The following is a 72,089-nucleotide window of genomic DNA, read 5'->3' on the forward strand; positions in this document are numbered from 1 at the left end:
TATTAACCAGTAAATTTTTTGATTACAATTATTTGATTTTCAATATATAAACATGTACAACATGTATGTATCTGAGCAGAAATAAAGAAAACATACATGTAGGCGTCTACATATTTTTTGTTAATGAGTATACCAAGAGAGGAGATACCAATATTAATGGACATACGACAATAAGTACAAAATTACTTTCAATTAAAAGAATCATAATCAATGAATAATCAATGATAATGTTTTTCAATATTGTTAATATAGAGTTTTGTAAACAAAATATATGTCAATAAATTCAATCAGCTGATTTTTCCCTGGAAATTCAGTGGAATGTAACAGAATACGTCAGGAGAAGCTTGGAATCTTGATGGTTTATGTAACAAGCAATATTTGATGAATAAAATTATTATGTAGTTAAAAAAAATCAAACAAACAATTAGTAATTGAATATAAGGATATTATGCAAAGTGATGGTAAAATTTTAATTAAATTATACAGATTCAGGTGAACATTCGGTATAGGATCGAAAAGGAACAGACACGATCATATAAACCTGTATTGTACCTCATTTTTGCAAATAATCAAGACACAGATATCAGTAAGGGCAGATGTACACTAATGGATGAAGCGTTTGAATATTCAAGTAGGTACATTTTAACTTAACATTATAGTTATAGTATGTATACATGTATGTTATGTCTATAACTCTTTATTTCAACTCTCTATACAAGACGTATTGCATAAATTCATTTGCATGTCTCTAGAGTGTAGTCAATAATTGAAATATAATTTCGATTTTTCGCTAGCATTAACGTAAGAGAAACATACGATATCAAATTGATATCCAAACTCGTAAGTCAAAAAATAACTTTACAATGTCTTAGTTAAAAAGGAAAAACTACAAAAAGTTCAATAAACAGTAAACAAAACAAAACACAGATAGCAAAAAAACTGAGGAACACGAGACGGTACTAAATTAGAAGCGACGTCATCAAATAATGATAGATAAAAATATTATTTTACTTAGAAATTAAGTAAGTCATATATTATATGTTTGACATGTCACATAGATGATAATAAACGCTTTATAATGATATGTTAGCGCCTCAATATTTATGGGTCTGGTTAAATGTTCAAAATAAAATACTTATTATACTATTAAAAAAATTGCACGCGATTGACTATTTTTGTTGAGTATTGAAATTGAAGATATAGTTTTTATAATCAGCATTATAATCCGAGTTTAAACCATTTCAAAATTAAGGAATGTTGCTTGCTTGTGCATAGCTTTAAATTTTAGCTTTGGTTAAATCCTATTTCGGTTTTATCAACTCTTCAACGTTTCTGTCAGACTTGAACTTTCAAATATTCTGACCTCGATAAAAACAGAATTATTAAATTATCTTCGAGTTACACACTGATTACTGCAGTTAAATTGGAAGCATTGATGTTATTGAAATAAAGAACTAAACTTTTCCAAGTCAAATTAAGAAGCATATGTACTACATGTATATTTTTTCTTGTGTCGGCCTATATGATATCTTCTCTCAATTAATCAATATCTCAGACTGTATTACAAAAAGACTATCGACAAAATTAAATCGTATTATAAAACTTCCCATTCGCCTAATACTCCTAAAGAATAACTTTATAACAAATATGAATTATAAACTTGTTCCAAAAGTACTATGACAAAACTGTTATACCAGAAGAGATGAAAAAGATGAAAACTTGTTGTGCCGATCGTCATTTTTGAACTTATATCGTTAGTCAAAAAAAGTATCTGATGTATTAAATTGAAAAAATTACGATTTGGGCTCTTTCGTTACATTTACAGATAATACACAATTCCGTCTTTTTTACAGATGTTATCAAATTCCGTCACGTTTTCAGATGCTGTGAAATTCCGTCACATTCACCGTTGTCGTCAAATCTACAGATGTTAACAAATTACCCACATTTATAGATGTTGTAAACTAAACGTGCATATAACTATGATACTTGCTTTAACCATGTACTATTAAATTCTCTTTCGCATTTGTTGAAGTAAATGTTTGAACAAATGCATCCATTATGAACTTCCTCATTTTATATTGCAGTACTTAAACAGAAATCATATTTCAATCTTTTGTTTTGTTTAAAACTATCGAAGAATACAACTGATCTTTGCAATTTTATGTTAATCTGCAGCAGGAAAAGGAACCCATTGTTCAGTAATTGAAGCTATAATTTTTCGGATCACCTCATGTGTTTAACGTTTGGATATTGTTTCTGAATCAAATGCAATATATTATGGACGGTTATTTCTTTTTTCGTGTTGCCACATTTTTGTATGGTTTCCCTCGAGTTATAATTTTTTTATTGTTCAGTCTTTAACCTGACCCCCACTGTGTTGATTTAAACGAATTTATCTATTAAAAAAATGTATGAATAAAGACATATCTCAAATAGTTCTGCGACGATTATCTTACAGAAAGAACAAAATTACCATGCCATGTCATCGGGAAGAAGGTACTGTTTCTGCATGGTTCACCACGTGTTGTATGTATTCATCCAACAACTAATGCGTATACGATCAAGGTAATCATATGATGAAGACATAATCTTTTTATCAGTTTAATTGAGGTCTGGAGCTGGTATGTCAGTTAACTGCTAGTAGTCTGCTGTTATTTATGTATTATTGTCATTTTATGTATTTTCTTTTGTTACATCTTCTGACATCGGACTCTTGAACTGAATTTTAAGTGTGCGTATTGTTATGCGTTTACTTTTCTATATTCGCTAAAGGTATAGAGGGACGGTTGAGGTCTCATAAACATGTTTACCCCGCGCAATTCTGCGCCTGTCCAAAGGCCTCTGGCCTTTGTTAGTCTTGTATGAATTTTAATTTTAGTTTCTTGTGTATAATTCGGAGTTAAGTATGACGTCCATTATCGCTGTACTAGTATACATATTTTTAAGGGGCCACCTCAAGGACGTCTACGGATGCCAGAGTTTCTCGCTACATTGAAAGCCCATTAGTGGCCTTTGACTGTTGTCTGTTCTTTGGTCGAGTTGTTGTTGTCACTATTTCCTTTCTCAATTTTAACTGAATTTTTTATTGAAATAGCAAACTTCTTGTTTTTACAAACAGACATTCTTCAAATCTTCCGGACAATGTTACTTTGCTTATATGATTTTTATTTTAAACGAAACCAAATGCATAGCATTTCATCTCCTTAACCATTTGCAATAAAACGTAAAGGTTTGTGTAAACTTTGACACAAATGTTTAATAACGTTGTTAATCTCTACAAACGATTATCATCTTATTAAACTGTGATTAACTGTCATCTTTAATTGGAGAAGATATACTTTGCTTATAACTGAATTTGCTTTCTCAAAACGTGTGTTCATATGCAATTGATAATTTATGTTTCATTAACTACTCTGATTTACATGATGAACTTTCTTGATCTGTCTATGCCATGTAACGAAAGGTTTCACAATCGTCAGAGAGAATTGGTTAACTATGTTTACGTTTTACCTGATTTCTTTTCACACTTTACATATCGATGATGACAGTTTAAAACAAACACCTGTAATTGGGACATGTTCAAAATATTGGTATAAAATTTGTTTTACTCCTTTTCAAATTTAAATTTATAGGAACGAATGTTGTACAACAAGTTTGATAGCACTTACTGTCATCATATCGCTAAAGAGTCTTTAATTTGTTATATAAATTGCCATGCTCAATGCATGCAACGATTTTGCTGCTTGTGTGTGTGTGTGTATTTTATTTCATCTTTGTTATGCATTATGATCTTAAAGGGGCACTAGCTACTAGATATATAAAAAATCTCAAGTATGATTTGTTTTGTTCAATTGTTAATGAAAGTGAAATAGAAATATAATAATTTGCTTTTACATGTATCAGCTAAATGGTTCAACTTTGTCAAATAAAGCTAATTAACATTGAAAATGAATTATTCACTTGCAAGAGAAACACTCGACCTCATTACATCTGTATTCATGTGAACTCCAATTTAACCCTGTAGAGAGAGATAGAATACGCATGCATTGCCCGTGCGAGGGTATTCAAAGGTAAAGAATGTCAACATTGAAAGTTAAACAAAGGTAAATAATTTGATTGAATAATTCGATCCACAAAAATCTTTCTTATAAAGGTTAAAACGATGATAAACATAAATCTATAATCTATAAAACAAAATTGAACGGACCTATAAAAATCTAATTGCACGGGTTGCTTTATCTGTTTATATCTTATTCTATGATTATGTTTACATCGCTTATATGGTCATAGAAGGTCAACCCGCTAGTTAAGTGCTAGTCTTTGTAAGAATCAGGCAATTTAGGTAAAAATTAAAACATGATTAGAAAAATCCCACCGAGCTAATCGTGCTATTTATTACTAACCATCATCCTGAGTTAAAAAAAAGTATTAGTCTTTTGTTTGTATGTGTCTGGTAATATCAAATAACTTGGTAAGAAAATCGGTTAGAATGATAGCAAATTACAGAGTTATCTCTCCTTATTTGTTAATTTCTAGTGCATTTCAACCAAATTGTATCTCCTATTACCAGAACAGAAAATGGAAATTAATGTTATTTGTGTGCATAACTACATATTATGAACTGAAATCAATGTAGAATTGGGCGGGTTTTTTTTGTCATGTTTTCAGCACTGCCTGATTCTTAGGCAGACTGGCACTTAATAAGATGGCGTCTTGACTAAAATTCTTACGAAACGAAGCTACATCTTAGTTAGACCATATCTTGTAAATTGTTTATTTTATACTTTTGATAGTCTATAAAAGGTTTTACATTGTTATAAACAATATATTAAGACTTGAGTCAAATCGGTGATGATGAATTTGGCAGCTAGTGTCCCTCTAATTATTTGTTCTGTGTTCTGTATTATCATGTGCATTTAATTTCTTATTTGCATATTTTGAGGCATTAGGTTTTGCCTCGGAAAGAAAATATTTCGTTTTACAGTATTTGAATTAATAAAAGTATCTAAGTTTTTCTGTTTTAATCAAACAAAGAAATTGGTGAAGAAAGGATTCCGAATTTTTGAAAGAGGGGATACAAATACCGAAGAGAGTGAAATTAAGTACTTCATCCGGATGGCAGAATGTAAGTATTGCAATAGTATAAAAAAAGTGCTAGTAGTTTGTTACTCCCGATTATTCGATTGAAATTACGAAATTGTGGTCGCAACATACTATTTGTTTAATGCATTTTTCAAACTGATACACGGCTTTCTCAACGTGCTCGATTCGCTCATGTATGTACCTATGTATGGGATTTTAACAAAAGAAGAAACTATGTGTTTAGGGACCAGCTGAAGGACGCCTCCGGGTGCGGGAGTCTCTCGCTGCATTGAGGACCTAATAGTGACCTTCTGTTGGTGTATGTTCTATGGACAGGTTGCTGTCTCTTTGTCACATTCCAATTATAACACAATGGTTTTCGATATCAAAAACATTGACTTAATTTCATTCAATTTTGTCATCGGTACAATGGCATCATTCGTTAATTTAAATAAATATGCAGACATATTATACCGTCAGGTATTTTACATCTGTACTTTCATGTTAAGCTAGAACAAATAAAATGTACATTTGTTTTGTTTTACATTTCTGAGTCAGATTTTGATTTAATGTCCTGTCTTACAATTCCCCCCCCCCCCAATGATACGCGTATAATTACTAGAAAATGTCATAATGATTGTCAATCGAATTCTTTATCATGCCTTAATCGTGTTGTTGTTATTATGAAATTCTTTTAGTTTACCTATATCATAAAACTACGATTCCCGCACATAAGCCTTAGGAACTATCACTCAAACATCAGATACGCATGTGACCTAAGCTTATGCATACGAAATAGTGCAACAGTTTAATAATTGAAAATAATGATTTGTATTATAATTCCTACCATTTTTCAATTACAGATGTGTTAGATGAGAAAGTTCTACCGGTAATCATTTCCATTCGTAATGGAGGACTGAATGAAGACGTATTAATTAGTGCTAATATTTTATTACTCCCGATTATTCGATTGAAGGTACGAAATTCTGGTGACAACAAATTACTTACACAAAGGCATCGTTTGTATGTATAAATCAAAATGTAGAAACCTTATACAATCACTTATCTTTTATATTATTTTATAAAAAGCACAAAACTGTCGTCATTCATCTCAAAATCTAATCAAACCTTTACACAGACTTATTCAGAAGGGATATAATTATGATACTTTAGGCAGGTCGTTAAGGATGGTATATTTTGGAATGAATATCGCTATCCTATTACTAATAGGATTTTGCATGGGAATAAACAAAATTATAAAACTTTGTGTTGGCTGGTTATTTTATTCTCATTAATTGTATGATGGTATGATACTGAGCCACTATTGGGAGCTTGTTTTTTTGTATTTGTGCTTGGTTGTTTTATGATGAAAGCATTATTTTTCAATCAGTTAAATTGAAATTCCAAGCTGGCATGTTGGTAACTGCTTATTCTACATTTACTAGAGTCACAGGGTGAAGTTTGAGATCCCACAAAACATTTGAACCTCGTCGTATTTTTCGTATGGTTTTTTTCATAATTTTAGTCCATATGATTCGGAATTAAATGGGTTGCCCATTTTTACTGAACTAGTACAAATTAATGTTAAGGGTGCCAACTTAAGCCCACTTCCGTTTGCGATATTTTCCCGCTATGTTGAAGTCACGAGGCTGTTTTCTGCTCTTTGGTAATGCTGATATATCTTCGACACATTAATCTTTTTATTATTTACTTTAAGACAAAGTGGTTAAGTGATGGCCTCGAATGGTATCATTCATTTATAATAAAGATTTTCTACTTTTTCTTGTAAGTAAAACATATATTTTATTGATGTTGTCAACAGATTCAATATTAAAGGTAACTCATGTTTTCTCTGGAGATAAACTTTGTGTCTCCGTTATATTTTTTTTATCGTAGAAAAGCAGTCCAGACGTTACTGTTCTGACACTTGAAAATGGCTCCATTGAAGAGGCAACTGAGCATATGACAAACTTAAAGACACCTTGGACTGTCAGAAAATCTGAAACTCTCATTACAATCAAGAATGCAGAAACAACAGAAGAAATTACTGCTATCAATGAGGTGCAAAGCAATTTGGATTTTGAAGCTCTAATATGTCATTTGGTTATCGGAGGTATGTCTATTTTAAATTACGTTATTAAACTGTTGATGTCCCACCTACGATAATAGATGGCAATTGTTTTCCGGTCTATGTGTCTGTTCGTTCGTCTGTTTTTCCGTTTGCTCGTCCTTTCGTTTGTCCGTCTATCCCCCTTTAGGTAAAAGTTTTGGTCAATGTAGTTTTTGATGGAGTTAAGCATGTTAAAGTCTTATCATCTTGAAAATGTACACATGCTCCCTATGATATAAACTTATTAACTTAAAGCAAATTTCGGTAGTTTATACTTATTTGACGGTATATTGAAATTAAAAAATAATAGTGCGAGTGGGGCATCCGTGTTCTATGGACATATTTTTGTATTTAGTATGCTAAGCCTTATAAAATGAGAGCATACCCTTATTAGTAGGGATGGGCTAGAGTGATGCATATCCGAACATGTATTCTAGTTCTACAATTTAAAAAGATCATATTAAGTGTATACTCAAAGAAGAATAACATGAAATTTATGAATAATGAAGTTTGTTGTTTATTGTCAATACACAAGTGACGATTTAAATGTTTGAGTGTAAATTCACATTGCGATAAAAGAGGGACGAAAGATACCAAAGGAATAGGCAAACTCATAAATCTAAAACTAACTGTCAACGCCATGGCTAAAAATGAAAAAGACAAACAGAAAAACAATAGTACACGTGACACAACATAAAAAACTAAAGAATAAACAACACGAACCCCTCCAAAAACTAGGGGTGATCTCAGGTGCTCTGGAAGGGTAAGCAGATCCTGCTCCACATGTGGATAAGCATGTGGTTAAGACGTGTCAGGGTACTTGTCTATCCCAAATTCATGTATTTGGTTTTGATGTTATATTTGTTATTCTTGTGGAATTTTGTCTGATGCTCGGTCCGTTTCTGTGGGTGTTACATTTTAGTGTTATGTCGTTGTTCTCCTATTATATTTAATGCGTTTCCCTCGGTTTTAGTTTGTAACCCCGATTTTGTTTTTTGTCCATGGATTTATGAGTTTTTAAAAGCGGTATAATACTGCTGCCTTTATTTTTCGAATGTATATCTTTTAAAAGAAAATGTTCCCATTCAATTACAAAAATTAAAAATAAAACAAAAACTGACTAAATATACATTTACACAATCTGTACTTTAAGAATACTTCCTTTATTGGTCTTCCTATTCTTTTTACTAATACAAGGTCCAACATGCCAAGCCCTTTAAGATTAAGAAAACGGATTATAAATGTCTATCTATGCATAACTATTTAACAAATAGGCAACGATATGAATTCTAGGCAACGATAACACTGTGTCTAAACCACACCGGCAAAATTTGTTCGGACTCGATGGTATCTAACATCCGGTACAATGACGCAACATCAATAGACAGAAAAAAGATAGGTTTCTCCTTATTTTCAATTTTTTAGCTCTCCTGGCCACACAGGGCCAAGTGGGCTTTTCCCATCACTTGGCGTCCGGCGTCCGGCGTCGTCCGACGTCCGTCGTCGTCCGTCGTCGTTAACTTTTACAAAAATCTTCTCCCCTGAAACTACTGTGCCAAATTTAACCAAACATACCGACAATCATCATTGAGATATATCGTTTAGAATTTGTGTCCGGTGACCCGCAAAAATAACCAAGATGGCGTCCATGGCTATAAATAGAACATTGGGTAAAATGTATATTTTGGCTTATAACTCTGAAACCAAAGCATTTAGAGCATATCTGACATGTAGTAAAATTGTTTATTATTTCGAGATCTATCTGCCCTGGAATTTTCAGATGAATCAAACTATGGGTTGTTGAGTTGCTGCCCCTGAATTGGTAATTTTAAGGAAATTTTGACCGTTTTCGGACATTACATGTATCTTGAAAATTATTATAGATAGAGATAAACTGTAAACAGCAATTATGTTTAACAAAGTAAGATCTACAAATAAGTCAAATGATCAAAATTGTCAGTTGACCCCTTAAGGAGTTATCGCCCTGAATAGTATTTTTCTACCAATTTTTCATAAATTTTTGTTATCTTTACAAAAATCTCTTCCTCTAAAGCTACTGAACCAAATTTAACGAAACTTAGTCAAAATCATTATAAGGGTATCTTGTTTAAAAATTATGTGCGGTGACTTGGCCAACTAACCAAGATGGACGTAATGGCTAAAAATAGAACATAGGGGTAAAATGTAGAGTTTGGATTATAACTCTGAAACCAAAGCATTTAAAGCAATCTTACAAGGCGTTAACTTGTTTATCTAGTAAATATATATCTGCCCTGAAATTTTCAGATGAATTGGACAACTGGTTGTTGAATTACTGCCCCCCAATTGGTAATTAAGATCTACAAAGAAGTCAACATTACCAAAATGGTCATTTGACCCCTTAAGGAGTTATTGCCCATTATAGTCATTTTATTAACAATTGTCATTAATTTGATAAATTTTGGTAAGTTTTTACAACGTGTTTTCCTCTGTAACTAAAGGGCCAAGTTCATTACAGATAGAGAAAATTGTATGTAACAAGAATGATCAGTAAAGTATGATCTACAAACACATCATCATCACCAAAACACATTTGTTTTATGAATCCATCTGTTTCCTTTGTTTTATATGCACATAAACCAAGATTAGCGACACAGGCTCTTGAGAGCCTCTAGTTTTATGATATCGAAGAATATATATACATACACAACTATTTTCTATTGTGATATGCAATATTTTCTACAACCGTTTTATGTTAACCATTTGTTAACGGAGAAATAAGTAAAAATGCATGTCAAAATGAAAAATTGAGTGAACCTTGCCTCGAAATTGTTTAATTTCTCGTTGAATTGTTCACATTGTACAAAAAAGAAAGGTACGGGATGATAGATACTGACACGGAGATTGCATAACTTGTCATTATGAAAATATCAATACTTGTATTTCTGAGTATGGAACGAAAGAAATTGGTCATGTGAAAATGAAACTGACCGGTTTCGTCAATGTTTATCACCCGGTTTTGTCATAAATTTCACAATACATAACCCGGCTTGGTCAAATAAAAAAACTTAACTAAAGGTTCTTGCTGCTTACAAGTATCTCTAACTATAATGACCTTGGATCAGTAGTTTTAGTGGATAAGGTTAGTAAAAGTTTACAGTTTATGAAAATTGTTAAAAAATTACTATAAAGGACAATAACTTCTTAGGGTGTCAATTGACCATTTTGGTCATGTTGACTTATTTTTAGATCTTACTTTGCTGTACAGTATTGCTGTTTACAGTTTATCTCTATCTTTAATAATATTCAAGATAATAACCAAAAGCGGGTTGTCTGATTTGTCTGAAAATTGCAAGGCAGATAGATCTTGAATTAAAAGATAATTTTGGCAGATTTGCTTTAAATGCTTTGGTTTTTGAGTTATAAGCCAAAAACTGCATTTTACTCCTATGTTCTATTTTTAGTTATGGGGGTCATTTTGGTTGGTTGGACGGGTCACCGGACACATTTTTTTAATTAAATACCCAAATGATGATCGTGGCCAAGTTTGCATTATTTTGGCTCTGTAGTTTCAGATGAGAAGATTTTTGTAAAAGATTACTATGATTTACGAAAAATGGTTAAAAATTGACTATAAACGGCAATAACTCCAAAAGAGGTCAACTGATCATTTTGATCCGTTGACTTATTTGTAAATCTTACTTTGCTGAAAAATATTGTTGTTTATAGTTTATCTCTATCTATACTAATATTCAAGATAATAAAACAAAAACAGTAAAATTTCCTTAAAATTACCAATTCAGGGGCTGCAACCCAACAAAGGTTTGTCCGATTCATCTGAATATTTCAGGGCAGATAGATCTTGACCTGATTAACAATTTTACCCCAGTCAGTTTTGCTCTAAATGCTTTGGTTTTTGAGTTATAAGCCAAAACTGCATTTTACCCCTATGTTCTATTTTAGCCATGGTGGCCATCTTGGTTGGTTGGACGGGTCACTGGAAACATTTTTTAAACTAGATACCCTAATGATGATTGGGGCCAAATTTGGCCCAGTAGTTTCAGAGTAGAAGTTTTTTGTAAATGTTAACACCGGACGCCGCACGCCGGACGACAAGTGATACCAAAAAACGGGTATATTATATTGCTATTATGTTATGATGATCGTACACTGACGTTGGTCAATATATACAGACAGACGGATTCAGTTTATTTGAAAGAGGACGTAATTCGAACTGCTTTTACATACCGCCGAGCGTAGCGAATCGAAAAATATATTCACTATTATTTGCTTTAAATAATCGTTAAATAAATGAATCAATATAGATTTGGCAATCAAAGTTGGGGTTGGGGGCGTTTAACCTTTACGTCTTCTAGATTTGTCACTTATCTTATAAAGTGTATACCGAACTAACATATTGAAAGAAATAAGAAAACAGGAACACCCACGAAATCGGATTTTGTGAGTTTGATTATGTTTATTTTAAACATTTTCATTGATATTTTTAAACAAGGGAGACCCAGTGATTTGAAATATAAGCGTTTTGAACTATTGGTATAAAGCTGCATATGTCAAAAGTTAAATTTGACTGCAACATATACAAGTAGGGAACACAGATCTAACGATTTTTGTCACTATTTGCCATATGCCCATTGCCCTTTACCTTGACCTTATTTCTATAATATTTTTCCTTTGAGCACATGACGTTTCATGTGACCCTGAACTTATTTCCTTCATTAATTGGTAAATGTTAAGGATTTTGCGATGTTGGTTTTAATGTCCGTCTGACAGGATTCATTAGACCTCGACATAAATTGTTCCATATACAATCGTTTTGGTTTTTTTTATCTTTCAGAACTTCAAAATGAATAAAATTGCGACCATTGAAGCATTTGTGACATGTCAGTGCGTACACCTATAGTATACATAATATGTCTTTTTTTTTTTATTGAAAAAAAACGACAATGAAGTTGTTTGCTATATCCGATCAAGTTATCTCGCTCGTGAAATTTGAAATTTTCAGTTGTTACACATTTTTTTAAAATCTAAGAACGGTGAAATTTTGTTTGGAATTCTTGGTTGTTTTTAGCTAACTTGATCCAACAGGAAAAGTTTTTTGTTTTCATCACTTGGCACTGGTCGACCGTCGTGCATTATATTTTAATACAATTTTTTACATAAGTTTTCACATCTAAAATTACTAGGCTGCATTTAACAAACCTTATCTAAAATCACATAATTTTTTTTTAATTATAATTAAGGTATCTAGTTTTAAAAAGTTTTAAAAGTTTGACCCCGCTTGTCAACCAAAATGGCTAAGAAATAAACATAGGAGGACATGCAAGTACATGATGTCAATTATTTGAAAACAGCCGTAAACATCGAAAATTCGAAAGGGCCAGATGATTATCTGCTCTACCATTTGCCCATTTACAATAAAAATTCTCACATTCGTTCTTAAAGGAGTTATAGCATTGCCCTTAAATGACGAATTTGAAGTTCTGTTTATCAATTCCTATCTTCTTTTTTTTAAACATATAAAAGTCCTATAGCAAAAATGATTTAGGAAGTCAAGATATACAAATAAATCGACTTGGCAGATATCCTTATAAAACTTATTTAACTTTAATTAGATTTATTTTCATTTCTATGCGTTTTTCACGCCCGTCACAGTTTTGACAGGACGTATTATTGTATACATCCATCCATCCGTTCCTCTATTTATCAGCCATTCTGTCCGTCCGTCTATCCTTCTCTCCAACTTGAACATGTCGCACAGTAATTTGAGAACAGCTTATCTAATTTTTATGAAACTTAACAAAGCTATTTCTTATAATGGTCAAAATATCTGTAAACCTTTTAGTGAATTCAAATTAAAATCTTAGTGAGTTACAGGACTTTTTAAGTTAAACAGTAGTGTTTTAACATGTCGCGCCATATCTCAAAAACGATTTATCATTATTGCATCAAACTTTACACACTTCTTAGTAATATAAATCTTAAGTCCTGCATACTTTTTGGTGATGTTTTAAATTTTGTTTATTAAGCGTTGTTTAGTTATTTTGTAAAAAAATAAGCGGGTCACATATTCTTCTAGTATATTAAACAAAATATCATAATGTTATAAAATAATCAAATATCAGTGTTTGCTGTTTAGTATTTATATTCCATTTAGAATTAGTTTGAAGATAAGTGAAATAATGGATACGCCTTCCATAAGGAAAATGTGTATTACCATAACTATCTATGTCCAAAAGTGCCCGTTTAAAAAAAAGTTAAACACGCCAAGTTTTTTCACAATACATATATTTATATATTCAAATTCTTTCAAAAGACAATGTTCAGATCCGTGATAACGTTTTTCTTTTCATAAATTGTTGTTTTGTAGAAAAAAAAACAAAAAAAAACGGGGGATATATATAGACGAAACCGGGTGATTGTATAGTAAACAACAATGAAAAAAACTGTGTATTTTAATTTGACATGACCCATTTCTTCCTTTCCATCATGTCCATAGACAGAAACACAAGTATTGAGATGATCATACTGACTAGCTTTGCAATCTTCGTGTCAGTATCTGTCTTCCCGTACGTTTCTTTCTGTACAATGTAAACAATTTAACGAGAAATAAACAATTTCGAGGCAGGGTTCACTAAATTCGCCATTTTGACATGCATTTTTACTTATTTCTCCGTTAATATAAAACAGTTGTAGAAAATATTGCATATCCCAATAGAAAATAGTTGTATAGGTATATATATATTCTTCGATATCATAAAAAAAAAATTAATAAAATAAGGAGAAACCTATCTTTCTTATGTCTATTGATGTTCCGTCATTGTGCCGGATGTTAGATACCACCAGTCCGAACAAGTTTTGCCGGTGTGGTTTAGACACAGTGGATAAGAAGACCGATAATGCATTGCTATTGTTTAAATGAAAAAAATGTTTATGTTTTATTCATTGTAATACCATCTTTATCGTTCGTATTTCAGAACTATGTAAACTACACTATCTTTATCATGTTTTTATGAAATCATTTATTTTTATAATTACAGTCACAATTTCAAACAGACAAAAAGTATACGTAAGTTTATATTAACATGCTAATAAAACATTGTTTTATTATAGCTTTGTTAAATGAGACAGAACCTGCATTTTATTAAAAACAAAGCAACACAAAACACAAAAAAAACACGCGATGATCACGAGGACCGATTTGCAGACAACAGAATGTGCTTTTTTTTTTTAGAGTTGAAGTTTATACACCAAAAATGAGAACTGCCATGTAACTGATCTCAGGAAAAATTGGAACACAGATTTGGTTAATGTCTTTTTTCAAACAATTAGACAATTCTGAAATTGCAAACCAATAGCAATGGAATGTTTCTACTACAAATCAATGTCAACGTGAAAATTGATCTTTTTGAAGGGACACTAGCTGTCAAATTCATGTTCATCGATTTTAATCAAATTCTCATATTTGATTTGTAACAATGTAAAACTTTTATCCAAACTATTTAGTTTAAAATAAACAATTAACAGGACACTTACATGAAAATACGCAGATTCGTTTCATGTGTATTTTAAACTAAAGGCCATCTAATTAACTATCAAGTTGACCTCTTAAGTCATCGGATGACCATATAAGTTATGCAAACATAAATATAGATATCAATAGAAAAGCAAACTCGTGCTGGTGGATTTTGCAATGCTATATTTAATAAATATCATAGATGAACAATAAATGTCTATCATCTTATTTTACCTGTATTAGACATAAAATTTTGTGATCGAATCAGTAATCAAATGATTAACCTTTGTTTTACTTTCAATATTGATATTCTGTTCCTTTAAATAACTTTACACATACAATTCACATGTTATCTATCTCAAGCTAAGGTATTCAATTGAAATATAAATACGGATTCAATGAGGTCGAACTATTCACTTTCAATTGAATAATTCATAATCAATATCTTTTAGCTTATTGTGACAAAATTAATCCATACTGGCTGCTAAAAGCGAATTATTATTTCACTATTTCCATTTCATTAATGATTGAGCAAAAACAAAAATATTATATTTTTTATCTATCTCTTAGCTAGTGTCCTTCAAACTGTAAGTAAACAAAAACGCGTAGCGATGGCTACTTGATGATGATTAAGGGATGATTAGTGTTTTTAGCTACATCGATACGTTTTGTAAATGCTTATATATATTGACTTCAGGGTGTTCGCTCCTTTGTTTCAAAGTAAAAAGACTATTTAAAATGAATGGCATAAAAATTACAGAACTCAAAAGCACAAAAATTAGGTCCGTGGCCTTTTAACATTGGTATCTTTTTTCTTTAAAAAAAAGCACTAAGCGAATATCCTTAAGTAAAAACAATTCAAACAATTGTAGGCGACAGACAAAGAAATGTGTGTAAACGTATTATCGATGTACCTTTTGAAGATTGAAAAATGGCGCATTCCCGAAGACGCCTTTAAGCTGGAATTTGATCATCGATCTATTGAATACATTTATGAACAGGTATTTAAAGTAGAGAAATATATTAATTTATTTGCATTCAATTTATGAGATAGCACAAGATGAATTGTACATCGTTAACGTCAATTACATGTATAAAGAGTGCCATTATCAAACTAATGGTTGTAATTAAGGACAATTAGTCCAATAACGTAATGAGCATGAACAGTTATATATTGGTGCCGAATCTTATATGCTTTAGTTTCACAATATAGAACTAAGATGTGGTACTATTGTCAATGAGACAAATATCCGAATAGGTTCTAATGAGGTGGATGTTAGCATCTTGACATTGAAATTAACAATGAGGTTCGGATAAAAACCAAACTTTACTACGAAAGAGATGATTTCAGCTTTCCAATTGTGAACTTCCCATTTCTAAGTAACAACATTCCAGCAGCACCTGCATACGGGGTATATATCTCCCAATTGATACGATATGCCCGTGCTTGCATTTTCTATCATAATTTTTTTTTATAGAGGGTTGCTTCTCACAAGGAAGCTATTAAATCAAAAGTTCCAATTCAAAGTTGAAATCATCCCTTCCTATATTTTACGGTCTCCACTACGAGTAGGATGACCGTTGTGAAATAACCGCTTCATAAATGATATCGGATGTGTTCCTTACGTCGTAACCTTTCATGAATGTGACCTACCGAATTAGAATATTTACCGAGTTTTGTATCATTAAAGTAACACGACGGGTGTATAATGTGGAGCAGAACCTGCTAACCCTTCCGGAGCACCTGAGATCACCCCTAGTTTTTGGTGGCGTTCGTGTTGCTTATTCTTTAGTTTTCTATGTTGTGTTATGTGTACTATTGTCTGTCGGTTTGTCTTTTTCAATTTTAGCCATTGCGTTGTAAGTTTATTTTCGATTTATGACTATCCCTCTGATATCTTTCGTCCCTCTTTTAGCAATAATAGGCAACCGTACGATATTGAACAATGAAAACCCTATTCCAGATAGTCGGCTTTAAAATGTCCCTATATGCCAAAAACAGTTACTTGAAGAAATTTAATTATTTAATTCACTTGCTATTAATAACAAAAACTGTATATGACAGTATATGAATTCGTTCTAGAAACAGTTGACCAGAAAATATTTTTAAGATAAGAACAAATTCGTTGAACACTATGTCGACCCTTAGAAAATGATAAAAAGCATCATGCACCCTTTTCTTATCCTTATAGTTATTTTTACGGTTACCCAAATACTGTTGTTTTCTATATTTATTAATTAATTACTTAAGAGGTTGTCCATGTAAAAACCAGGCAGTGGATAGCACATGAAATATTTTGTTTTCAGAATTTTTTCATATATTCCATATCACAACTTAATTCTTTCATGGAGATTAACTGCAACAAATAAAGAAAAAAAAATACATAGAAGGCACTGAAAATTCAATGAAAAGGGGAGATAACTCCTCGTTTTGTACAAAATTTTGTTGCGTTGTTAGTGAACTTTAAAATCATTTTCTGAGCCATCCACTGTTGATTCAAAAGTATCGTTGACATATATATCGTTTGTATGATATTAACATTGCATTGGAACCAAGAATTCAGTGGGGGAAAATCATGTTGTGCCACCCATTATCATAGGATTTGCATGTTAATTAATTGAACAGCCTCTTAATTAGATCATTGCCATATTACATATTAATAAGTATATTTATAGTAAATGAGCTATTCATTAAGGTAAAAAATTCCATGGACATAGGTAATAAAAATGAGGGATTTACTTACATAAGACAACGACCTATTATTTTGTGCTGCCATTGTGTAAATGTTTTACCGAGTCAGTACTCGAGTATCGCTCGGTAAATCCAACGAGTAATCTATTTGTAAATCGTCGTCGAGTTGACATCCCTAGTAAAAAGCATAAGCAATGTGAAAGAATAAATGCTATTCCTCGTATTAACCAATCAAATGTATAGCATGCTTACATGAAGTTTAATAAATGGAGATGATGACCTAGATACTTGTCAGAAATTACACTAATATTGGTTCTTTTTTTATTAGAATGCAATGTTTAGATACACATTTTAATTTTTTAAGTGTAGTCTTTATTTATGGAGAATAGGTAAGAAAATTATGTACATGTAATATATGATCGTTCACAGGATTTGACAACTGCATTTGCCAGTGGATTACAAGCTGATTTGGAAGCATTGTCCCGGTTACCTTATCTGCCAACAGATTTGAAGGAAAAAGGTGAATTTATGTTTAGGAAATCTCAGACACAATGTATGAAGACAAGAAAACAATAGACATAGGAAGATGGGGTATGAGTGCCAATGAGACAACTATCCATCCAAATAACAATTTATAAAAGTAAACCATTATAGGTTTATGTACAGCCTTCAACACGGAGAATTGACTCACAACGAACATCAAGCTATAAGGGGCTCCAAAAATTAGTAACATTAAAACATTCAAACGGGAAAACTAAAGGTCTAATTTATATGAAAAGTTTATTTATTATAAACGTGTAGACTATTGATGAAAGGATATAAGCAAGAAGAACAAAATGGTGATTGATACTACATCCAATTTCAACATTTACAATGTATAGTTAGTTAACCCATTTTCCTTGTTTCAAACAAGACAATGATTTTTATGGGTTTTTTATGCTCTGTTTGTCGCAATAGTATTCTGATTTTTTTTCTTCAGTAAACATAAGTGATAAATAAAGAAAACCTTTGTGACTTATTGATTATACAATGTGTATGAAAAAGAGTCAATCTTTTTATCTTTCCAAGAACTTGCTTGTTTCTAGCTACACGCTTGTCATACCAACCGATTTTTCATATAACTATAATCTTAAATTTTAATGTATTTTGATAGATATCAAGCGGGCAGTCTCAAATTCTGATGTCATTGGACTCATATATCTAGCATTACTGCGGAAAAAAATTTATTCTGGTGCAACTCAGCTTATAGATACAGGATTTGTAAGTCAGTGTTTAGTTGAAGCCTTCAAAGTATTTAAAGATTGCCCAAAGTTTACAGTTTGATTGCGTGTGTCTTATTAACCAGCTCAGTAGTCAGCACTTCTGTGTTGACTTGAATTATCATTGATATGTTCACATTTATAAATTAACTGTTCACAAAACTTTGATTTGTTTTAAATACTAAGGCTTTTCTACCTCTATATGGATAACCTTAGCTGTACTTGGCTAAACTTTAGGAATTGTTGTTCCTCAATGCTCGTATGTTATTTGGGCTTATTAACATGTTTTGATTTGATTTGATTTGTAGTCGAAACGGGCGTACATAATAAATTTCAATCCTGGTATCTGTGATGAGTTTTTACAACCACTGGGTCGATGACATCGCTGGTGGAGATTTATTTCCTCAAGGGTATCACCAGATTTTCTTTTAAATAATAAGGCCTTTCTACCTCAGGAATAGAATACATTAGCTGTTAAAACTTTAAGGATGTTTTTGTCCTCAATGCTCTTCAACCTCGTAATTTATTTGGCCTTTTTAACATGTTTTTATTCGAGCGTCACTGATGAGTCTTTTGTAGACGAATCGTGCGTCTGGCTTTCATATTAAATTTATTAATCCTGGCAACTATGAGGAGTTTATATGAAGGTCTCTCGTGTATCGTTCCCCTCTCTTTAACACTTATTGTTATTCTGTAGTATGTAATATGCAATTTGTTTATATAATAATTTATGTAATATGTTAGATTGTAAGAAAAAGGTTATCGTTACATATCAACTGATTCAACCATAACAGCTACATATAGATGTAGTGGTTATGTTATTGTCAACAGCTTTAAATGTTTTATTATTTTTATTTTTATTACTGGTCTGTATCTTTCTTAACGTTTTCAATTTGCATTTATTAGTTTATTAATTCCCATATCTTATATGTGCTAACAGTTTTTGCTTTGAGGCTAACCCTAGCAAGATTCACTCGTTCGGTTATTTTTAATGGAAATGATATGCAAATGTCAATATGAAAAAGGCGATGTACAATGATTACAAATGACTCTAACCCATGATCTACAGTTAGATATAAACAGGTTTAAAAGCTTTTAACCATGATATACACTATTGCTGATTTATTTTGTTTATATGTTTATAAATATTGATTATTTTGAGAAATACCAATCGAAGGTTGTACATTGTGAAACATTGAAATTTTGATTTTCACCTGAACAGCTCTTAAATAACTAAATACATATTATTTAGTTGTTTTTAGTTTTTCAGTCTTTTTGCAGACGTATCAACTGCAGAAAAAATAGTACTTTGCAGTTAATTTGATTGCAGACAATTTCGATCGTTTCAATCAATCAACAATGATCAACATTATACTGAATTGTACAAACATCTAATGAACAGTGCTGAACTGACTACAAGCCACTTTGAAGAAGAGTAATGAATTTGCATTTTTTCCCAAACATCAAATATTAAAAAAATCATTTATCTCGGAAATTTAAATATTCATAATTTTTTTTAAACGTTGCAGGTTTGCATTCGTCACATATTAGTTGGATGTAAAATTCTACAAGATGTTAGTGACGACAAGAAGAATGAACAAATACAGAGGGAGACATCACAGAGATTTAAATTGTAAGGAAAATAGCAAGGCAGATACCATACTGAATGTGTAAAAGAAGGCGAAGCCATTAGGGAAAGAGCGAATTCATTTTATTGCATTTCTAATATAAGTTTCTATACTACTAACTAGTAATAATAGAGTAAAAAACGTTTATTCAAAACAATAAAATTGAGAATGGAAATGGGGAATGTGTCAAAGAGACAACAACCCGACCAAAATAAAAAAACACAACAGCAGAAGGTCACCAACAGGTCTTCAATGTAGCGAGAAATTCCCGCACCCGGAGGCGTCCTTCAGCTGGCCCCTAAACAAATATATACTAGTTCAGTGATAATGAACGCCATACTAATTTCCAAATTGTACACAAGAAACTAAAAGTTTACATTTAGCATTGGGTATCAAGTGTTTGGCACAATAACGTTTTGAAGTTTAGCTACTGCAATTTAAAGGAACAGTCTACTTTATAACATTTTAATTGTTTCATATGCTTGATGCTGTGTGTTCGTTTTACCTAGAGGTTTGTCTATTTATAGCGAACTTCACGAATACAAGTAATGCGGATGTTTGTTTTCCCCTAATTCAAATTGAAGCGAATTGGAAAACAATATTTCAGAACTTTGGTTACTAATATAAAAAAACGAATTGCTTAGGAGAGCTTATGCACGACGTTGTTGAAAACAAGTAAACACTGGATGTGAATACATTTCACATATACGTTTGATACTACCGCTACTTAAAAATAAATTTTCTGAAACTATTAAGCCATAAGAGAGATGCAAAAGAAAACAAATTGACATTCAAACTCATAAACTGAAACAAACTGCCAACGCCATGGTAAAATAAAACGAAAACAGACGAAAAGACAAACAGCTGTACACCAAACACAACATGGAAAACTAAAGACTGAGCAATCCAAACCCAACCAAATCCCAAGATCTCAATTGTTCTTGGTCAGAAAACCTAAAATTATATCCATGAGGCACTCGATGCAATAATTTACAAATTTTTATTGTATTCTTTGACGAACTGAAACTTTTAGAAATTTTTCTTAATTTCATGTTTGTGGAAATAGATTCAAACATACATTTGATATAATTTCGATAGAATGAAAAATTATTGTAGTTATAAGTGATTACAGTCTGTTCTCAATCGTTCAAGAGAACTTATGTCTCGATGTGTCCAACCCTTTTATCGATGTGGAATTACACACTTACTACAATGTATTATCAATCAAAACTTTTTCTTATAATTTGGAAACATTATCTAAAAGACCAATACCAATTAGAACTATACCTACATGTATATCTAAGTATAAAACATTAAATACAGTTACCAATGCCTCAATAAAAAACCCATCTCCATTCTTTGCAATCATAATTGGGAATGGGTCGAAACTGACGACTATATCATGGATTGAAGATTTGGATAATGTTCTGTAAATTGGTCTATTTTATAGATATTTCACTGAGCGAGCAACCCTGATTACAGGATTTATTTATGAGGCAACTTCAAACAACGAGTCAGTTGAAAATGAGCTCGGTGAATCAGTAAATCATGCTGGTCGTCTTTTGGTAAACCATGGGTACTTAGAAGATGCAATTAAGACGAAGAACAAGGCTTTTCTTGACAACAAAACCGTCACAGATATTCTGAATAAAATGTGGTACGGAGAGGAGACATCCGTGTTTCGTAAGGTATGCTTATTGAATAAAACGATAGTATTTATGCTAAATATAACGGACGCATTTCGGGACCGAACGCTTTCAAAATCTTTAAATGCAACGTAATGCAATATGTTCATTAAATTTTAACATGTTTACAAGGCAAAGGAGTAGGTCATAAGGACCAAGTTTGGCCTCAATTTTCAAGTTCATATAACGAAAAATTTTGGACACTTTTTAAACACTTAAGGTAGCACAATACATTTTTTTTGCTTCCAATCACTTACCTTTGAAATGCTGTAACTTTCTTATAAATGCTTGGAAAAATTAAAAAAAAGTGTACATAGATAGATAAAAGATACATCTTTTAAATGAATGCAATATTTTTATAATGCAATCATTACGCAATAAGGGACAAAATCTGGGTAAGTTCACTTGAATGAATTTAGCCTTTTCATCTCTTTAACTATACATAAAAAATTTAACGCAATCTTAATCAACACACCATGAGCGTCAAAAGAGTGTCTCGCCATGGTATTCCATTCTCTCATAAATCACTAATTAGTGTAAACATCCTAACCAAATAAAAGATGTTTAATTAGATGTAAAATTTATTCTACACATTCTATCTAAAATCTGAGACACCCTTTTGTAGAAAATGGCCGTAGGAACAACATATAATAAAACCGTCTAGGGATACCTATGTAGAAGCTCATTTCATTTGAAAGTGGAAATTTGGTGAAAAATATTTTAGACACAGTTACCATTATAATTGGTTACATAATTGTTGTATAATACAAACATTGCATTAATTTGAAAGAGTAATTTGTTTGCTATCCAAAAACTAAAACTTTTTATAAATTTTCAAGCATTATTAGGAAAGTTACAGGATTTTAAAACTTGGGAGTTGAAGTCATAAAATCGTTGTATTGTGCTACCTTAAGTGTCTATTGTAATGATTCTATTAGTTTATTTGATAAATGTTAACTGATTTAGTCATTAAAACCGCTCCGATTCAAGCTTCAATATGAAAAATCTATCAAATATGCCAAAAAACGTCACTTTTCAAATGGTTTTTGACAAAAATGAAAGTGGCCGCATCCGTGTCCATCCTCAACCTTTGTATATATTATGTATAATCATCAAATACAACTAACATGTAATATTATGAATGAACACGAATGTGGCCACTTTCATATAAGACGGAAACCTTCTTATATTTGACTAAAATGCTAAAAATTTTAAGATTTCAGTATTTCAGCATGCCTTAATAAAGGTAGTACCCTATATATGTGCATTGTATTGTCAAACATAGCCCATATTTATGTAGCAGAAACATTCTACTTTCCAAGTAATAGCGTAAAGATAACATTTTCAAAATTGTGTTACACTGCTATATTTTGGGTCCAAAAAGGGGTCTTACTGAAACTAATCCTTTCGAAATAACCAAGAAACTAATGGATCCAAAATGTAAAACTGTGATCGATTGAACAAAAGCATGTATTTCTTATTTAATAGTCATAATACAAACTCACAGACTTTACTTAAATGAATGAAGAAAGGTAATTTCCGAGTGATAAGCATCAATCTTGCAGCTGAATATGAACTGCAAACCACAAACATTGCTACCCATGATATTCACTGTAAATGTAGACTAACCATTTTTTATTGTTCTATTTATCATGTTTATGAAAAAAAAGATAAATAAGACAAACAAAAACAAAAATAAGATTCACACAACAAATCACTCAATAAATGAATGTCTAAATATTGTGGATTTACGCAAATCAAATTTCGAAGTTAATTTAGAATGAAAAAAAACAGTTGATGCCTATGTTGTGTTATACAGCACTATCCCAGGCTAATGGTGGGTTTACCCTTTCCCTTTCACACCGGTACAGCTTACCGGTGAAGCCAATTTCAAGATTTTTTTGGGGCATTTGTGTTCCATCGTCATTTGCTGACGTACAGATGTGGTATACCGGTGAAGGGCTCAAATTAATCCTCAGATAACCAGCAATGCGACTGAATGTGCATCAAACCTCTTTATTATTAGTTAATAAATAATTCCCCCTTTACTGATGTGTAATTTTTCTGTAAAAATAATTATTTTTTCTTCGATTTTTGAGGAATATTCTCAAGAAGAAGTGCAAAGAAAACTGCTCTTTTAAGAGGATTTTTGACTTTTTTCAATAACTGTGAAGTGAGTTTTTGAGGAAAAGTATTAAACTAATAGTTCTAACTTGTACACTAGTTGCAAATGGAATTTGTTTTTGTTGCAGCGCAATCACAAACTTGAAATCCGAAGTCATTTCTTAAAGATATTATGAGAAAAGAGACAAAAACTAAACTAAAATATTCAGAATTTGTTTTGCAAAGTTGAAATAGATGTAACAAAACATGGTTTCGTAAGTGTTGCGGTATGAAAAAGTTGAAAACACTTTTATTGAAGAAAAAAAAAACATGTATATTTCATTGAAAACATAATATTTCAAAGAATGGATTCCTCCTAGATTTGCGTAAAAATCATGAATTTGGCAACAAAAAGTTATCATCTGAACACATAATTCCAAAAAGAAAACAAACTGAGTAAGAATCTTAATATATTTTGTTTTTAATTTCTTCCGTAGTAGTAGACTAAAGTACTTAAATTTAAATAAATTCTTTACAATGACAGTGACGCAGGGGTACGCTGATCTATCTAAAGTCGCTAAGATTGAGAGTTCGAATCTCACTGCCGGAGTTGGAAAAATGATTTGCTATATTAAATGTAACTTAACTTACTTTTACTTTTACTTTCAATTTCAAAAAGAAAACCTACAAAAATTTATGAAAAAATGTGTGTGCCAAATTGCCCCCTTTTAACCCCCTTTGCTCCATCGGGCTCTGTCAATGATGTTCTAGATCAAGCTAGCATTCTTCGAAGATAGTGCGGTTGGGGCATCCATGTACTTGGGACACATTATTATTAGAAATAGCAGGAGAAGGCTGATTCGGAACGTTACCTTATACATGTATTTAGCATTTGCATTATTTTAGTCTCAAATCTCAATCTGCGTAAATTTTGGTGATGATTTTTTTTATGAGCTAATTAAGTCTCATCTCAGAAAGATGAGTTAAATGTGGCAATTTTTTTATACGGTATCGTAGGAAAAAACAAGGGGTCCGAACAGTTTACAAAAATTCTTAATCCTGACCTAAGCATGCTTAGTACAGTCTTAAATAAATCTTCATATTTTTTCACAAAACAAAACTCAATATTCTGTTAGCAATCAGATAAACATGCACTGTAGTTATTTATATTTGGATAGGTTGGGTTATTTATCCTGTTAGCCCTTATACACCCATTTGTAATGCCGATTTTGATGATCAACATAACAGCTCCTCCTCTGAAATGGTAAGTACTAAAAGAAATAACTGTTATCAAAATATAGCAATATAACTTCTCAAATGTAAAAAAATCAGGAATATATATTCTAATGCAATTATGTTGTATCAATGGTTCTGATTCGATGACAGTAGGCGTAAAATTGTTTATATCATTGTCTGTAACTAAAGAAGCCGATAGTTGCGATTTGTTTTGAAATGTAATATCTTCAATAATAAGCCAAAATCATTTTTATCAAATTCTATTACATTCTGAAGCGGCCAAAAAGCCAGAAAACGCCAAGTGTTTATGTATGACGCCGAAAGCGTACCTATGACATCTCCTAGTTTAGGAGCCAAAGAAGATAATATGTTTTCGCAGATTTTTTGTTGATGAACATTTTACGTTGAAATAATGAATGATATTGAATTATGTACTTGTTTTGCAATATCATAGAGATACCTGTATTGTACTTGCAGCTTTGCGAACGTCAATATGTAGTTTTACTGATGCAAATATCCGTGTACCTGTCTTTGCTACTCATCGCCATGTTAACTTAATTTTTTACAGTAAAACTACAGATGGACGTCAGAAAAGCGTTAAATACCATACACTTGTCACTTAATTTTAAGGTTCCGTTTTTTTCTATTTTTATTTATTCTTTTTATGTTGTTGCTTTTATCAGATCCTTGGTATTTTATCTAGATTTGAATAATAAAACATTTTACTCTAAGCATCATTTTTTTTTACATAAATTTATAAAAAAGCAAATCTGCGTCAGTAATGATAAAGCTGTTATAACACGATTCATATACAATCGATTTTTAGTGATTACCACAATTCGTTGTTTTGTTTTAATTCGATGTACATGTAGTCATTTAAAAACTTTAACGTGTTTAACCCAGTTCATTTGTCTGTCATGCACCATACATGTTTATTAAATATACAACAAAGAGGCTTTCAAATCAAGTGTTTAATTTACTAATTGTAGTTTAAAATATATCAGTTTGACTGGGTACTGCTTTATTACAATGATTTGTCTCTTCTGAAATATTTGATTTTTTAAGCTGATTAGATGTAAAGGTGCATGTTCAAACAAACAAAAAAAGAGTATAATATAACAGTTGGTTTCTTATAGGTTATACCAGAAATACAATCTTCCTTTTATGAAAGCCTTCATTCAGATGGTAAGAAACATTCACGTCCATCTACGATAGACATGATACACCAGTATATAATCATTTACTGACTTAAAGTTGTGTGTAAATTGGAATAACCCATATGGTTGCAAAACAATAATATACATTTAGAAGAGGAAACATTGTTTCAGTTTAAAATCAAACGAGATGTATAAGACCTGCAAATACGATTTCTTATAGCAGTAATTGCATACCTTTTCAGTTCATATTTTCAATGTTTAATAATGAACAATCACAAAAGTAACCACATACAAATATTTTCTAAAATCATGAAAGAAATGACAAATACAGTGAAAACAGCGCTAGCTTACTTTGATTATCTTTACATGGGAAGTTTAAATATTGTTTTGATAGTTTCATTATAAACATAAAATTCAATTTAGTCAAGATAAATCAATATTATACATATATATAATTCACATTATGGAGCATATATTTTTTTTTTCATTAAATATATTCTGTTCATATTTTAGCTTGGATATTTGACATTCCTGCTGGTATATTCATACATGTTGCTGTTCAAATTTCAAGAAATTTATTACACCCACTACGCACTAATTGGATGGATGAGCAGTCTTGGATTCAATGAATTAAAGCAGGTATCAACATATTGTTGTACTATTTTATTCATTATGGAGAGGGGGTATGCTTTTTTTTTAAATTTCTATCCAATTTTACGTCTATTTGAAAAGTATATGATGTCTTATGGTTTAGAACAATTGGACAAATACCAACTGATCTTAGAACCTGCAGATATGATTTTATGCAGGTGATTTATTTTAATAGCTGTATAATGATATAGTTCTACCGTTTTAAAGCATATTTTCGCATCACTGTTGTTGGTTATACTTACAATTTTCAGCAGCAACACGAACATTGGGAAATGTTAAATGTAAAAATAGGTATACATCTTCCATTATTTTCCTACGTCTGTGGCAATTAACACTCGGTTAAATACACAAACCTGATGTAAAATTGATCGGAACAATATAAACAACGGTAGATAATCTTTTTTTTTTGTTTTCTAATGAGTAAAATTCGCTTATGAAAAAAAAACACTACGAGAGATAGTCTTTTGTGATAGATGCAAACAAATGCAACGGGTTAAAACGTTTCAATATGTACCAACCTTCACCCTAGTGTGAGCCACTATAGTAATATCACACCATAGAACGACACACTATGAAGTATCAATTGAAATTACTTAAAAGAGGGACGAAAGATACCAGAGGGACAGTCAAATTCATAAATCAAAAACTGATAACGCCATGGCTAAAAATGAAAAAAAGACAAACAGACAAACAATGGTACACATGACACAACACAGAAAACTAAAGAATAAGCAACTCGAACCCACACCCAGAAATAGGGTTGATCTCAGGTTTTCCGGAAGGGTAAACAGATCCTGCTCCACACATGGCACCCGTTGTGTTGCTTATGTAGTAACAAATCCGGTAAATAGTCTTCATTCGTTAGGGTACATTCATGAGAGGGAAGGGGATTGTAGTTACGACGTAAGGAACGTATCCGATATCATTTGTGAAACGGTTATTCCATAACGGTCAACCAACTCGTGATTTCGGCCGTAAAACTACTAAGGGTTGATTTCAACTTCACCATTTTGAACTTTTGGTTTAATAACTTTCTTGTGAGCAGCAACCCTCTATCAAAAAAAGCATGCTAGAAAATACATGCACGGGAAATCGTATCAATTGGAAGATATAAATACCGTATGCAGGTGCTGCTTGAATGTTGCTACTTAAATATAGAAAGTTCTCAATTGGAAAGCTGAAATCATCTCTTTTGTTGTAAAGTTTTGTTTTCAACCGATCCTCATTGTCAATTTTTAAATATAAGTCAAGATATGAGGCCGACTTAACTCAATCAAAAGATAATTTAATACAAATAAGTGAAACACATTATAGTACACTGAACAAATACATCTGATCTACGACACAATGTAAATTTAACATCAATCAAATAAGGGGTGACCTGTAAAACAATTTCATAAAAAAATTGTAACCTTAAACCAAATGCTGTCGAATAGAATAGTGTACACAGGTAAATGAAAATGATTTTGCAAGGTAAGGGGAACATGTTTTACAAAAGCGCGACATAAGTAACGTATTTGTGCTGTCACTATGTAAGGGAATTTGTAAAACAAACCTGATTTGTTCATGTTGTTATGACAGTTTTCTAAAAAAAACAAAAAAAACAGTGACGCCACACGCACAGAATTTATTTGTTTTACATAGTTTTGGTCATGTTGGTATAGAATAAAAAACGACATGGCTAAAAATGTTCCTTCATCCAAGCATATCTTGGATGTGCAGGATGAAGGTCATTCTTAGAATATGAGCCTGAGGCTCGAAAGTAATGAATTAGCTTAACTTCTCTTTGAGGGGTGAAGCTTACATATAATATCTCTGTTTAAAGAAACAAAGTATACCTGGCCAGTGACCTTGACCCTAGTATAAAAGCACCTGTTCCATAATAACTTGTCATAATTTAAAGCAAGTTTGTGTCGACCAAATATAAAACCCAGTGGAAAAGGGTGGGTCTGACTGATAATCCCTAGGGTGGGAATTAATTACTTTCGAGCCTCAGGCTCATATTCTAAGAATGACCTTCATCCTGCACATCCAAGATATGCTTGGATGAAGGAACATTCTTATTCATATTTCGCCTTCGGTCTCAAGTAATGAATTAGCTTGTTTAAAGTGTAGACACAAACTAAAAACATTTTTTATATAAATGCCAACATTTAATAAAGGATAAAAATCACAAGATCATCCAGTAACTACAACTGAAGAAAAGTGTTTTAGTACTGATATTATTTACTTTCCTGTTAAAGAACTTGAAAAAGTTTTACCATATTTCCAGACAAAACTGTTGCCATAATGTCCTTAATAGAACATCCTGAAGCTAAATGCACTTAAGAAGAGGTTCCTCTAAATGAGTTAACCTTAAAACCTCGGATAAAATATGAACTCTCTCTAACTATCTAAACTTTACGAAAAGACTTAGATGAATTCTCTCACTTATTTTGTACACAAAACATGATAAATCATTGTCTTAACAACACAAAGTTTTGGTTTATCAAAACCTTTGATCACCTCATAAGGTAAACTAACTAACAGATCTAGTATTTTTCAAAAACTCATGTATATGAAAAAATAAAGTGCCATGTCTCTGAATGAAAGACATAGAATGTAAATCTACAGCTGATAAAGATAGTACTATAAGGCAGATGTAGTCAAGGCAAATAAAAACACAATTATAAAAGACAGTCTTCAATGTTAAATACTCCAATGAATATTAAGAACCTAAAAAAGATAGCACTAAATTCATCTCCCAAGTGAAAGAGTATCTAACTCTTCAATTGCAGATTCAGGTTTCAGCAACCTTACACAAATACATGTAGTAAACAAACCAATTAAGTAACATCTTGTTCTTAAAGGATAAAGTCTGTTTCAACATAGAACAAGGAAAATTCACATTAAACATGCTGAATATGAAAAACTTGAGTTTTACAAAAAATTCAATAATCAATAACATCCTTTTTAGATGGTGATAAGGAATTGATCACACCAAATAATGAAATTTCTCAAAAAATATTGATAATGCTTGATTATAGATGCAAGGTCTCCAAGATGAAGTGTAAATATATTTTACAAATGATTCTGAAATCCCCTGTTTATATTAAAGTGATTTCTGAGTATAATACACACGTTTTTACCCTACTGCGCAATCAACTTTTCAGGTGTTGGTTCACTTATATTTTTTACAATATACAGTTAAATTAAGTCTCTTCCTGACGGAAAGACATTATCTTCAGTATACAACATTGTTACTAATTTTTATGCTTAGCAGCTTAACTGGCAAATAAATTAAAATTGGTTTTAGCAAAGAAACCCAACTCTGAGCAAGCCAAAAAGGATAACCAAAAGAGCCTTCTGAACTTTATCACTAATAATTTTCTTTATAATTATCCCCAACAATGAAAAAGATGGGAAAATATAAGGTCTTAATTCTGATCATGAAAAATACAAACATCTCTGAAAGGAGCTTGTTGGTCAAAAGACAATGAAGTAATTATCTACAGATTTGAAAATGAAAATGTAATAACAACAAAACCAATACATCTTCTTTCAATTGCCATCCTTTTGAATCTGTAAATTGTTTAGACATATGATAAGCATCAAAATTTTCTTACCAGGAATAAAAAGAGCTGTGATAAAAATGTTCTTTCTTGAACACCAAGTCCAAATAATGAAATATTTGTAGTAAGTATGTTAAGTGACAAAGAGGTTATACTTCCTAATTTGCATAATAAAAGCTACTGAAATAGTATTTTCTGATTGTATAACTATCTGTGACTAAAACTTTTTCTCCAAAAGAAAAATATAGCCAACAATTAATACTATGAAATCTATATTAAATGAGTGCATACTCTTAAAGAAGCTCCAATAAATTCTACCAACAGAAACATTTTCTTCAAATTTGGATCCCAAATCCTTCTTTTGTCAGAGGAATCTGGTTCAATCCAAAAACTTATTTGGATGGGTCTATAAATCAAATTTTTAAATTCTGATTTTAAATTGTTAAAAAATTTCACCTATCATGCCTAATGATGATAATAAACTTTGTAACAACTATACAGTGTTTCAACATTATTTCTTGCCATGTTTCTGCAATGTAACATTCCCACAGATACTGCATTAAAAGCATTCGTCACAAGACCAATATATGATGTAAATCATCTAAAATACAGTTACACAATTCTATTTAAGAAAAATTTCCCAAGGGAGATAATTTTACCATTTCTCATCTGTCAGAAAAAACTTAAATAGCTCAGTATCAATAATGAGACAAAGGAAAACAATGTGCTTCCAAGGAATGAGTACCAACTTCTCAAATTTTATTCCGAAGCACAGCTTATCAAGCATTTGCACCACTTCTTCTGTATTCACAATACAATCATCTAAACTCTGATCCATAATAAAAGAATCATCAATGTATAAACTATAGCATGTATATACTTCAAGTGACATTATTTCATAAATACATAAGACAGGTTTTAAAACCTTAGTAAAAACTCTTGATGCAGAAGCCAATCCAAAACAAAAAACATAAATATCATATCAATGTCTTTTCCACAAGAATCAGGAAATTGTGATATAATCATAAATGATACCTAAAAATGCATCTGTGAGATCTATAGATGTTAGCTCTCTCTCTCTATATATATATAGATAATTATTCTAAAAAGAATTACATCTAAACAAAAGATAAATGGTCCTGCTCCAAATGCTGATTAGCCACAAACTAAGTTTGGTTGAATTTTTCAAATAGATACAAGCCTTGAAGACCAATCTTTCTTAGGAACTAAGAAAATATAGGAAATAAACTGATTTTCCATTGATCGATCAACCTCTTAAATAGCCTCCTTAGCTATCAATTTTTGGACTTATGAAAAAAAAATTCATCCTTATGAAAGGTGAAATGTATTTAATTCAAAAATGATAAACCTTGTGGTACATCATTAAAAACAATTTATAACCATTTCTTAATATATCTAATATCAATAGATCATTAGAAACATTTTCCAAATCATAATATTTAAGTTATCTACTGTATATATAGCAACTGGTTGAGAAAAGTGACCTCTTCGAAATTCTCTGTTCCCTTTTGGAAACCTCTCTCTCTCAATGAAGGGAATTGCCTACTAGTATAGTACACTAGTTGACCAACAGAGCATCTGCAGTTAAAAAACTGATATTGCCTTTCCCATAACAGCTGGGAGTAAATTAATTGCTAGACCTGGAACCTCTTCCAAGGAATCTATAATTGCTATAGAATCTTTGTATAAACACAAGTTTGCTTTTTGCAATCATAACTAGAAATGTGATAAAGCAACTATCACAACAGAATTACAAAAAAGTTTTATCATCTAAATATTTCTGAGCATCTCCTAAGGGTTTAACCAGAAACCCATGGTCAAACAAACAAATAGAATTTTACAATAAAATCCTTGTATTATCAAGATCCAATGGCTCATTCTTACAACAAGAAATAGCCAACTCGACAAAAGGGGTAATGATCAACCCCTTAAGAAAAAATCTCTCCAGGTTCCCTGCATCTTTGAAACCATAGAGTGGGCCTGTCTAGGCAGTGCCATTTCGATTTTAATTTATCCCCGACACACTAGGATTGTCACAGTTCTCAGTGTGATAGTATTATTTCCTCTATGAACTTTATATTTTCCTGATTTTATCAAAATCATGATTAAACTGATCAACAAACAGGATGAGATAATGGACCATTAATCTCACTAAAAGAAGCCTTAAAGGCTTCTGAAAACCTTAATGCAGGATAAAAAGACGTATCAAAATCAACTCCGGCTGGACTATCATCAGCCATGGCACAAACTCCAAAAAGAGGTACATACACCGTATCATTTCAGTAGATCAGATCAAAAATTAGAACTAAATCTTCATAAAAGTAAGCCTCTAATGGCAAAATTCAAATAAAGCAGCAGGTTTCTCTACAAACTCTGCTAGAGTTGAAGGCAGTGAAACTGTCTCAAAACTCATGATTCATACAGGTTCTTTACTACATTAATAATAATGAGTAAATGTATCAATATACATGCCTATCTTAAATCTCAACAGCACTTTCGTGAGAAACATTCACAAATCAAGTAGAATTTGAAGTTATACAAGTAGCACTAGATTTTAAAACTTACTTTTTACAGGTTCTGTTGCTTTGTCAATTATTTCCAATTGCCATGCCATTATGACCTATTATAAAACTACTAGGTTTTATAACTGTTAAGAAGAGGATTTATTCAAAATACCTCTTGATTTCCTATTAAATATATCATCTTTAATTTCTAAAACATTCCAGAGGTAATGAAAAACATAACCATCACCCTAGTAAGTGTAAACATCATTCTAAACATCTTGCAAAAACAATACATTTGCATAACTAAATTCAGCCATTGTAATACAAAATGTGTACCTGTGCAGGTAAAACACGTGTAAATTGTGAAGAGTACTCACGACCTTCATGTGAATAGAAATACTTTTAAATATCTACCTGTTTAACAAACAGGAGTATGAATTAAGTAACACATGTACATGTGCCGTACATCGTACTAATACAAAAACTTAATGAATATATAAAATTGTCATACATCGTAGACAATAAAATATTTAATTAATTTCCATGAACACTTGTCATACATCGTAGACTAGAAATTTTTAAATTCATTTCCATCAACACTTGTCATACATCGTAGACAATTGAGGAATTATTATTTGTAAATAACAAAATAACATTAGAACTTGTCGTACTTCGTAGACAAGTTAATGTAACTTTAATAACTTTCTCCCAAATTTAAGATAAAAATAAAATAACTAAAAAGAACTCACGTGAAGTGTCCACTTCACCCTCAAGAAAAATAATGACAAGTTATTATGGAACAGGTGCTTTTATACTAGGGTCAAGGTCACTGGCCAGGTATACTTTGTTTCTTTAAACAGAGATATTATATGTAAGCTTCACCCCTCAAAGAGAAGTTAAGCTAATTCATTACTTGAGACCGAAGGCGAAATATGAATAAGAATTCAAATAGTTTACCATAACTAACACAACAGTGTATTAATAATCGTGTAAGGGTTGTACATACATGAAATAACATCAATATAAGCAAAATATCAATTTAATATTTATTTTTATTTGAAATTTGCGTCTGACGTCAATTGTTGTGGCGTTGATACCTTAGTTTAACGAACAGTTCAAAATTGTATCGTGATGTACTGATGTACTGTCGTAAATCAAAGGGAGCTGTCCGTTCTTATTCACATGTTGTTACGTACAGCATTCTTATATCATTTATATATGTACTTCTCTGTCCTGAGTGTTCTTTTGTTTATTTGTACTGTATGCCTGTCCCGTAATTGTGTTATATTCGCCCAGAATTATGTATGCTGAAATATTCAACATATACCATTTTGTTTTTCTTTTCAACAAAAAACTTTTAGACTAGTGATCGCGACACATAAAAATTTTAAAAGGTAAGGAAAATGGATGGAAACGAAATCTATTCCTTTTGCAAGCTGATATATATAAATATATGAAATAGATACAACTTTCCATATTATACACATGTACTTTTAAATACATTTAGCAACATATACCCTTAGTGTAAACTTTGATAACTGCAGGTTAAAAACATGCATTGAAACGGTCATATATTGGGGGTTCTGACTCAACTCCTGTATTACTTATAACATATGAGTGAATCGTACATCATTTGATTTCAAGTTGCAATATAAATGTTCATAGTTCGGTCATAAGTTATTATATGTAGAAATTAGGTTTTATTGTATTATAACAAATTTTCTCTTTAAAGGCAATTGTTTCAGCTAGGAGAAAAAGATTTAGACGATATATATGTAATGTATGGAATCTCCTAGATTGGGCAGTGATGATTGTGTACGCATGGGGAATGGTTTTACTATTTGAAAATCCAATCCCGTCCAGAATATTATTGGTCTTAACATTCATTCTACTCAGCATTCGTATATTAAACATGTTTAGTTTATCTGAGTATCTTGGACCGAAACTTGTTATAATTCAAAAAATGGTAAGAATAATTCAAAATATTGACGGAAGAAACAATTTTAGTCAATACAACTGACAAAAGTAAGTATTGCAGCATGATGCTAGAAGGTGTACTACTACCATTTATTTTCCCCTATTAGCCTATGTTAAATTGGCGCTTTTAAAATAAATGTACAGTATATAACTTTATTTCAACCAAAGAATTACTTTGTATGAACAAAGCTTAATCCTTTTCAGTGATACAGTGAAAAGTAAAATCACAAAAATACTGAACGTAGACGAAAATCAATTCGGAAAGTTTATAATCACATGGCAAAAACAAATAACAAAACGCATCAAAAACGAATGGACAAAAAATGTAATTTCATTGAACATGTTGAATATAAGAAATTAACCATCACCGGAAGTGAACAACCAATTTTACACTGTTATTTACTGGTTACCTGCTTTGGTAATTATGTAACCTTAACGTTCCGAAAAATTTATAAGACCATCAAATGAAAAAAAAATGTTTTCAGACATCCAACATACATGTTTATAACCCAGAAACATTTGAGTGCATTGAAATGCAGGGTTTATTTTCTGTCAACTTCAATATTTTTGTAGGCATACCTTCGTATACAACCATATGGGACGTACCATATTTTGGTGGTATTACGCCTAGAAGAAAATGATTACATAATGATTAATGACAGCCGAAGATTTGTTTCATATAACCATGGGTTGGGAATTTTTATTTGATCGTGTCATTCTGAGCAAACGCGATAATGTTTTCAATGTTTTCAAACGTGGAAGCACTTATATTGTTTTAGGATGTTTTGTTTTACCCTCCATAATATAATATTGATAACATTACATTATTTAATAAAAAAAAAAAAACAACAAAAAAAACACACGTTTGTAACCTAAAAGTGTATTTTTTTTGCATTTGGAGTTTTTGTCGCAGAACGCATACAAATGACGTCATATTGTTTAGTTGCAATTGTACATCGAAATAATAACTGAAATGGACTGATTTTTCATTTTTAAATATATTAAAGATAAGCGTTTTGTATTTGTTCCTTTGCCTATGAACACGGCTTCTACATGTTCTACTATTGTAAATGGAGTTGACCTGGTCGTTTAAACGATGCAATCGTTATGCAGAACACCCAATTTTGGGAATTAATGTGTTTGGGCTAAAAGTGGATATACTGTGAATATATTCAATGACGATATAATCTATCAAGATAAATATTTATTGATATGCAACACATAGACAAAAACGCGCATCTGGGGTAGTAAATTATACGCCTGGTATATGTGATGATTATTTTTACAGACAGGTCTCTTCCCAAACGCTTTGTTAGTTTAACAGTTTTTGTAGGCGTTCAATACAGTAAGGCCGGGATACGGTTGTTTTATATCAAGCTAAAATAAATATTAGTAGTTGACAAAACGTTGTCCTGACATTTTGGGGATGAACTCATCACAATTATTAATTTATGCTTAAAGAGTCTACCTATAGAGAGGTGGAAGCTGCCAAATGGATATTTAAATTAATAAGTCGAATGCAAACCAAAACCACCATGATAAGATTCGATAAATAAAATAATGCAGCTTTAAAAGCACAACTATATAACTATATACAAGTGTTATCCCTAGTAAGATATATATATGTACATATGGATATTTATGCAGTCTTATGATATTATTATTTCGGGGACTCCATCCTGCATTAACTTCTCAGTTCCTTTAAGACTATCCAGTTAATCTGTAACTATTTCATCTTTATGCCTTAAATATCATGTAGTGTGTTACGACGTTAGATAAAAACTGACAATGAAAGGAAACAACCGATCACCAAAAGCTTTATTATCGTAGAGTATAGGTGGTCGAGTGGTATAGCGGTTCGGGCATAGTGCAAGGTGATTTGTTGCAACGATATCACAGTAGCATAAGTTCGAATCATAGCAAGAAAATAACATAAATTTTGCTTCCGGAAATTTATGTTACTTTGTTTCGCTAATATTTAGACGTAATATATAACATTGAATTCCGAATGTGTTTTTAGCCTTGTATCACCATCACTGGATAAAATCTGTCGTAGAGTTGTGACCAGTTCATACATACATATAATATGATATAGTTATTTTTATGACAATGATGACTGCATCCTACATTAAATTGAATTGTAAGATTCTTAACGATAGATAATATAGCTGAAATTCCATCTTCATGCCTTATATATCATGTACTGCGTTACGACGCTAGAAACAAATGGACGGGAAATATTTACAGCCGGCCACCGAAAGCTTTATTATCGTAGAGCTTATATTGTCGAGTGGTCCAGTACGTTGGGTATAGTGCAAGGTGAATGTGTGCTACGATGTCTCAGTAGTAGCATGAGTTTGAATTCCGATGAGGAAAGACATGAAATGTTTTCGCAAATTTACAAAAGTTATATTGTTGGGGTTTTGTTTAGACGAAATACATATACATATATGTAGGTTTCTAAACCACGATGGTACTCTGAACCCCGATGGTCATGCTATGGTGCGATGATTTGACGCTGAAGTGCGTTTTTGATCACACTGAAGTGCGATAGTGGCATTGTGACGCTTTCTTGTCGATAGATATGCCGAAGTGAAAAACGCTGGTAGTGCCATGGTCTTCTCAAACTACATTTTCAATATTGTTCGTGACGATGTTGAAGTCAATGTGTATGTTAAAAGCAGTCTTACATGTCTTTTAAGTTAAAAGATGTTGATAAACTTCAAATACTACGACATACGAGAAGGATTGGTGTATAGAGAAATGTTAACCTGCTGTTGCGAATTTTTATTTCGAAATCTACAAAAGGCTAATTTTTACGTATGATTGAACTTGACATTTCATTAATACATATGGGTCCGTATACAGGTTCTCAGTATCATAATATTACTGTAAACTAGGAACTAATGAGAGACACAAAGAAATGATGAAACATTAATGCAGAATTATATGTTAAAATGTAAAATATTAAAGACGACGAACTCTCATTTGGAATTCAACGGTAATGAAGGTCAACCATATACAATACTAATAATGAATGTAACTTTATATAATCATTAAAAATCTACTGTTTATAATAACTGTACGTATCTGGAATTCAAGCTCATAGTTATGCGTCAAATATAGCATCACACAGTAGCGTACGGACAATCGCACTTCCGTATACACAATTGCACTTCAGTATGACCATATTGTTATTCAGCGTCTCCATCGCAACTCCGAGTCCTACAAGTATATGAACCATAATGTTGCATCATAATACTTATATGTTCCGAGCAATGACGTTGCATCTTGATACTTATCGGTTCCTTATAACGACGTCCATAGTTTTGAAAAGTCCCAAGATGAATGAAAGAGCTAGACAATGTTTTTTAAACTCTTTATGTATATTTTATTCATGATATATATTTCTGAACACCGCTATAAAAGAAACTTGTTTCGTATATAATATATATATATCAATAGTTTTGATCGTTTTACGGACGTGAAGAATACGTTTTTCGTGTGTAACGATTAAATTATTTCGATGTAATCAGAGTCAGTGTCAACAATATACACAAACAAACAAACAAACAACACATAAAGATTTACATGATTAAATAACTGTATAATATACGGAATTGTTTTACTGTTAATGTAATTTGATTTTGTTTATGTTTTCCCCCTCTTTTTTCAGTTCAAGGACACGTTTGCCTTTCTGATTATCTTATCTGTAATCATGATGAGTTACAATGTCTCATTTCATTCCTTGAACAATCAACATTCTGAATTTGGTTGGACTGAGATAGAGAGAGTAATGCAACATGGGTTTTGGATGCTTCTTGAGCCAAAACAAGACGACGAACGTGGGTTTAACGATATACTATTAAGCTTATATCTTAGCTATGTGTGTTTTGTAATCTGTATTTATGCATCTAAGCTGTTTTTATCATTCAAACTTCGCCGCCAACCGTCGTAAATATTATTTGCAATCTTCTTAAATAAAGTAATGTAACCTTGTAGCACCACTGTGTTAAAAAATTTGGATTTAAATTTTCGAGATCGAGAAATATATTAAGCAGTAACAAGAACAAAAAATCAACAATGCAACAAAATTTGAAATATACATTGGATATAGTTATAGGTTATGATTTAATACCAGACGTGCGTTTCGTCTACATAAGACTCATCATCGACACTCAGATCAAAATAGTTATAAAGCCAAACAAGTTGTAAAGCTTTGAGGACCTAAAATACTTTTTTTTTAATCGAGAAACGAACCCACTAACCAGAAGTACACCAAATATTGACAAATTGAAAATGTTTTAAACGTTATTTTTTTAATCACAACGCTTCAAATGTTTGGTCCCTAACAGCCAAAACAAATACAGCAGACTTTTGGAAAGACTTTCGCTAGGAGGGCATATTTTTTTGAAGTAAATATTTCAAATTCATTCCTGAAACTGAATCTTTTTGATCTATACAAATTGATAATTCAGTCCATAAAAACATGTTTCATATTTTGTCGAAGTTGGTTTTAAAAAAGCTTGTATCCACAAATACTCTAAAAGAAGAAGCTTAGTGGTTTTATTTGGTATAGTTGTACATTATTTGTTTATTGTGTTCGTGGTAATCTGGTCAGTCAGTATCCCGATATTCAAGTCTTATTTTAAAAGCGGTAAAGATACATGTAACAGAAAAAAAACTGGTTGTGTAGACAGAAAACCATAGGAGGTGAAAACGAGTTCATCGACATGTTAATCGTATCAATGCACCAGTCGCCGTACGATTCTTAACGCATACAAAAAGATACAATCGGGAAAACCATACATTTGGTAAAAGTAAAGACTTGACAACTTTCCTTGTATCTTAATATAATAGATTGGTCAAACAATAATGTCACTTATCCAAAAATCTGTTATAAATGCCAAATTTGCACTGTTCATCTCTTCAAATCAATAACGGTATATCTTAAAAATGTTATTTAAACTTAGTCTTGATTTTTGTGTCCTTTTTATTTCCAGATAAGGTTTGAAAACATTCATACAGGGAACTTGTATCGCCTTGTGTGTTTACCAATTATTTCTGATGTGAAATGTATAGTAAATGCAATATGACACATTTCAGACAATACAATGCTTTGAATCAGAATATTTCATGTCAATTTACTTCAATATAATTTGACAAATGCATGTATTTATTTCAGAATATTTGAAAACATAGTTTGGAAATTTACCATTAAATTTCCTAAGTTCAAAGAAATCTAATCATTTTGCTCTGTTCGCCGAACAAGAACTAGTGATCATTATTTCAATTATCTTAATTCATTTTAATAGCTCAGTGTACTAATGATCCTGTGGAATATATGGGCTACAATGATACTATAATGTACATTCATGATACATGTCCTACTGTTGGACAACGCATTGCACCGTATGTGAAAGCTCTCTATGGATTGATTGCAGTGGTTTTACTATTGAATCTGCTCATAGCAATCTACAGGTGAGATTGTTTACAGTTTCTATTGATGAATGTCTCTTGTAACTACTAGTATATTAGTATAATAGAATAATTTAAGCAGTTAACTGTTATATTTGTTTTAAAAAAATATTATATATTCAGTGGTTACATGTTTGTAATTCATTAAAAAAATATTAAAAATAGTTTCTTTCAAATAAAATTACAGTCGTATCAAATCAAATGATCTATGTATAATTTTTTAATTAAGAAACGAATATATGCGAACAACTTGTCATTAAGCCTTTGTATATATCATGATGTTGAACATATTATTTCAGTGATACATATCAAAAAGTGAATTATGCATGTAAGTTTCATTGGTCACAGCTTACGACCGATTTCCTTGAAGAGTATAGCTTAGAGACAATTTTCCCGATACATTTACAGCTTCTAGTGCTACCTTTTGGTCTTGCCCACTTCATTATTTGGTGTGTCAAATATTGCTACATGTACTCCAACAAAAGAGATACAAGTATGAATAAGATTCAACAAGGAGTTCACAATGACCGTTCTGATTCTTACGAGAGTGAAAGGAAACAGTTGAAGAAAAATACAATATTTGTACGAGGTAATAACTTAAATTAGTGCTGTTATTATCAAAAAGATTATACTGTAAACATTTGTGCCTTAGCGATATTGTTCGTCCTCGACCAATTATATGCATAACTATGGCATATACAAGATCAAGGGAAACATTAAACAATGCAATTATTAAAGATGACACTACATATGTATATGGAATGTTTTAATAACTTAATCAGATTGGTTAAAATGTTTTATAAAATTGTAATGCATTTATTTTATTAAAGGTATTATTAAGATATTAACAATGTTCTTGAATAAATGCAACATTAGTATTCCGCAGTCCAATAGTCATGTTTCGATTTAGAATAAAAAGCAAACCAAAATAAGCATTTTTAGATTTAGTTCAACTGCGTTATAGTCAAATTTCTCAAATTATCTGAATTTACAAAAATGTAATGATTTGCATCCGTTGACTTTTAAGTCCATTGATTATATATGTTTTTCTTTAATATAGACCTGTTGGTGACCTTCTGCTGTTGTTTTTTTATTTGGTCGGGTTGTTGTCTCTTTGACACATTCCCCATTTCTATTCTCAATTTTATTGTATATATATAATACATTTGGATAAATACCGGGAATAAGACATTTTAGTTACACATGTAAAATGATATACTTTCTACAACAACATCAATTTCCCCTATGTTTTCGTATTGGAAAAACAAACAATTAATTGTGAATGCATTATGAAGTCAAATATATTTAGTAATAACATGACATTTTGCAACTGCACGGTCTTCAATGATAAGAAAACCCGTATCTTAAAGTCGGCTTTACAAGGTCCCGATATGAAAAATATAAAGCATGCATTTGGGGAAAGCGGTTTAATATATAGGAAGATGTGGTGTGTGTGCCGATGAGACAACTCTCCATCCAAAAAACAATTTAAATAAAAGTAAACGATTATTAGGTCAATGTTTATTAGCGCTCAAACTTCGACAAAATATGGTGTAACAGCACATTATAAGTACTATACTATAAACATCAGTTGAAAAGGAGTTAATTTATGAGATCGACACATTACACATAATGCAGAATAATTCCAAACAAACACACAACCGGATGTAGCAAGGTATATATACATCCCTACATCGGTAACAAAAGGACAAAATACATGTATGTAACGGATAAATACAATTTATGTTTTATTCACTCACACCTATTATAGACTCTGGATACTTTACAAAATATAAAAAAGAAGATGTGGTATGATTGCCAATGAGACAACTATCCACAAAAGACCAAAATGACACAAACATTAACTCCAGTTTTGGTAGGCTTCTCGTTGCTTAGTCTTTACTTGTCAATGTTGTTTTTTTGTGTACTATTATTTGTCTGTTTGTCCTTTTATATTTTGGCCTGGGCGTTTTCAGTTTATCTTAAATCTACGAGTTTGACTGTCCTTCTTGTATCTTTTAAAGCAGGTTGTCATATGATATAGACATTCGATAACCTGTTTAAGTATGTATGTTCCTGTTTAAAACATTTGGTTAATCATCTAATCAACGATTACCTAAAAAAAATCCATGAGTATGTGTTTATTGTTTAGACCTTAATCTAACATAACATTTAACCTTAAACTCAAATCAAAACAATGTCATTCAGCAAGTAAAATATAGAAGTTCCTTTTCTTTTATCTTAGTATTTTTGTACAACGCAGACTATGATCTGAAACTTAAATCAACAGAAGAAGCAGAAAGAAATGCAGCTGCTAGGTCAAAAGGGTAATAATAAACTTATAGTTTTATGTAATCTTTCTGTAAATTAAAATGTAGCTCTGTTTATTTAACATTCGTCGTTACCTGGGTAATGTTGCATCTCATATGAACTTCTGGCTTACTTTAGGCCATCCAATATTTGCCACGGGTAGTGATTAGTTACAAAGTTTGACACAAAGTAAAAATATATTGTCGAGTATCTAACTTTCTTTAAATATTGTCTATATGCTACTGAAATATGTACTCTATCGTTTTCTTTTTCAAATAGTATCCATACATTGAAACATTTCTGAAACCATAACGTTTTAATGAATACTATTATAACTTGTTCAAACTGCTTATATTTGATAGAAAATGGTCACTAGATGCGAGATACGTAAAAATCGTTATTTTGATTTTGTTTGTTCAAACTTTTATAAAAGTGAAAATAGTAAAATAATAATTCACTATTAGCCAGAATGGTTCATTTGGCTTTTTTTTCAAATAAAGGAATAAGAAACATCGATTATAAATTATTTACTTGCAAGTGAATAACTTGACCTCATTGAATTCATATTCAAGTGAACTTCAATATAACCCCGTAGGTAGAAATGGATAATGAATGATTGGTGCTTGATAAGCTATTTAAATCAAAGAATGCAACAATAAAAGTGAAAAAAGGTAAATAATTTGATTGACTTATTTGATCCACAAACAATCGTTCTTATACAGGTAAACTAAGTTATTTAATCGTAAAATTGAGATCAAACAGATATAAAAAAAAAAAACATGTGCACGAGGTTCATATATTTATTTATATTTATGTATATTTCGATATCGTGATATGTGACCGTCGGTTGTTTTCAGTTGTTTTCGGGGTCATCATTTGTAACCCCGCCACATTATAAATGCCTGTATGTGCCTGTCTCAAGTCTGGAGCCTATTATTCAGTGGTTGTCGTTTGTATATGTGTTACATATTTGTTTTTCGTTCATTTTTTATAAAAATAAAACAGTTATTTTTTTTCGTTTGAATTATTTTACATTGTAATTTGAGGGCCTTTTACAGCTGACTATGCAGTATGGGCCTTGCTAATTGTTGAAAGCCGTATGGTGACCTATATTTGTTTATCTGTGTCATTTTGGTCACTTGTGGACGGTTGTCTCATTGACAATCATACCACATCTTCTTTTTATATATAAAGGAAAATCTTCGCTAACAATATTTTGCTAATGGATATATATTTAGTAAATATAGTAAGTATTGTGATATTATTTATGACGAGTGTTGGACTCTAAATTTTTGTCTAAACACGTTCGAGTCAAAATTTGAAAGACTTATTTCGTCATTCTACAGACATTACTGTCATTTAATAGCTCATGGTTTAATTGCAAGAACTGCAATGTTTTTTTAAGGTTTCAATCTGATAGGGGCTAATTTGAATTATATTTGATTTTATATTCTATTTGGCGGAAATATATACCTTCTTCTTCTTTTATTACATGTATCACGAAAGTCAATCAGTATACAATATATGAAGGTGCTTATCAAGCAGTCCCAGTTGAAATATATTCATATTGTTAATCAATTATATCAGTTTGATATATTTAATATTTAGTTCACTAGATTTAAATGTGATTGGACTTTTGAAACCTTTTTTTCATACTTCAATACAATAAAGCAATACAACAATCATTATGATTGTTATCACAATTTTCATTTTGGTTTTTAAAGGAGTCATTTCTTTTATCTTAGAGATTTTTCAAAGTCTTTGTTTCATTGAATAATTAACAGATTTTTTTGTTTGAACTCAATAGGAAAATTGAGATAACAGAAGAAGATAAATTGACGGTGAGTATTTGGTATTAAAAAACATAGCTGATATACGTGTTTACTAAATGTAACTTACCATTCCTATGGAAAAAGTGTTCTTTTAAATATGTTAAGGTATACAAAAATAAAAATAAATACATAAAAAACAACAACGATAATGAAATTAACAATTTTGCACTTACCAATCCCTTCAACTTCGTACTGTAATTGACCTTTTTAGTTTTTTTTTATTCGGGCGTAACTTATTAGTCTTCTTGTAGACGGAACGTGCGTCTAGTGCAAATACAAAATGGAAATCTGGAATTTTGATGAGTTGATTGATATCCAGACACAAACCGAGTGTTTGGAATTTGAACAAATAACTGAAGCCATCAGTAACACAAATGATGACTATATATATGTAGTATGTTATAATACGTCTGAGTCAGTGACAACTCTACAACAGATTTATCCATCGGATCACCAGCAAAGACGGTGATACATGGCTGTGTACATTATGTATGTAAAACTCGTCTAAACATAAACCCAACAATGTTAGATCTGTAAATTTGCTTTCGCAATTTTTTTGTTCTTACCTTGTGTAGAGCTGTATCTGGTTACTCTTCTGGAGCACGTAAGATCATTCCCAGTTTTGGTGGGGTTCGTGATGATAGTCTTTAGTTGTCTATGTTGTGTCTTGCGTACTTTTATTTGTCTGTTTGTCTTGTCTTTATTTTTTAGGCTGACGTTGTCAGTTTATTTTCGATTTATGAGTCTGACTGTCCCTCTTTTATCTTTTGCCACCTTTTTTATCCTTCCACAGTACGTAACTGCCATTAGTCTTTAATTTTGTTTGGTTCGTGTTGCCAAGTCTTTGTTCGTTTTGTCTTCGTTTCCGTTGTTTGCAATGCCATTTTAAAAGTCTGTTCTTAAAAACGACATAGACAATTGAAATTGCACACGAACGTGAATCACACCTTATTATTTATCTCAGAATAATTGAAAGCTATAACATTCAATATCAGCATTAACTTTATTCAAAAGTGAAACAAAATCAGGTGTTTTCAATTCCGTCCAAAGTAAAATATAAATTAAGATCCATGTTCTAACTAAACTGTACAGTAACAAGTTTGATAAAAAAAAAACAGCAGGACACATGTTTTTATCGTTTTCTTTAATTTTCAGTCTAAAAGGGGAGAATAAATCACTTTGTTGTATTGCGGAATTTTGTTTCATTTAGAAGTAGTGAATACAAATTTGAATACCAGATTGTATTTAAAGATTTTGAGTTTCAAGAAAAATTCAAACACATTTTTATTATTTTTTCTTATCATCATATATTTATTGTAAATGTAGAGTAGTTCATTTGATTTTTGCTGAAATGAGAAGTGTAATGAGTTCAGACTTTTACAACCTTATGTTAACTTTCAATTTTTTTCTCAATTTAAAAAAAATCAATATTTATAAACTCTTAGAATACTTCTTAAATCAACATATTCTTTGCTTTCGTCTACACCAAAACATCATACAACAAGCATTTTATTTAGTCTATTCATTTTAGATATAATTCATATAGAACTACACTAGGTTAACTCATATAACATACTACTGTTTTACACTGCATTCTTGTTTTAATGAAAGGCAAGTCAATGATAAATTATTCCATTAGTTCAATGTTGTCATTTGGGATGTGCATACGATATGTGCACATGACGTTAAACTATAAAAGTTCGATTAGTTATTTGTGTTCCTCATTTGCCCTTATTACAACTAACAATAGACTATCCAGATAATATGAAGTTTTTCAGTTGTGGTTCTGGAACAAATAACGTTTCAAAACACATTTTACGTGTTTTTACTGTACTTCATTTATTCAACGGATTTACATGTAACATCGTGATTTGGCGAATGGCTGTGTATAAGAGCAAGTGAGCGTGACATTATGTCAACAGGAAAATAATCAAGTATATTTGAACTGTGAAACTAAGTACGTAAAAGGTGAAATCATAAAAATACAAATCTCCAAAAAATCCGAATTCAGCATTAAGAAAACGGTATGAACGACAACTGTATAGTTAAATATAGATAAAAGCATTACGATTACCATCGACGTTTGGTAGCCATCAATAACCTTGCGGATTTGTTTTTCTTCTCCGATAAAGATCAAACTTTTCTATAATTCAGATTGCAAAATTTTCAAGGTTGTGTTTGGCATCAATCGTTTCGTTGTTCATTTTAAATGGCCATTGTTATATTATAGTGTGTTTCTGTGTGTTTTACATTATAATGTTGTGTTTCTGTTGTGTAGTAGTTCTACTCATATAATTGATGCGTTTCCCACAGTTTTAGTTTGTGACCCGGATTTCTTTTTTTCATAATCTAGTTATGAATTTCGAACAGCGGTATACTACTGTTGTCTTTATTTATCAAATAATATTTCATTTTGCAAATTTCATGATTTACTGGCATTTGATGTGGTGTATTTTAATATAATACATGATACAAGTGAGAGGTTTTAGCGCTATAAAATCAGTTCTCGGAATTAAAAACCGAAAATGATTACATTCTTTTTTGAATTTTCTGAGAAATTTTAACCAGCAAAAAACATATCTATAATTCTAAAAGATTCGGCGGAACAGTAAATAACGTAAACCTCACCTTATTAAACAACTAATTACAGAGGAACCCTATTTTTCAGTTGTGCCACCTTCGGTAAACGTAGGCGTTAACACTTATGAATACAATATATAGTTTAGTATTGATGAACCAAGACATTATACTTTATGATATATATTTATGTCTCCCTCGTAGAAACTTCAAAACCAAATGGACGTTATGAACAGAGAACTGAAGGATCAGCAGAAAAGAAGTGACGAGGTAACAGGAAGAATGCGTTAGAAATACATTCTTATTATTAAAAAAAATGCTATTTGTAATTATATCAGAAATTCTTGAGTATTTTTCATCTAATTATACATTAACGGCGATGTATATACATGTATATATATTTTTTAATCAATTATGGACATTTTACAGAGTCTTAACGTTAAACATGTTCTATATACCTGTTCAGATAAAATCGAAGAAATGTGAGGTTAAATATTATTCCAAAATAGATCCATTAATATTGTATGTACCAAGTGAAAGTCCCTAGTTTATATAAATCGTAATTATATTATTGAAATCGACCCCAATGTTCTCAATATTTGTTCGCATTGTTTTTTGTAAATTTTTTGATATTGATGATTTATATATATATTCACCCTATATTAATAGAAAATAATGGTATAATTGTACCTCATGATAAAACTAATTTGTACATACATTTATTCATTAAATTTGAAGAATTGTTTAAGCCGTGTGATATGACTTTTGTTAACAACTGCTCCCGGATTATATCATCTGCCACCGTTTTATATTATTTTTTTGCGGGTGTTATCGTATGCTTTTCTGTAACGTTGTCACATGACATTTCGACGTCAATCGGCAAATTCCGGAAAGTAAACCTCGATTGTACGATTTGTGTGTAAAACATACATAGCAAATTGGATAAAAAATATAATGATTAAGGAAAATATCATTTATAAAAAAAAGAAATATTAAATAGATATATCATGTTCAGGAGGGGTATTTGCGAAAAAAAAAACCAGTCGAGAGAATGTTAAATTTCACGAGACGTAAGGCAAGGGAAATTCATTCTCAAATTTTCTCAAGAACATGCTATATCTGTTTAATTACACCGAATGTTAATGTTCAAAAACGCAGTAATGATCGTGATGTTACAAGCATCCAGTCGGAAAGAGTTTTTTTTTGGCAAATACCACGGCAGAGAGGGTAAAAAAGCTTATTCTTTTGGCAAATACCCCGGCGGCATTAAAAAATGAAAGATATTCATTTGATAATTAAAGTGAATTGGTGACAAATACACTGGCCATCAACCAATCAAAATCCAGGATTCTTACATACTGTGTAATTATAAACAGATATATCATGTTAAGGAGGGGTATTTCCGAAAAATACCACTTGAGAGAATGTTAAATTTCGCGAGCCGTTAGGTCAGGGAAAATAAATTCTCAAGACTGGTATTTTTCGCAAATACGCCTCAAGAACATGCTATATCTGTTTAATTACACCGAATGCTAACTTTTTAAAAGTAGTTATATATATATTTACATACCTATATGGAGTTATTTTCTTTCAGAACGTCAGGTCATTCTTTTTCAGAATCACCCCAGACGATACCATGTTTCAATGGTATATGCTCCAAGGCATACAATAATGACCTTTGTAAGGCCATTATTTTCTTTGATAAAAATGCAATATATTATTTAATTTTATTCGTCTAATAGTTTTTTGTTGCCGATTTGGAAATTAATTTTCTAAAGTTCAACCGATGATAGATGTAAAAGAAAACGTCATTGTAGACCCGCAATTTAATTTTAGAAACACATTACGTGAATTAAGTTTTGTTGATTTATCGCTATAATAAAGAAACATTATCATATAGGTCAGATGAATTTTAATGTAGACTTTCATAAAATAAATCCAGATTTAACATATTCGTGTGTAAGATTTTGAAAATCTTATTGAGTCAAACTGAATAGGTTGATTGATTTTTTTGAACGATACACACTGAATAGGAAATCATACTGTGACCTACATGTATTTATATTCGTCTTCGTGACGTGTCAGTTCTTATCTTTTTAAAATTTATGTATACTTTTTACTCTATCAAATGATCAACTAATAAAATAATCTTATATTCTATTGAATAACATTAATGTAACTCACTAAAGTGTCGGGTGCGGAGGGTATATAATTTTATCATGTCCTGACTATCTTTTAATAAAATGTATTGCTATTCGAAAGACAATCTTTCTGATTTTTTCATTTGATTCAAGTAAAATGGTTAAATAAATAACAACTTTTCCGCAATAGAAATAACATAGCAAATAGAAAAAAAACCATACCCCTTCCCCTTTTCCATAAAATAAGTGGTACAATAAATAACTTACAATGTGTCTTGTATTTCTCATACACCGTTATCGGATGGTAACAATACATTTGTGTCTTACTTCATGCAGTTACAGTAATATTTTTATTGTGTATGGATAACAATTTTTAAAAGGTTTATATCTAAATTATTTAGTGACTTTTATTTCACATTTTAAATGAGCCGCAGGGCGTATTAAAACCTGAACGCATTTGAAAGGAATATCCCACTTCAGTGTTGTCGGTAAAAAAAGGATACTAAATTGTACAAATCTTTATAAAATTAATATTTTTTGACGGTATATAAGTCAGATAATGCATATTTTAAGGTTTTTCTTGTCGTAGAACATACCTCGGGTGTCAGGATTGTTCAAAGAAATTCATTTGATCAATCCTGACAACCCTCGGTGTGTTCTACGACAAGAAAAACCTTAAAATATGCATTATCTATAAGAAAGTCCGTATGACAAAAAGAACATAACAAGTCATTTTTCATAATAGACCCCTTTTCAGCCAATTGTCAAAATCATCACTCGAGCCAATTTGCTCTCGGGCTGATAAGGGGTGTGATATAGAAAGTGCCCTGTTATAATCGATATGTTTAAATATATAAGTAGACACATAGCTATTCTAAGATTGTTTTTATATTGACCGTCAATATATATATATAAAGACACATAGCGTCCGTAGACTGTATAGCCTTTGCATCACGTGAACATAATAATCATTGAAAACGGAGAATGCTACACCATATGTATTATATTTCATCATTTGTCAATCATTGATAAATGTTAGCTGTAAATTAATTCTTAAATTGTTTATTGTTTTTTATTGAAAAGACATTTCATACGTTTGAAGCATTTGTTCGAAAAAAAAAGTGAAATCACTAAATGTTAGCTGTAAATTAATTCTCATATTGTTTTTATTGTTTTTTATGGAAAAGACATTTGATACGTTTGAAGCACTTGTTCGAAAAAAAAGTTTAATCACAAAAATACTGTACTCCAAGGAAAATTCAAAACGAAAAGTCTCTAATTAAATGGCAAAAAGTACAGAGTTACGTCATATGAACCAGAGAAACACAAAAGTCGCACATACAAAACACACTAGCAAAATTGAAAGATAATACAATAATATTGACAGGATGTACATGTATAAGCTTTACAGAAAACGGTCAAAACAGTAAAAGTACAATTAATAATGGAATAAGGACAAATAAAAGAATAATATTACACGTTGTTAAGATTATAAACAACGTCAGTGCGCCGAATCTATACATCAAGACCATCATACATTATTTGTGCAGTTGATACGGAATATTTATCAACAAGGTCTTGGTACTTCTGGTGACGTTTTTTCACATACCCTGGTTCATCAATTTTCACTGCTTACCCTTCCAGAGAGTATGAGTTCAGTGCTTGAGTATCGTTGGGTTCAGGTTGCTCAGTCTTGATTTTCATATACAGTACTTTATAGACTTGTTCGTCGTTTCACCGATTTACGATTTACAATTTGTGCCATGGCAATGTAAAGTATCCTCTATTTATAAGTTTTGAGGGATATCTTGGTACATGTTGACTTTAGTTTATTAGAGCTTCGATTCCCTATATATTTATTCATTAGAAATACTAATATACAAAACAAAATATCAAGATGTCTGATCAAATGGCATATTATAAAACGTTACATAAATATAATTCAAACATATTTTTGTTAATCTACTTCCTAAGGTCAAAAAAACCCTTCTATGTTTAGTTGTACCAAATAGTGATATTTTAAACTATATTAATACAATTAAAAGTTTATCATCGCAATAACAAGAAATTATACCACTTTTTATGTCTCTTACGTAGAAACTTCAAAATCTAATGGAAGACCAGCAGACAAGAAATGATGAGGTAACTGTTATTATTCACTCGATATTCAAACGTTGTTTGGTATTTTAGAAAGAAGACATTGTAATGTGTGGCTTGATTTTAAATCTTATTATAAAATAACTGTTTTGTTTGCAGTTCTCTTACGTGCTATTTGGTGTAGTTTTACGTTTAATTTTTTAATTGAGGATGTTATAGCTTTTATTCTTACAGAAATACTTGGATATAATGATAACAGTTTATAGATTAAATAATTCGACATAATATGTACATATGTTGTCGAGAATTGTATTGGATTTATTTCATAAGCGTCTAGAATAAATCCAATAGACGAAATGAAACATACAAGAATTAGACAACCTTGATATTTTTTTTATTTTTTCATTTTTTTTTTAAAGATAAAAAGATGCACAATGAACGATGTGGGTATACGTCAATGGAATAACGGACGATATGAATGTATAACATGTCTAAAGCACGATCTTAAATAAAAGAAGAAATGTATGCGAAAATTATAATTACTTATTTCAACAGTATTTGATTCAACTGATATTCTTGTGATATGAGAGTCATTCGAATTGTTTGGATGCCATTGTTCTGGGGGAAAAACGGTGTTCATTCGAAAAAATGTAACCGATACGCTATAACAAACATAATTGTAACCGAAAATTTTACATACAGTGTTACATAAACGACCGTCCAATTAATGAACTGATGAATTAGTCACCTTTAACACACAGAATCCATATATTTCAATTAATCCCGCTACAGATTTTGTCACATCGAACAACATCTAAGATCACTTAAATATAATGCATCGGTCCGTCATAAGTTGATGCCATGTTTCAATACCATAAAATATCATTTTATGTTCACAAAAAAACATACAAAAATCCAACACCATATTTAATAAATAAGAAAACAAGAAAGTATTTCTGTGGGTGTACTTTCTTACATATGTTTAATACGAATGTTATTACGTTTCATGCAAAGATGTTCAAGATGATGCAAGAAAACATGAAGATTAACCACAATAATATGAACGAGATACGATATGTGGTTTGTAATTTTTTTGTTTTTGTTTAAGCAAACACGCATACAAAAAGAAACACAATCTAACAATTTGTTACTTATATACATTGTATCTGGACTATTGTTTAAAAAATCCGTTGAAGACAAATAGTATTATTACGCGGTCGTTTAGAACGAGAACTATACATATATGCATGCTATATATATATAGAATAATACATAGCAAAATCCGTATCATATGTCGTATCATCCCGAGACATCAATATCAGCCCAAGGGCCTTTAGGCCCGAGGGGTGATATTGGTCGAGGGTGATACGGCATGTGATACGGATTTTGCCATGTATTATACGCTTTATCATATATTTCAACAGAAGAGTATTATATTAAATGAACTGTTTCCTGATCCATAGCACTGGGTTACCTTCAGTTCTGCTTTTGTCTTGTTTCAAAGCCTTTAAATAACTGCTTAATTATTAATCCGAAGCACCAGGCCTCACGGTCATAAAATTTTCGACTAGATTTTTGTACTCCGACTCGAAAATCAACCAATCAAGTTGTTGGATTTCATGTTTCGAGCATGATTTTTATGCTCCGAGCACTGAGCAAAGTTTTATGCCTTCAAGGCCTGGGTTACCTAACAATCTGATGTTTTTAAAATATTTTGTTCATTATTGTATTTATTTGCGTGTTTTGTATTTGCATTTAGTGTGCCAAAAAATATGTTGTAAAAACGTAATGTTCATGACGTCACATACAATACGAAAACTTGACGTTCGTGATGTGACACACCAAACAATGACGTCATTCAAAAAATTGACCTATTTTTTGGAAATTTTTTCTTAAGCGAAAAAAAACAAAATAACTGACTTTATGAAAAAAAAAAAAAAAAAAAAAAAGGTATGCGATACGGGTTTTACCATGCGATACGGGGTATGCGATACAGGGTAGGTGATACAGGCTGGAGAAACGAATCTTTATTAGATATACAAATTAAAATAGCTGTATTTTGTACTAAGTATATGATAAATATATATATATATACAACTCGTCTGAACATCTACCCAACAATGATACAGGTGCAGACCAAGCATTACATAAAGAAAACGCAAGTTAACGCCGCGTGCATATATTTCGTTAGTTAACTTCAAATATCCCGTTTGCTAGTAAACGCACGTTTACTATAATTACGTTAACGTGGTCGAAATGGAAATTTCTAATGTCTACCCTAGTAAACGGACGTTTACTATGTGACCGTTTAGTTAGTAGTAAACGGGCGTTTACTTCAGAATTCTTCAAATTTATTTTTACGTGCACTTAAAAGTAAACGGGCGTTTAGAACAGATTTTACAAATGAATTTTTACGTGCACTTGAAAGTAAACACACGTTTCCTTTTTCGCGTTAACTGATTGGGTAAATTTAGAAATAATCTTCAAGCTCATTTACACATTTATTTCATAAAAACGACCTTTAGTCTTAATATTTTACGTATACGTGTTTCAAACCAGAACAATTCAAACACTCTTTTAATTAGAAATATTAAATTACACAAAATCACTTTCATTAAGTCCATCAACTTTACTGATTGGCAGATTTTCTATATTTTCCTTCCAAAAGTTACATGTGCAAATATCGATACGGAAAGAAAGGTTATTCGAGACATTAGGAGAATATTTTTATATGATGGGATATAAACATCATGGTTTACGTTGTTTCGTTCCCCATTTATGATTGTCTCTTCGAATTACTTGTAATGTCTACTGCAATTTCGGAGTTAACGCACAGTTAACGCGGCGTTTACATGAAGTGCACGCGAGTAAACGCCGCGTTAACTTTTTCGGCCCGTCTACATGTAATGCTTGGTCTGCACCTAACTGTAGATCTGTAAGTTTGCGTTCAGTTCAATATTGGTAAATATAGCAAAATGCGTCATTTTTGATAAATACTTAATTGTTTTACCAGTCTTTTTGGTTTCTCTTAATAACAGGATCAAAGATATGACTCCATTTATAGAGAAAACAATAATAAAGTTCACAAGTATACGTTGTTTAGCTAGCGGTCAAAATCACTTCCCTGGAGGACTAAAATATATTTATGTTAGAAAAAAATATCGAGAAACTCTGATATTGCTAAGTTTATAGTCAGGTGAACTTTTTTCAAAATCCTCTTTCAGCAATATAGTAAAACGTAAGAGTGAAAAAGATCTATGAGATTTTCTATGGGAAATGTTTTTATCCATTTCGACTTTTTTCTGATATCAAACTGTCATAAGCATTGTCGTTTCGGTTCTAAATCACAAATCATATTATCCTTAAATTCAGTTTGGAAAACAAATAACATTTCTTTGCAAGTATTGACGCGTTATACTACTTTTTGCTACAAAACACACACTTTTCGGAACAATACATGTAGTTTTGTTATGAATGTGCTCAAATGTAACACAATAACATGATTTTGATTTAAGAACTTGAAATGCATGTTTTTCTTTCTTTATAATTTTCGAAGCATTTAATACATCCAGGAATATTTTAAATGATTTATGTACAAACCAAATATGATATACTTAGTCGATTTACACTTGTCAATACCTAAAAGCAAACATGTTTATATAATGTTACAAATATAAGCAAATTACAAATATGTTTGTTTATTGAAATAAATTGGATGAAATTCAACAAATTATTACTACAGATTAAGGCACAGTTCAGACACAAGACGAAAAAAGAAAGACAGCCTGTATATACGCAATTATAAAGTAAGATATTGCTATCATTTATGATGATGAACTACGCATCAATGTCATTTACAAGGCAAAACCAAAGTGCTATTAAATTACCAAAAGAGGGACGAAAGATACCAGAGGGACAGTCAAACTCATAAATCTAAAACAAACTGACAACGCCATGGCTAAAAATGACATTGCCAAAAAAATATAAATAGAATAAGCATGAAAATTTAGACTGTCAGTTTGTTTTGATATTACATGAGTTATAATGATTTGAAATTGCCGTGACAAAAATCCTCAAATGTTAACAACCAAATTAGGATAAATAGCAGATGTGTACTATCATGCGCAACAGGACGGGTGTGTAGAACAGGATATGTTTACCCTTTCGGATCATACAATAGAACCCAAGTACATGAATGTTGGGGTTCGTGTTGCCCAGACTTTGATTTTCAATGTTGTGTTTTGTATACATAGTTTGATCAAATTTATTCAGGGAAACAAAATCAATCGACACAAACGTATTAATAAACTGAAATGAAATTAAATGCCAATGAAGGATCAGTACTGATAAAATGCGCCAAGGTACACCAATAAAATCAATGTCTGCAGCATATTCGGTGAAATGATTGATCCTGTTTGACTCTACTATTAAATCAGCAGTCCATGTTTAGCAAATTCTTCTATCCCTTTTCGTGACCAAATGTTTCATTTTCAAATATAAACACCCATTCATGTTTACCGGAATCGCACAGAAATTAAAAAGAAATCAAGGCTAAAAAATAAAAAAGCAATAACACATAAAACAGTATCTTGCAATACAAATATCATCAATAAAACAATGAGTAGAAGTAAAGCGAATGATGCAGGGGGAAATAAAACGTAAATTAAAAACTGCATATGGATAGACAGTACCTTAACTACGCCATACTCATTGTAATGTTTATGATTAAAAATAATGCAGGTCTTCCAATATCTTTCATTTGGTGATGTTTAAAATGAGACAAGAAAAGCGACCAGATTTAGTAAAATGGAAAATCGTGTTGTCACATATGAGAGTTATTTTCAATAGTTGTCAACTACATAACGAAATAATTAAAACTACATAGTTTGTTCGAAAAGGTGACTTCCGCTTTACATGTACGTACCGGTTAAAAATATTGTTAAATGGAGAGAAAAAAGCAAAATTCTTTACATTTTTCTTTTAATATACAGTTGATTTTCCTTCCACTGATTACTTAAACATGTTAAAATTGTGTTACGAATATTAATCTAATTAAAAATTCCGTTTATCATAGATATACTTTTGTCTGCCTAATATACTTTTTATGTAAAAATTGACATCAACGATCAATTAACAACTGTACCTTCCCACTAATGAGGGATTTATAATTCCATGTGACATGTGAGGTGGACGTAATTTAAAATAAAATAACTAAAATACATCTATAGGACACAATAAAGTTTTAACAATAAACAGACGTCGATAGGAACAGGAACCTGTTTACTTAAAGGTTTCACTGGTATAGAAACATTCGTTCCTTTAAAAGTTTTACGGTAATCATTTTGATTTGGTTGACCATTTAGGAATATCTGTATCACCAAGGTCAATAAGTACATAGTATTAGTCGTTGTTAAATTTCGTCTTCTGATCCTAAAATAGAGAACACACCAAATGCATCGCTGAAGTAGATACTTCCGTGAACAAATAGGTAAGCAAAAACTATACACTCTTCTTGAGTTTCAAAGTTTCAGTCACATGTAAGATATAAGATCTCTTAACGAAATTTTGTTGAAATGTTTGCACACTTAACCTTACAAAATTAATATAAAGTAGAGGGAAAAAAATATTTATTTTTGGTTGAATTCCAAAAATAAATATAAAACAAATGGATATAGGAAGATGTGGTATGAGTGCCAATGAGACAGCTCTCCACTCAAGTCACAATTTGTAATAATGATATATGTAAACCATTATAAAACAAACTCTGACTGTCTATGATTTCCCCTTTGGTGAGTATCGTTAAAACTTTATTGTTTTGGACCTCGTTTTCGGGAGCATACTCGTTTCGTCAAAACAGGTAAATGTTGCTGAAAGTAATGTAAATACTATGTTTTAGAGTAATGCTCAAAAATCAACTTATACATGTTATATTTTCAGAAAAATGGTATACAATGTTAATGGTTACAATATCAATAACTATAATGATAAAAGTAACAATGCGTAATGAGATTATAATCGTTTATGCAATTCTTCTGTAGAATACGAAGCTGTTCGATAAATGATAACAAAGAAGGAAGAAAAGAAAACACAACGTGTACCATAAGTTGTATACAATTATTTTATTACTGATAAACCTATATGTAAAGCATGTACCTGGATTTGTTTGACGGGTTGTGGTGATTTGCGTATGTTTGGTTTTTTTTTAATTCATTTGTTTTCAAAATTTTGTTATGTCTTATAAAGTATGTGATATCAAGCATATAATTTTGTAATGTATTGGTAATTATGATTTGTTTCGTTTTTGAGTGTTAACTTTGTGTGTATTTAGTGGATTTCGTAAAAATATATTTTGATAATAAGTAATGTGTCGATTTCTTTTTGCCTAGTTTAAACAAAATTTAAAGTGGCATCAACACACACAATAATTCTAATGTTTAGTGTTATGATGGAGAAAACAACAGACTATGTGTTAAAGCAGGTAAGATGAGTTAATTGATCGATTTGACCAGTGTGGTTTTTAATGTAGGACAGTTTTTAGGGTTGTATAATATATGAATTAGAATTATCCACAACAAGGACATATATTAGGCGTCAAGGTGATAACCTCGAGTATAAAAATATCTTCACCACATTGAGGTGACAAATGTTATGTTTGACAAAGATTATTTATCAATATTATTTTGTTATTCAGTAATAAACGTATCGTCACTGGATCATTATGTCATACTTCCACAACTTGGAAAATAACCATGAATGGAATGTCAAATATTTATAGATTGTAGTAACACATCTCATCGACGACAAACTGCATGTATTATATTAAAGATATTGAAAATGAAATTAATTGTAGAAGCATAGTTTTAATGTACCAAGTCATAAATATGTTATTCAAGTGTTTGATCTGTTTGAACTGTTGATTATAGACTTTCCATTCTGAGTTGGGTAATTTGGTTATTTCACTTTTTAAATTTTTAAAATTATGATATATAATGAAATTAATAGTTAAAACCGTAAATGTGTTTTTTAAGCAAAGACCCATCAAAACAACATCTGATAAACAAATTTAATAATACTTTTAGATATTTGGATGATATTTTGGCTCTCAATAATGACGACTTCAGTATGTATATTAATGAAATTTATCCTGCTGAACTTACTTTAAATAAAGCTAATACTAATAATGACCACTGCCCTTTCCTCGATCTTGATATCTATAGCACTAACGGAAAGCTGAATACTAAAATTTATGATAAAAGGGATGATTTTTCATTTCCTATCGTTAATTATCCGTTTTAAGATGGTGACTTTCCCTTGTCACCATCTTACGGTGTTTATATATCTCAACTTGTACGATTCGCTCGTGTTTGTAACACTGTTTTAGATTTTAACGAGAGAAATTTATGTATTACTGAAAAATTATTACACCAGGGTTTTCGATATCACAAACTAGTCAAAACTTTTACTAAATTTTATCATCGGTATAAAGACATCATTCGTAAATATAGCTCAACATGCAGACTTTTTATACGTTCAGGTATTTCACATCTATTTTTTTATGGAAATATTCTTTATAAAGCACAAAAGTGTCAGTATTCACCTCAGAAACTTACAAAACCTTTAAATAGACTGATTAAGAAGGGATATAATTACGATACTGTTGTCAAGTCATTAAAGATTGCATATTTTGGCGTTAATATTGAGTCACTGATAAGGTCTTTGCGTCGGAACTAAAGACATTTATTCTAAAAACAGTTGTTGGCATGACACGGGTTATGTTCTTCTCATATATGTTATGATGGTATGATACTAAACCCCTAACGGGAAGGATTGTGCCTGATGTTCATATGATGAAATCATAATCTTTCAGTCAGTTTAATTGAAGTCTGGAGCTGGCATGTCAGTTAACTGCTAGTAGTCTGTTGTTATTTATGTATTGTTGTCATTTTGTTTATTTTCTTTGGTTACATCTTCTGACATCAGACTCGGACTTCTCTTGAACTGAATTTTAATGTGCGTATTGTTATGCGTTTATTTTTCTACATTGGTTAGAGGTATAGGGGAGGGTTGAGATCTCACAAACATGTTTAACCCCGCCGCATTTTTGCGCCTGTCCCAAGTCAGGAGCCTCTGGCCTTTGTTAGTCTTGTATTATTTTTATATTAGTTTCTTGTGTACAATTTGGAAATTAGTATGGCGTTCATTATCACTGAACTAGTATATATTTGTTTAGGGGCCAGCTGAAGGACGCCTCCGGGTGCGGGAATTTCTCGCTACATTGAAGACCTGTTGGTGACCTTCTACTGTTGTTTTTTATTTGGTCGGGTTGTTGTCTCTTTGACACATTCCCCATTTCCATTCTCAATTTTATTTTTATTCTTTAGAACCTGATAATGTTTGATAGATGAGTATATATATAGATTCTTACATTGATACCAGTGGATTATCGGATTTATCCAATCGAGATAGTTAAATTATCAATTTTAAAGTCCGAGCCGCCTCGGCGAGGACTTTAAAATTTATAATTTAACTATCGAGATTGGATAAATCCGATAATTCACGAGTAACTATGTAAGAATCTGTTTCTCTAATGATTAAAAAGACATTTTCTTTTTTGTTAACCGAAAATCCCCTTCGAGTGCCTTTCACATTGCACGAAGTTGTCAATTTCATTAACACCTGTTATCATATTTTGATTCATTTAGTTAGCTAAAAAGGTCATGACCCTTAAAATCATCCAATAATCTTTTGAGATCACCAGCAACCACACGTTGATTTAATTTTTTTATACAATGGGTTCAGAAAGGGATAAATTTCCATAGAATTAGAGAAATTATATTTAACCAATTGTTTAAACAAAAAAGTTATACGTCATATATCAATTTATATGTACAAAATGTTTCCAGCAGGGATTCTTTTGAGTTTTTTTTTAATATTGTGATACCAAATGACTATCAATGCAAAGCATTTGTTTGCTATACATTATTTCTATTTTTTAATGTCAAATATCTAATAACCTCGTATAGATAATATTTTGATAAATGCCGCACAAAATGTATATGGACTATTGGATTACCCCTGAAAAATAAGTTTGTATGGGATACATGTACATGACTTGTTACAGTAAAGGGATATGATACATGTCAAAGGTTTTTAATGGTGACCGATGAAACTTAACCTATAAAACGTTTTAATATGAAAAATCAATTTCAATCAAATAAATTATTGCCGTATGATTCAGACTACAGCCAATTATGAGTGATTGAATATTTTTTCTTCCCCTAGTCTGGTGGAATGCAAAATTTTATTTGATGTTTACATGTATCTACCCTCAACCCCATATGAGAAGTTTTGCCTTTATGATTATAAGAAAACATGTTGTAATACCAGTTATACAGGCAATTGTTACTATTAATGTTTTTGTTAAGGTTCAGATATCATTTGAACCTTTTTAGCTCACCGTGGCCCAAAGTGTCTCATGTGATTTGCGCCATCAGTTGACGTCCGTCGTCGTCTGTCGTCGTTCGTCGTCGTCTGTCGTAAACTATTTTAAAAATCTTCTTCTCTCAAACTACTTGGCCAAAAGCCTTGAAACTTATCTCAATGTTCCTTTGGGTATCCAGTTTATAAAGTGTATCCAAAATGTTGATCCATTGATAAACATGGCCACCATGGCTAAACATAGAACATGGAGGTCGAATTGGCTTATATCTCAAAAACGAAAGCCTCTAGGGCATATCTGACAAGGGGTAAATTGTTCAATTGGTCAAGATTTTTCAGCCCTCTAATTTCCAGACGAATCGAACAAACCATTATTGGGTTGCTGCTACTAAATTGTTAATTTTCAGGAAATGTTGAATATTATTATAGATAGGTATTAACTGTAAACAGCAATAATGTTCAACAAAGTCAAATCTACAATACAGTTTATTTGACCAAAATTTTCAATTGACCTCTTAAGGAGTAATTGCCCTTTAAAGACCATTTTACATAGTTAGTTCATCAAGTTTGCTTACATTTAAAAATCTTCTCCTCTGAAAAATAGGTGAGCGGCTCAGGCTCTCGAGAGCCTCTTGTTTTACGATGTAATGAATTGAACATCCATATTATGACAGTATTAGACTGCAGATTTTCACACCCCTAAGAGCAAAACTGACACCCTACTTTGCTGCCGTTTTTTTCTGTCTGTCATTTCTGTACACAATTCAACCTTTTGTGTGACAATGCTTGGTATAAATGGATGAGGTTATAAGCAGACATTGAAAAATTGAATAGTTTACAACATGTACAATGTTTAAATCTGATCAATCAATAAAGAAGTCAAATGAATGCAGCAAACAAACAATTGAGGGTATCGCGAGATCGCACGTACTACCACTACAACACAGTAATAATCGAGTACTGAGAGCCTTATACTAAGCATGCATAACTCGATATGCAAATCCTTACTCAGTTAAAATGTCACAATCGGCAAAGTTACAGGTAAGATGACTATTCTTGTATATAAAAATCTCAAACTGTACAAACAGGTCGCTAATTAGCTTAGACAAAGACAAAACGTGTCGATCAACCAATTCAATACGTCATGTTGACCGTAGAACCTATGTTTATGCAACATCATTCCTTCTTACTCAAAAATCATCAGATTTTTCAATACAAATATAAATTTGAAGTCGTCTTAATAAGTTTATATCCAGGAAAAGATGTGAAGCAGACTTTTAAGATTCGGTTGTATCCTTTATTAAGAGGATATATTGGTTGCAAGCACCTACTGAAGTGTGCTGTTTAGGTGACAAGACATGAGCCTGAAATATAAATTGAAACTCTTTGCAAAATAAATTTTGTACATTTTTGGGGTAATTCAATCAGTTGAGATGTATTTAGACAGCCGCTAATAGCAAACGAACAATGTTCCCTGAATGATTCCAGTATGACACTATTTTGCTCTTGACATATATATATTAATCCATTTCTGAAATCTTTGTTATAAGGAAACATACAAAAGCGAACATTCGATCTCAAGTTATGCTAAGATTTCGGAACTCTGTTCGCTTCTCATAAAAATCTAACTATAAAACTTTCAAAGTGTACACTTATCGTGATCTTATCAAGCTTATTTTTAAAACACAGAAGAAACAATTTTAGATACATTGTAAGCAATTGAAAGGTTCATAAATACAACAATCACCTTCAAAACTACAAATTTATGTATTGAAATCAAGACGAGATAATTATATTGACACATTACAATATATGTATGCCTGGGTAATCATAATATCGAATCTTTCCACAGTTGCAAATTGATGTAATTTACGAATCAAAAATTGTTTGATTATGATCACGGTGATGTGTTTTTATTGTATAGGCTTCATCAGTCTACATTCCTTTTTGACTTCGTTGGTATTTAAATATTTATTCTTTGGTATTTAAATATTTCACTCTTTGGTTTTTAAATATTTTATTCTTTGGTATTTAAATATTTTATTCTTTCGTACTTAAATATTTTATTCTTTGGTATTTAAATATTTTATCGTAGAGAAATTTTTCACCAAAAAATGGTTATGAACTATACTTTATTATTCAGTATCTCGTTCTGTTGTGATGCAGTTAATCATAATTTATCCCTCTGACAGTAGGTTTTAACAAAAAGTACAAAGACATTTTTTTTTCTTTCGAAACTGTTCTTTTGATTGAAAAGTCATAATTGACAAAACATATCTTTTTAACAGCACAAAGAAATTACGGATTCGTTTCTCTTAGTTTCAAGTACATTTTAGATTTTTTAATACTATATTAAATATAAAAACGAAGATGTGGTATGATTTTCAATGAGTCACTCATGACAAAATGAAACAGAAATTAACAACTATAAGTCACCATATAGACTTCATTAATGAGCAAAGCACATACATAGCTGTAAAACTCCCCGAAATGACAAATGTATAACAATTCAAACAAGAAAACTAACGGCCTTATCAATGTACAAAAATGACATAAAAACAAATATATATCACAGGAACCAACGTCAACCACAGAATTACAGACTCCTGGCTTGGGACAGGGACATACATATACAAAATGTGTCGAAGTTTAACATGTTAGCGATGTACAAAACCTCCTCTAACCTTGGACAGTATTGTTACAGTACAACATAAAAACAAAATACACAATTCAGTTGAAAAAGTAGGTTTAATAATGAATAATTTCTCATGTTTGATAAAAGTGTCTTAAGAAAAGGTTTACAGTCAAGAGTTAAAAGAAAGCAAATCAATACAATTTGTTTGCAATATATATTAAAATAATGATAATCATTTATCAAGTACGAAAGCCTAAACGTATGAAAGTAATTCATTTAAAAATATAAATTGCAACAAGTTATGAAAAAAGATAAAGAAAATCTCATAAATCAATAACGAAAACAAACACACAATGCGGAAATAATATGGACTCAAAAAAATCGAATCCTGGTTAGTCGACACAGTAAGCATATTTTATTTTTCCCCTATCAATGCATCTCCCATCCAGCGGATTCACACTCAGTTCAAATGTCACATTTTTGTAGCATAGATTAAAGTTCATAAGGCAAGATTACAGTCGTATTTATAAACTAGTCAACGGCCTTTACAACATGCAATGTTTGACATGGGACATTTACAAAAACCCTGGTTAATCATCAATCATTTTCTTTTTATTTGCTACTTACAAACATATACTAGTATTTTATAAATCAGATCAGCGGTATGGATCAGATGTAAGTTAAAAACAAAAGATATAAGACTTGATTACTGCCATGCATTTCTATACTGACATAAATTATCATTGATATGGTCATATTTATAAATTAGTTGTTAACAAAAGTTAACTACCTCAGGAATAGATTACCTTAGCTGTATTTGGCAAAACTTTTCGGAATTTTGGTCCTCAATGCTATTCAACTTCGTTCTTTTTTTTTGTCTTTTTAACTTGTTTATATTCGAACGTCCTGATGAGTCTTTTGTAGACGAACAGCGTGTCTGGCATAATAATAAATTTTATCCTGGCTTCTATGGTGAGTTTACTTATAGTATTTTTTTCAAAAAAAACTGTCACCAAAGAATGCTCAAAGAAAATATTTAGAAGCCAGTGATAAATAAATACTAAGTAACATTATGTCCTATACTACGTCTGCGTTATAAATGATTTTTTTTTTCTGTTAGCGAACAACACCGTTTTACATGGCATATATAATCATCTTGAAAGGGGAAAGTTGGTATTCGGCAATAATGGCATAAAGTTAAACTGAATACAACTCCTTTTCTGATGATTGTCTCTGACATTGATTTTTATCTGTCAACATTAGTATCTGAAATTGTAGCACATAATCGGTTGAAATAGTCGTTGTGATATTTGATAGAGATACAAATACATGATGAGTGTCTTTCAACAGGTGTTACATAAACAAATGACTAGTATTATTATGGATCTATTCAGTCATATAATGTCAAATAGACACTTAAAGAAATATATTTAAAGGGTTTTAAAGTTCTTTCTTAAAACGCATTTTATATTTTATGACCAGTTTTTGTTTAAAATAAAGTTAACAAAACTTGTGAGTTCCGAGAACCTTGTACGATTTATTCATTTGCTTTACATGTGAACGAACTGAACAGAAATAACATCAAGTTTGCCATTTGTCGGATTGCTGTGCTGCTTTTGATAAAGTAAGTGTAATTCATTTTCAATAACAATAAACCAATGATAAATTGGTTTAGGAATAAAAGGAAAAAAATATCAATTATAACTTAATCATGAAAAAAAGATTAAAAAGAATATTTTTTGTATACTGGAGCACCAGCCTAGAAGTCAGCACTTCGGTGTTGAGATGAATATCAAATATATATTAATTTTTATAAATTACCTGTTAACAAAAGTATGATGTTTTCGAAATACTAATATTGTTCCTATCCCAGACATAGATGATCTTAGCCGTATTTGGCGCTATGTTTTGATATCCATGGAATTTTAAGTCCTTAATGATCTTCAACCTTGAACGTGTTTGACTTTAAAACTATTTTGATTAAAACGTCACTGATGAGTCTGATGCAGACGACACGTGCGTCCGATGTATCAAATTATAAGCCTGGTATCTTTGATAACTATTAACAACACTGATTCGATGTCACTGCTGGGGGACGTTTCGTCCCTAGGGGTATCACCAACCCAGTAGTGAACACTTTGGTGTTGACAGGGATATCAATTATATGGTAATTGTTATAAATGTCCTGTTGACAAAAGGATGCTTTCTGTTCGAAATACTTATGATTTTCCTATCCCAGGCATAGAGTACCTTTGCTGTATTTAACTTAACTTTTAATGAGTGTTATGTAGACGAAACGCGCGACTCTTGTATCAAATTTTAATTATGAAAAAGAAGATGTGGTATGATTGCCAATGAGACAACTGTCCACAAGAGACCAAAATGACACATACATTAACAACTATAGGTCACCGTACGGCCTTAAACAATGAGCAAAGCCCATCCCGAATAAGCATTGTACCTTTGATAACAATTGTACCAAACAGAAACGAAAATTATAAAAAGAATTGGATTTTTTTTGTTTTTGGAATAATCCTTATTTGTCTGTACTTATATAATGCTTCTCTTGTTTGTACATTTTCTTGTCTCTGTCGCCTTTTTTTTAGGATTTAACAGTCAAAAGTTTCAATATACACACCGTGTAAAGTAGGGATTATATATAAATGTGTTTTTTATCCATGTTCCATGAATACTGTTATGACAGAACATATAATGCACGAGTTATGAGTGCAGTAAAAATTGGACAGTACAAATATTTATCAATATTCGTGCAATGTAGTTTTAAATGATGGAAAAATAAAATCGGTTCATTGTATTACGATCTGCATCTAGTAATAAACAATGAAAATCCAGCAGCTACTACATATACATAATATATATAATACATCATCTTTAAACTAATTTGATTAGGGACTTTTCATTTTTCTCGGAGTGCAGTATTTTTGAGATTTCACATTCACTGAAACATGTGTTTTCTATCATGAGGCTGCTTACTTGAAGATTGTTGCACCAATGGTTGGTTATTGTTTTACGGAAACTGCAATAATTACAAACTTTGGAGATAACTAATAATTATATCCGTGGACCGATCGGATACATATATAAATAAAAATCGACTGTACAGAAAACAATTGAAGATTTAGTTACTTCTCGTTTACTCAAATTTACTATTGGCGTCCAATCATACGTTTCTTCATACTGATTCAATAAATATTTTTTTCTTTATATTTTTCCTGAAATAAGGGAGACAAGTTTCAACGTCCGGTTTTAAAAATGTCACTTCTGGTCTCACATGATAGCTTTAATAACACTGATCCAAAAGATATATGGTTTCTGTATACTTTTCACTGTAATAATGGAGATATTAGAAACTTCAGGTGTATTGAAGGTCACTTGCGGTCTCAAATGATCGGTTTATGTATGCATATTTAAAAAAAACGTATAGTTTCTGGGTTCTTTTCCATGAAATAAATACAAAAATGACTACGTCCGATTTACTCAAGTTGTGTTGATATTTTTCAAGGTCATATGTTCACTTTCAGTATCTCAAAAGACCCATGGCCTAATAATGTACCAAGTTGAAGAAGTAATCAATTAAACTAAATGTGTTGCTTTCTTTCACGGTTACGGAGGCGATCTTGTACATTTGTTACAATAAAATGTAAAAATTTAGAACATGACCTTGAGCTTTGACCTTGTCCTTGTCCTTGAATTTATTTATTCTTATGAACCTAGGACCTCAAGTCTGTTTTACGTTAAATTCGTGTGATACATTGACATATCACTTATATCAAATTCAAAAGGAGAAACACCTGTCATATAGAGTCTACGAACTAATTCGGTTAATCTTTAGATAAAACGAGCAATTTAGTACTATACATTTGTCGCTTTTTTCCGGTTTTGAAGGAGATCAAGGAACAATGAAAAGTCAAAATTTAGAACATGTCAAAAATGAAAGTGGCTGCATCCGTGTTCATCCTGAACCTTTATATATGTTATGAATTAAAAATCAAATACAACTTACATTTCAACATTTAGGATGAACACGAATGCGACCACTTTCGTTTTACACGGAAACCGTCTAAAATTTAACTAAATTGCTAGAATTGTGAAGATTTCAGTAATTTAGCATGACTTAATGGTGCTAGTTCCCGATATATGTGCATTGTACTGTCAAAAAGAACCCTTATGTTTGTAGCATTCTTTGTCCAGTAAACAAATAAAAAATAACAATTTTGAAAAACTGCTATATTTTGAAGCCAAAAAGGTGTCTTAATGGACCTACTCCTTGACAAAGTATTCTAAGAATTTAATAAACCATTTAGTAAAAAACACATGTCGCTTTCTTTTACGATGACGGAGGAGATCTTACCAAAAGGAAAACAGAGTTTGGGGAGATAACTCTTACAATAAAAAGTCTTCAACTATACAGGGTCAGTTTCAAAAGCGGAATAACTGTTCAACAGCTTGGCAAACAATTTAAGCGACATCTTTGGAAACCACAAAACAAGTTTTGAAATTTGTTGAAAAGAAAAATATTCAGAACAAATACAACAGTTCTTTCTACAAAATAGTGGAAAAACCTTATTAAAACACTTTTTAAGCACAACGCATACGATAAACGTTTTCGAAAACTCCTTTACCCGATTATGTTATCATCTAGATCGCAATCATATATTAGAAAAAAATAAATGTGTTACTTTTTACGCATTGTCAAAGTAAGTTTCTTTATTTTTCATGTTTTCCCCTGATGAACAAATTACATAATATAAGAATAGTGGCATGCTAAATATGGTTTGGTATCATTAAAACAAAGATGGAATATTAAATTTTGACATACGTACCCTTTTAGATTTCACATGCATTTTGATGCAACTAGATGACTGACTGTTTATCAAATGTTAACTCTATTCAAAAAAAAAATCCCAAATGCTTTGGTTGGGTCGATCAAGGTGCAATTAAGATTGATCTTAATACAAATCACGACAGGCTATTGATATATAGCACTCGTGTTTACTTTTTGGATAAGTGAAAAAATTTTGTTCACTTTGTATGAACATAATAATAGTTTGTTATTCTTATTAGGTCAAAATACTCATGGATAAGGATACTTCAACGCATGTATGTTTATTTTTTATTTCTGAGTTTGACTATCCCTCTGGTATCTTTTGTCCCTCTTTTACGTGTGTATTGAAAAAAGATAAATAATTTATACCACTCATGTTCTGATTTCCCTCTAATCTTACACAAAACATCACATAACGATGTACAAAAAGTATAAAAAAAAAACAATGACGGTTTATGATTTTCATTAAAATGTTAGACCACAGGGATACAGATTAAGATAACAACACTCTGTCGGCTGTGTTTAGATAACCCCATATTTCTTATTTTTACACAAAAATATGTACTGTTGTTTTAAATCAGTCACGTTTTATACCTGTGGTTAAGTTCTTTCAAAACAAAAAATAGGGAGAAGAATATTTCAACATTTGTTTGTGTTCAAATTGTTTCTTTATTTAAATGGAAATAACAAAATCGTTGCTGGCTTTTTGTAACTTTGTTCATCTTGATGGAATGCTTTTTCGAAGAAAGAACAATACATGTGCAATGTGTAGAGAGTCCAAGCTGTCCTCCTTCAAGAAACATGATGTATATATTCCATTCATAATTCAATAATAAGAAATGCGATTATTTCTGAATTTCAATAGAAATTATGAATCATAAGAAGGCTTAAGTTTTTTCTGTACATCAGAATTGGTTGATTATGTCAAATATAATGTATGTGACAGATAAGATCATAGGAACATTTTGTTTGCATTGTTTAAAAATACCACCTGTTTCTTCTTTGTTAAGCTACATAATGAAGCAGGTTTTTTTTAAATGTCTCTCGATATGAATATTTTTATAAAATGTCAATGAATTAGGATAAAGTTATTGTAGGTTTTGTTGGTATAACCATGTAAATACATAAGGTTGCATTTAAAGTTTGTTTGTTTATAATTGACACTTTGTCCGCTGCTTTAAGCATGTTAAGCGTGAGACAGTAAATTCAATCAAAGTTTATATCTTTATATCTAGGGGAAGAAAGATGAAGTAACGGTATCGAATCAATGTAAAATTCGACAAGATCTTAATAAAAAAGAAAATAAAAACATTTTAGAGATTTGCAAAAATTATGATATGTTGAATGTGCAAACTATTCACAAAACCAAGTACAATATTCGTACGGTGTTTATGGGTGAACTTGGAAGAACTACTTATAGAACAAATAAAATTGAGGATTTTCATTGAATACAATTATGAGAGTTCCTGACAAAGTTTTTCGAGAAAAGTTATTTGTACGCACGAAACTGAGGTTATTTCCCTCTTGAACATGTTAACAATTGTGTTTAAAATATGAAAAAAGTTAATGTTCCACAGTCAACCTTTCATATTTTTGTTTTATCATCAAAAGGAGTAGGTCCGGTAAGGACCGATTTTGGCCTCAAAATTCAGGTTCATCTGACTCTTTTTAAATACTTAAGTGTCTATTTTATTTGATTCAATTAATTTATGTGAAAGATTTTAACTAATTTAGTAATTAAAAATTCTCCGATTCAAACTCAAATATGAAAAAAATCTACTAAATATGCTGACAAATGTCACTTTTAAAATGGTTTTTGTCAAAAATGAAAGTGGCCGTGTTCATCCTCAACCTTTATATATGTTATGTATTATCATTAAATACAACTTACATTTAAATATTTTGGGTGAACACGAATGTGGCTACTTTCGTTTTACATGGAAACTGTCTAAAATTTAACCAAAATGCTAGAATTGTGAAAATTTCAGTAACTTAGCATGACTTAATGGTGCTAATACTCAATAAATGTACATCGTATTGTCAAAAACAGCCCATATTTATGAAGCAGAAGCAGTCTACTGTCCAATAAATAACTAAAAGTATACATTTTAACTAAAAGTATACATTTTAATAACTTTGTAAAACTGTTATATTTTGGGGCCAAAAAGGTGTCTTACTGAACCTACTCCTTTGATATATAAGGATGTAGTTTTCCAACTGTTTTCAAATCATCAACCTGACATTCCTGAATAAAAACATAAAGTTTGTCAAATCGTAATGCGTTGTCATACCTTGATTGATATGTAATGTGTGTGTGTCTTCAAATAACAATAAAAAGCAAGATCACAAAACAACTGAAGTGCGGGGAAAATGTAAAACGGAAAGTCCCTAATCAACTGGTAAAAAGCTCAATCACATCAAACGAATCGATAACAACGGTCATATTCCTGACTTAGAACATGCATTTCCTTATGTAGGAAATGGTGGATTTGACTTGGTTTTATAGCTAGCTAAATAATTAACAGAGAAATGCATATGCAAAAACAAAACTGATAACGTATGTTGTATAAGTAGAGCAATTGAAATAAATTATCAACCCTCAATTTTTATAGTCAGCCCTAATTATTAACTGATTGGATGTGGCTGTATCTTTACTTAAGAGACACATTATATACGGTCTTGGATCTCTTACGATACTTGAAAATCGTTTGAAATGTTAAATAACCAATTATTTGCTATCCTTTCATTTAGGTTGAGACTGGCTTAACATTCAATCTTATGTTTACATACCAAAATAAATTTATCCAACTAACATTCCTGTAAGTGCTAATATTTCACTGTGTAAAGTAGTGTCTTCAATTCCTATAGTTATAGATCTTTGAAATTTTGCATATTAGCATTCATAGCTGAATCATATAATTTACTTATTTTTATGTATCTTGATGGTTTGTGTTTTTGGAAAGAGCTTGCTTAACTATATATATATACACAAACCTTGAAAATGTTACTTTCAAATTATATCGATGCGTTGTGCAAAAAAAAGTAATGAGACATTCGTTATTATTTTGCTGTAATATTGAGCATTATTTTCTCAAATACCTTTTTTATTATTTATTTTATAGGGCCTCTATAGGGCATCTGATGTAAAAACAAATGCATTGGATTGTGGATCATTTTTCTGTGACAGAAAGAAGACAGTAACGCCTTAAACAACACATAATACCAGACAAAGAGAAGCAACACTTCAACATGTACACGCGAACTGTTAATTTGCCAGATAACTTTGCTTTGCCTTCAAAGGTAATGAGAATCCCAGGTGTTTTACCATGCATGTGTATCTGTAAATGTCAAAACATTCGATTGATTTGGAAATTAACGGTTCAGTGTACATGTAATTAAATACATCAAGTACAGATCTACTTTCAATTGATTCTCATCATTTGAACGCAGTTCCATTGAAAACAACATTTTTATGAAAATGAACAAACATAGGTCATTGATTGAAAGACAGGTCTACAACTTAATAATTACTTATTCTTTTGATCTCGTATGACTTATCCTAG

At 31.1% G+C, this 72,089-nt stretch overlaps 1 protein-coding gene and 1 long non-coding RNA gene across 2 annotated transcripts; both read left to right on the forward strand.

Moving 5' to 3' along the window:
• Positions 1-5,086: 5,086 nt before the first annotated feature.
• On the forward strand, positions 5,087-47,660 carry LOC134727556 (transient receptor potential cation channel subfamily M member 2-like). Its single transcript, XM_063591937.1, has 19 exons — positions 5,087-5,128; positions 5,949-6,061; positions 6,982-7,198; positions 14,233-14,261; positions 15,581-15,709; positions 17,830-17,920; positions 18,554-18,660; positions 20,189-20,292; positions 21,738-21,975; positions 25,254-25,339; positions 26,448-26,496; positions 26,982-27,107; positions 34,928-35,161; positions 38,849-39,017; positions 40,488-40,653; positions 40,950-41,239; positions 42,896-42,977; positions 44,768-44,801; positions 47,574-47,660. The coding sequence occupies exons 1-19, from the start codon at positions 5,119-5,121 to the stop codon at positions 47,658-47,660; spliced, it is 2,361 nt and encodes a 786-aa protein (XP_063448007.1). The 5' UTR covers positions 5,087-5,118.
• A 3,943-nt stretch (positions 47,661-51,603) lies between these two features.
• On the forward strand, positions 51,604-55,413 carry LOC134681813 (uncharacterized). Its single transcript, XR_010100701.1, has 3 exons — positions 51,604-51,652; positions 52,622-52,687; positions 55,350-55,413. It is a non-coding gene; the product is annotated as an uncharacterized LOC134681813 (long non-coding RNA).
• Positions 55,414-72,089: the final 16,676 nt, after the last annotated feature.

The sequence above is a fragment of the Mytilus trossulus genome, chromosome 8, assembly GCF_036588685.1.
Source record: "Mytilus trossulus isolate FHL-02 chromosome 8, PNRI_Mtr1.1.1.hap1, whole genome shotgun sequence".
NCBI classification, from domain to species: domain Eukaryota; kingdom Metazoa; phylum Mollusca; class Bivalvia; order Mytilida; family Mytilidae; genus Mytilus; species Mytilus trossulus.

Bases quoted from the DNA above. Each gene is read 5' to 3' on its own strand.
- LOC134727556 (XM_063591937.1), top strand. The intron at 14,262-15,580 runs GTAAGTTTATAT...AAACAATTGTAG, and splicing joins CAAACAGACAAAAAGTATAC to GCGACAGACAAAGAAATGTG. The intron at 42,978-44,767 runs GTAATAATAAAC...TGAACTCAATAG, and splicing joins GCAGCTGCTAGGTCAAAAGG to GAAAATTGAGATAACAGAAG.